General features: G+C 39.0%; 1 protein-coding gene across 1 annotated transcript; it reads right to left on the reverse strand.

Moving 5' to 3' along the window:
* Positions 1–17,173: 17,173 nt before the first annotated feature.
* triqk (triple QxxK/R motif containing) lies at positions 17,174–39,360 on the reverse strand. Its single transcript, XM_034892384.1, has 4 exons — positions 39,158–39,360; positions 35,545–35,619; positions 25,671–25,756; positions 17,174–18,510 (listed from the first exon to the last, which is right to left on the reverse strand). Exons 2-4 carry the CDS (start codon positions 35,603–35,605, stop codon positions 18,403–18,405), a joined length of 255 nt encoding a protein of 84 aa, XP_034748275.1. The 5' UTR covers positions 35,606–35,619; positions 39,158–39,360; the 3' UTR covers positions 17,174–18,402.
* Positions 39,361–72,089: the final 32,729 nt, after the last annotated feature.

Raw genomic sequence — 72,089 nt, forward strand, 5'->3', positions numbered from 1 at the left:
AAAGGGAGAGTGTGTCAGAGGAGAAGAGAGAGAGAAAAGAAGACAGAGAGGGAAAATAGAGTGAGTCAGATCCGAGGAATTAAATAAAGACAGCGAGAGTGATGATGTAGGCAGAGAGAAAGAGAGGGAGGAGGAGGCAAAGTCAGACTCAGAGAGAAGATAGATGGTGAGCAGTACGCAGCACATGCGAGAGATAATGAATAGAAAGAAAACGCCAGAATTAGAAAAAGAGGGAAAAGTAGAGAAAATGGAGAGAGGAGTGAGAGAAGGAGAGGGGTGCTGCAGAGAGGCAGCCACAGGCCTGCTGAGTGGTGCATGGCGGAGGCTCATCATTCAGCTAATTATGATCAGGCTTTTCCCTGCAGGCACAGCAGCGTTGGAAATGGAAAGTCTTTGTTCTCACACACCCCAATGGAAGTGATGGGGCATGGCGCCATGCAGATGAGATGTGTGTACACACATGTACACTCGTATACAGACACATACACCCAAACACAAGCAAGCGTGCAGTCTCATTAACACTACTCCCACACATGCATTCTTGTATACAGAACACAGAAACACACACAATCATCATTCACACCACACGTCTCTCTAAATGCATGTTGCCAGACATTTGAACATTCCCCCTCACACAAACACACACCTCTACTCTCGCCCTCACTCAAAATCATGCGCTGCGCTGCGCTGCCCCCCCCCCCCCCCACACACACACACACGCACACACACACACACATGCACACACAACCACAGTAAATACGGACTCAGACACGGACACATGCAGACAAACTCAAAAGCACACAATCAGATTCAGCTTTTCATCAAGAACGCACAGGAACATTATGATGATAGTATCAATTAGGTTAGCACCTACAAATCCAAGTGATCCATCTCTATTACAGAATGCAGACCTCGTGTAGAACGAGCAGTGGGGTTTTCAATTAGAAAAGCAATTTATATAGGCTACAACCAGGACTAATGAGATTCCAAAAGGCTAAATTCAAGTGCCAATGCCCAGGCCTGTTTGTGCCAAGTTTGAGCAATTGGGACAAATACACAAACACACAAGCATACTACTGGGGTCAAAATATAAAACCAAAAATCTCAATAATGGCCACAACCACCTGTCAGGGCCACGCTGTGAAGTTCACGACCACTGAGTAGCACTCATGAATTGGAATTTACGGGTATTTCATAGATTTAATTATTTGGAATATTATTAATAAATAAAGCGAAAGCGAAAGCCTGGCAATAAATTGGCGTTGGACTGAATTCATGAGCACTCTTCTGAACTCAAATGTACGATTGTTTGAGAGGACCTAATCAAACCTCAGGGAAATCTATTCAAAAAAAGAAAAACAGGGTTACTGGTGACTAAAAGTCAGGAAATCTCGGCATCTGCTATTATTTTGTGACTCTCAGGGGGTTCACACACTTGGTAAGCAGCTCTGTGTCTCCCCTGTGCCCCGACCCAGGCTTTCGAAACTGCCAACTCCCAACAAAACTTTAGAGAACGTTCTGAATGTATTATTTCCAATGACAAGTAAACTGTTAGAGCTTGGAAAAACAATGTTACATGTCAACAAATTAAGTGAGCTAACTATCTCGTGCCTGTTGCTGGAAAAAATGGTCAGAAAAAAAATCTGTAGTGCTGCCACTTTTCCTCCATATTGCTGATGAAGCAATGTGCATCACACATCATGCAAATGAAAAAGGTTGAAATAACATAGGCCAAGACAGAACGAAATAGCTTGAGGAGAGATGTGACTAACTATATTTTGGACTTTGGAGAGCAATAACTAGGTCTACTATATTCAACATTTTTGATAAACATCACATCACTAAAATTAGATTACAAAGAGAAGGAGGACACTGTCTATTTCCACAGGACAATTTTATTGTACTTTAGCTTACAAGAGCATTATGTATGTAAACAGCATTAAGTAGAACCATATCTGCACATTGATGCTGTGGAATAATTTATGATTGGCAGAATTTGTTTTGTGGGGAGTAATTGAAAGCTTTGTAAGGACACGGTTGCAGTCAAATGCCTCGGAAAGCTGATAAAAGCTGATGAAGTCTTCCGACAATATTACTGATTGAACAGTTTGTGACCAACACGTTCAGTGCTTGAACTTACCTTGAATAAATTATATTAAAGGAAAGTGTGTTTGCTCCTTTCAAATCATTGAAAGATAATGAACATGTTATTATGTGTGTGCAGGCTTTACATATAGAGGAATATAATTGATTTGCTTCATTCTTCAATGTCTTTAGCTGTATAAAGGCGTGTGCAACTGGCAAATACAGGCAAATAATTCTACTTTTATTATTATGCTTTCGTGCAAAGGATTGCTCCAGTCTGTATTTTTTAATGAAGTCTAGCATTGCAGCCCCCTGGCAGACAGAGAAGATCTCTTTGGCATAGCTCTGCACCATTCTCCCATCTCCCCTCTCTTGTTTACAGTACAAACACATCTGCCTTTCACGCATAAGTGGCTCCTCAGAGTTGTGTAATGGTAAACGATATCCCCCTGCTCCCAGAAAGAGGGGTGTGTATCACAGAATAATGTCCCCAAAGATGAGAGTTCTTGGCAAAAACATACAGGTTGTTTAAATCAGCTGGTTTTCATTGGGTGGGGGCCTATTGTGTGTGTATGCAGTGTCACACACATGCAACCAAGACTTTTAGCATATGTAGCTTCCATTACTGTTTTTTATTTTTTTTTAAGCAGGTTTGTACAATCACCGTATTTTTATAAATAGCTGATTTTGGTGTGAGCTGTTGTTAGTCTCAACAATAAACTTATAAGCTCAATAAACAATTCAATAATAAATAAAACAACAGTATAAGCTCTGGGGCAGTAAATTATGCAAACACTTAATTTATTGCATTGATGTAAAACAGAGAAAATGTATCAGTTGGTGATAGAAATTGACTTGCCAACAGTTACAGTGACATGAAATTGTAGAAAAAATGTAAACAAAGTGTTTGTTATAGATAACCAGACTGAGAGTTTTATAGATATATATAGTTATAGAGTGATATATATATATATATATATATATATATATATATATATATATATATATATATATATATATATATATATATATATATATATATACATATATATATATATATATATATATATACACACACACACACACATGCATACATATATGTACACGTATACATATTTATATACACATATATACATACAGATATACACAATATACATATATACATATGCATACTGCATACATATATACATACATATATATATACACACACACACACACACATGTATGTATCTATGTGTCTATATATATACATATGGAAAGATATACATATAAACAAACGTCCATTCCATAGCAACGTTTCCTTTCTGAATCATTACTGATGCATAGTACACACAGAACACTGCCTGTAACCTTTGTGAAACTTCTTGCTGCCCAGACTCTCATTAGAGCTGAATCAATATGCCACCGAATGGGACACCTCTGAGAGGAATCTTGATGGGGGAAATGATGTGCCATTACCAGGCAAATGCCTTTTGCTAAATTATTACAGGCCCGACGTGGTTACAAACCATTATATAAATGTCCCATTCATACTGTGCATGCATATTGATGCAGCTATGCAGGCTTATCATCGATTCACTGCATCTCAGGTTTTTGATGAGCAGGTGTCGATGCTTCACGCTGTCCTGCAGGCAAGTGATGATGTACACAGGCAGTAAATATGTTGCATTTATATGCATGTATATAGACAAATGTTGATTTATTCAGTTTTCTCTCATTTTAAGTCACTCTTGATAGCGCATACTAGACAGCTAGAAGAAAATTACTGTATGTGTTTAAATGATGTAAAATGTCAGTGTCATTAGCCAAATATTTAACCACTTCACTAAGGCAGATTGGCCAATTGTACACAATCAAACCATTGTTAACAACCAAAACTCCTTTAGCCCACTGTGGTTTCAACAATGTCATGAAATGAACACTTCTATTCATCAAGAAACAAAACGGGTACAATGACATTTCCATATGCTAACAATCACTGGTGTCGACATGGCCATGTCATCGTGCAGCAGGAGCTATACTAATTCTCTGACTCAGTCTGTACAGAACAACAACAACAGCTCAATCAAACAGCATCACTCCCAAATTACACATCTATTTAATTTGCCTGAACACTGGCATGCTGGGAAAGTGGGTTTGGGGTTGCTGATTTTTAAAGATAATTTTTTGGCCATTTTACACCTTTATTTTTTATAGGACAAATGGAGACATGAAAGGGATGAGAGAGAGAGAGAGAGAGAGAGAGAGAGAGAGAGAGAGAGAGAGAGAGAGAGAGAGAGAGAGAGAGAGAGAGAGAGAGAGGGGAATGACATGCAGCAAAGGGCCGCATGTCGGAGTCAAACCCACGGCGCTGGGTTGAGTAGTAAACCTCTATATATGGGCACACGCTCTACCTGGTGATTACCCAGGCACCGGGGGTTTGAGGTTTTGATGGTCAGATTAGATACAAACACAGTCTCTCCTCGTTTTTCTTAAACGCCCTCTCGCTTCCTCTTTCACTACTAAGTGCCCCAATGCGTGGCAGAGCTGAGGCATGTAGACAACAGCAGACAGCCAAACTGCAGGGCAACTCCCCAACAACCCAACTAACCTGATAGTCAGCCTAGTAGCCGACCCAGCCAATATAGCAGAGTGCCTCCTTTATGCTGCCAGCTCTCCTCCCAGTAGCTACAATGTGGGATTGTTTACAACTCTTTTTATAGTCCAGTGAATAAGCCCTTATTTTCTCCCAATCAACCCCTGCTGGGAGAGCCAGCCCAGACAGTGGGAAGAGGCCCTGGGAAGTTGTAATTATATTTGGCAATGTGTGCAGAGCCACACACACAGACACACACAGACACACACAGACACAGACACAGACACAGACACACACACACACACACACACACACACACACACACACACACACACACACACACACACACACACACACACACACACACACACACACACACACACACGCACTCTTGTTTAAACTGTATCACTTGCACTTCTGAGAAAGAAGGTATACTTACAGGGTACCCACCCACACAGTGCTGAGTGTTTGTCTGCATTTAATACACATCGTACAATCGCATGCAATTTTGCTCTTTTTAAAACCGCACACACAAAAAGGGCTCTGCACTGTCACAGTTTTGCTTGAACTTGCCTTCTGTCTATGGCTGGAAAATATATATTTAACAAGCACTCTTGCCCATTTGGATTGTTCCCTCCAAGGCGTGAGGGGAGAGTGGAAGATCATGGGATGCATGCCGGCTGTATACGTAGTGGCTTGTTACATCAACCGAACTCTCTCCGCATGTTCCAGTCAGATACACCCAGTACATGTTGTTCACTTCCCTACTTTCACGCAGAGGTAAATGGTAAATGGATGGTAAATGGACTGGATTTATATAACTCCTTTTTAGCTTACCAGACAAAGTGCTTCACAATTTGCCTCTCAATGAACATTCATACACCAATAATGGCAGAGCTGTCATTCAAGGCGCTGCCTATCGTAAACAACAAGGGGATCAGTGTCTTGCTTCAAACACACTTTGAAAGGAAGAGCCGGGGATCGAACCCGAATCTAACCTTGTGATTAAGCGCTACCTCCTGAGCCACAACTCCCACCAGCTACTACACTACATATGCAAGACAATAAATATAATTGTAGGAAAGTGTATTTGCCTCATTTCTTAGATCATTTACAGTGACTGAAAAGTTGATCTAACATCTCCTCGGGGAGCAACAACTTGCAAGTGAATGCAATTAATAGTTAGGTGGTGATGGCGGCATCTGCACATATGCTCCCACAGAATTTATGTTACAGTGACTGCAGATTATACTGATTTGTAAGAAGTAATCTGAATGTCAGGCTCTCAAGCGAGGGTCATAGCGAAATAATGGGAACAGTGGGTGTAATCGTTTTGCCTTTTCCTGCAGCAGCAGTTCCAGGGGTCCTCTTAAGTGCTTTTTGTGTCTGTGCAACATGTGTGAATACGTCGTAATCCATTCCTTTTCACAAATACAATTCAGCCTTTCAGCGTAACAACATTAAATAAGATGAATAGGCCATCAATTGCGTCACAGAACAATTGCAGTGGATGGGAGCACATGGCTCCAATGGAAAATTGTAGTGAACTGCAACTGGCTAAAATGGTTTATATTCTCCTTCCAGATCTCACCTTCCCTCACTTGCACTTGAATTCTTTTCACAAAGAGGCTATGGTTAATGTTGAGCAATAGTAAATAAAAGGCTGAAAGCTACAAATTCAGAAGATCTTTTCATATTCAGCTGATGCTTTGACAACACAATAGCTATGGGCAGAAGATGAATTGCATCGTAGCTCTGCAGAGAAACCATTGGAGCACTACAGGAATCCCATTTATCTGTGTGGTACTCAGATTTTGTTATCATAGCAAAGCTTTTCTCTACAAAATCTGAGTAAACATTAACAACCAGGCATGATTTATCAGGTCGCATGCAGAAGAAAACCAAATTCGGGTCAGGCCAATCACATCGTGTATAGAGTCAGTGGGGGGCTTAACATAAGGATGGCAGAGCCACGAAGGTTTCGTATGAATTCCCTGCTACTTGAAAACCAAGAAGATGGCTGCTGCTGCTAACGAACAGAGATCTTTCAAATCGGTTTTGGCCGCGACTCTGGAAGACTTGGAGTTAAGCACTGAAGTCATTCTTAAAGAAGGAAGATTTGTCCGGATTTTTGCCAACTAGATACGGCAAAAGTTTAACCTATCAACTATCGTTGCTTTGGTTGGTTGTAGTGCTTTCCTATTGCGTTCAGAGGGAGTTTGAAATACAACCGTTTATCCCGCCCTTCGGATTGAGCCCCGCCAATGGGGAGTTCCCTGACCCAACATCTTGATGTGGGTCTGGCTTGTCATACTACATTTGTGCAACTGTGTATACTGAAAGCTGCTGAATGTTTTCCTCTTTGTAACATATATATCCTTAGAAATAATTATTGTAAATAACAGTGAAACTCTTGAGGATGAAAACACCCTGCCACTTGTTTTCTCCATCACTACCATTGCCAAGATTGCCAGTTTACATCAGTTAGAGCAACACAGGGTCAAGCTAATTGGTATCCTATCTGTGTCAATTCATTAATGCCTGATTTCAGTGTGATGTGGATAGATTGTATATTACATGATGCTTGGCAGCTCATGTATCGCTATCCAGCTGGTAAATATCTGAAGTAAAGCTACAAAGACATTATGTATTATAATATTCAGTTTCAATTTGAGTTTCAAATGTTATTTTCCCCAAAACAAATGTAAGGCAGATAGAGATGGTAACACTTGTTTATTTTGCAGTATTTATCTTTCTACAAACACAGAAAATTGGTTTGCACTGAGATGAATGGAAGATATTTGTATTTGTTTAAAGATACATTTATTTTAAAGCTACAGGACTATGTGAGTTGGTGGTTATTTTTCAAAACAGCTTTGAGAGTTCCCTTTAGTGATGCTATACTACCGTTTAATTTGATTCCGGGGTGCAAAGCAGGGGTCCTTTCAGGAGGCAACAGCTTTATGCACAGATCACACATGCAAGACAATAGAGCTAAATTGTCTAGTCTGAAAACATGAAATTGTGACTTTAAGCATTACAATTTTTGATGAGTTTCATGAACGAAGTTTACTGATTATTTTCTTAATTTATATGGACAAAAGCATAGTATTTTGTCTTTTAAAATGTTTTAATTTTTTAAACAATTAAAAAAATTGTGATTCAGGCAAATTAATAACACATGCAAAGTGTGTTTGTTGCACATAGGCTAGGTGAAACTACAAAAATGGCACAAGTGTTAAACCTGCAAATTAGCAGAGTGTGTTAATTAAAACATTCCTCCACATTCTGCGATATTAAGATTTGTTCGCAGTGTTGCTTCTCATTATAATTGACAAAAAGACATTGATAGAAAAAAAGTGTGAAAAAGTCCAAAGCATCAATGAAAAATAAAGTTGTATCAAAGCAAATTAAACTGTAACACAAAGAGGTTATAAGGTGTTGTGCTAACAGGGAAACCAAGCATAAATGGCTGAAAGCAAAGATGGTGAAAAGAAAAAGCAGAACAAAAAAGAAAGACGCTCGAAGGTGAGACAGACGAAAGAGCGAGAAGGGACAGGGTGCGTGGGAGAGAGGGAAGGGGGAGCTGGATGAGTTCACCCCAGGCTTGTGGGTGAGTCAGGGGGCAAGTATGCAGGGGATGCTCCCTGATTCACCCTGGCACTGGCTTGTGTCGAGGGGATCTGTCTGGCTCGTCCTGATTTTACACTATCTGTGGTTGAGGAAGGAGAGGTTGGGTCAGGGTTGGATGTGTGGTGTGTAATGTGTGTGTGCGTATGTGTGTGTGTACATTGAGGGCAGATAGTGTTATGACGGAGAAGTGTGGGGGTAGGGTAAGCTTGGGAAGAAGAGGAAATATGATGGGACATAGTGTGTACGTGCAACAGGGTGAGGGTGGGGCAAAGGCAGGAGAGATGAGTTAGGAAACTGACTGAAGCAGCAACACACCGATAAACCGGGAAAAAAAAAAATTAATCACAGGCACCTGCTTTAATAAGTCACAGGTGGCAGAAATGCATACACAAACACACACAAGCCAAGTGTATTTAGACACCTAGTCAGCACTTGTACATGCTACAGGGACTTCTTCCTTGATTATTTCTCTCTGGTCAAGGTGATGGGATGATATGGACAAGGTGTGAGGAAGGCCATTTTTTTACTACAGATTATGTAATGTATATTGAGTTGGTGGGACTTTTCTGAGGGAGACATTAAATATTAAATCTGCAAACACTGGTTGGTGTTTGCACGAACAATGTGATTTAGAAAACTCCAAGGAGCTTTTGTTTATTTTTTGGGAAGAAGAATGGAGGGGAGACAAGGAAAACAAGCTGTAAAGTGGTTGGAGAGAAATTATTGAATGTTCTACTTCAATCTGATAAGCTGCACTGAGTACTTTTGAAGCAATATCATAGTGAGGAAAATTGATATATGCTTATTCTCCCAAATAAAGTGTTGTTGTAAAGCCTGCTGTAAGAGCTTGCAATAAACTTGTGATTAAAACTCCAGATTTTTTTGACAATATATTCTAAACTGTAATGTGCATCTTTATATGAAATAAAATATAAAATATTAACAGAATATGTTAATGACTAACATATTAACTTTGTCAATCTGCACATTTCTTGGTTTGCCTGGAATTTTCCACACACAGAATATTTCTATATACACAGGGTTGCAGCAACAGACATTTCTAGAAATTACAAGGAACAAAACAAGCTAAAGCTAAAAAGATTTTCTTTTTGAACGTGAAATTATTTTGATTTGTTTTCAGCTGAAACTGGAGAAATGCATGTTTTGTTCTGTTCGTTTTTATCTTTGACACTATTCTTTGGATATTGATGCGTTAAAGTCATTGTGCAATAAAGAAAATAACAATTCTCAAACAAAAACTCTAATTCAAGGAGCTGTAAAAACAACATTTCCCTTTTAATGGCATTTGTGTCTACTCATTGTTCATCATCTGAAATGTTTTTTGTTATTTTTGTGGTTTGTCAATAATGAAAAGTGTGAATATACTTTATGTATATATATATATATATATATATATTCACTACTTTGCTCAAGGATGTTTAATTTCTCATGCCAGATGATTGTACCATATTAAAATAATGAAAACCATTGGCTTGTGCAAAAAATATGTTGTTTTTTTGTCTTCAGAGGCGTTCAGATTCAAACAATTATCAGATATAGGAAGAACCAATATTTATTTAAAGCACTGTATTTGTCTTATTGGGAACATTCTTTGCCTGTTGAGGGTTTGTTATGGAAGCCAGCTGTGTTGTTCTTGGTAACAAGATAATTAAGATGAGGGGAGGGTTTGTAAGCTAACCAAACTGGGAGGGAGGGATGTTATAGTTAACATATTGTAGTTTAACAACCAAGGATGAAACATTCAAATTTACCATATGTACGTTCATGTGAATGTGATCAACAATTCTGTGCTGGCAGACAAGCTGAAGTCCGGTGGAAGCAGAAGATGGACAGAGTGTGTGTGTGTGTGTGTGTGTGTGTGTGTGTGTGTGTGTGTGTGTGTGTGTGTGTGTGTGTCAATAAGGAAAAGGCCACAGGTGTGTATTCTCTAATCCCATCATTAAAAGCAGGCCCGGTAAAAGGTGTCACATACACACCCATGCGTGCACGCACACACACACACACACACACACACACACACACACACACACACACACACACACACACACACACACACACACACACACACACACACACACACACACACACACAGTGCCCTGATGTGTATTAAATTTAATGACACATACCCACTGTGGTGTCAGAGTCGTCCTTCAGAAAGGTATTGGTATTAGGCCTGTCTGTGTAAATTTCACTTTAGCCCCAAGGCCTGTCAGCTCGTTGTCTCTCTCACTCACTCATAGAGGTGTCTGTGTGTTTAAAGTGAGGATATTTGGAAGTCAAATGCAAATATCACAGGAAGTTTTTTTTGCCTCTGAATAGTGGACACCTGTGTAAACCGCCATGTAATAACTTCAAGCTTTTTGTACACAATGATTTCAAGGCACAGTTTGGTGACATAAGCAGCCTTGTAAGTTCAACCTTCCCGCCATTATATTCACTGAAGGATGACGATAAACTCTTAATTCGATAATTATAATAATTTTGCTTTAGCTGAAGCCAATATGTGTCTCTTCACTGAGGCATTTTAAAGCATCAGAAATGTGGCTGGAAAATCAACATACTGAATGCCTTACAGTGTGCTCAACACAAAACAATTTTTCTCTGCAGTGTAAAGAAGAAATAAACTGAGTGTTTCTTTATGACAGAATGTCAGAAAAATGTATAAAAGTATTTAAAAATCAGTTTTATACTTTTATTATTCTTTTATAAGTCTCAGACTAAATATGTAATCAGACAGAAACCAAAGCAACGTTTTCTATTGTGTGATTCATGCAAATTTGACCCCTTAACTTGCATTCTCAACTGCCAACGTCAGCATGCCAACATGCTTATGCTTATTTCATGGCAATCTATCCAATAATTATGGAGATATTGCAGTCAAAAACACAAATGTCAATCTCATGGGGGTGAAGGGGTAAAGTCAATGGATCACCAAAGTCCTTACAAGTTATTCTGTAGGGTACGTGTACATCTGCACAAAATTTCAGGGCAATCCTCTCAATAGTTTCAGAGATAATTTAGTGTGGGACAAAGTCGCTAGGATGACTCAAAACTGTATGCAACGTTTTCCTTCTTCCAACATCTACACATTAAATGTAACGCTCTTAAAACAAAAAATCTATTTCAAAACCATACTGAACAAAAAAAAACTGAATAAAATGTACTGTATATCCAAGTGTCATGACAGGACAGAGTCTTAAGTCAAACCCCTATCCAGGCACAACATATCCAGCATCTGGCTGCCATGAAAACATCTTTGAACACTGACCATTGCCCGCTGTCTCACTACACTTTGACAGAGGATTTTCTGGCACCAAATATCTAGAGGTGCAGCGACAAAAGAAAAAAATGAAACAAGAGAAAAGAATAGTACTCTTTCTTCCTCTAAGGCCCCTCGGACTGAATGATATCTGCGCTGACCCCTAATGACCTCTGGCTTAAGGGGACAAGAAAGAGAGAGAGTGGACAGTGGTGTGCAAATAGAGAGGCCAGTGTTGCATTTGTGGGACACAGAAAGAGAAGAAGGAAAGAGAGAAAGAAAGAGCATGTGTGTGGGTGCCTGCTCTCCTTTTGCCCCCGGGGTATGAGTCTTGTAGTTCTCAATCAAAGACAACCATGATTTGTGAAAGACCCTCTCAATCCCTAAAGGAAACCTTTGAGCGTAGGTAAAGAAAGAAGGTAAAATGATGAGCAGGTAGTCCTTGATGCAATCCAATGACACAGATACAGACCCATGACCGTTATGCAGCTTTCGCACACATGGTCCCCGAAACACTGAGACTGCGTTCTGGCTCGTTACCCTAGTGTCATGTGATATCAGTTCAGGTTTGTTTCACCCACAAAGAGGGAACAAGCGAACAAGATGGAGAGGTGAACAGAAAGATTGATAGCCACCACCTTCTTGGAGCATGTATCATCTGCCATTGCTGCTGTTGCCAAAACACTGACTGCTGCTACAGCACGTTAAAATGCAATTGCTAATGATGTGGGTTACGCAGCTAATGTAACTAATGTGTTCCTATTGGGTTTGGTATCCTGCCCAGGTCAACTCTGTGCCTGTAAAATGTCAGGAATGGCTAATTGTTCATCAGCTGCTGTTATTTATAGGTTTAGAGAAGAAAAATCAACCACGCACTTTAAATCTGTTTCAGTGTAACTGCCTGTTTGGCAATGCAGTTATGTAATTTATTTAAGCACGAACTAATCAATATGTTACCTTAATAATCAGTCAAAAGCCTGTTTGTAAGTAAGAAGAGAAGAGAAAGATGTGTAAAATAAAAGGAATCACTTGTTGCGATTGTCACCAGTCTCTGCAGTTTTGTTCAGCTCTATATAGCCGTAAAGCGTCCTCATTGTTATAGACCACAACTTCATTGGTTTGGTTCAGTCTCACCACTCTAAATATATTTGTTTCCAGCTGCATCAGGAAGCTGTTTTCAGTGAACATAGTTAAGCATTGAACAGCTCAAGAGCTAGATATTAGGATATACTGTATATCAGGAGTTGGAGACCAAAACAGAGCTAAAAGAGAGTGAATAATGCACTGAATAACACTATAGCCAACAACTCTATTAAGTGAAAATATGTCAAAGCTTGTTTTGCTGCTCCTAAGAAGGTAAAAAAAAAGAATAAAAACTGTTAAATAGAAAAATAATACAGACAAATACATGTTCTAGAAACATTGAAAGGAAAGAGTTTTAAATTACAAAACAAGTGTAGAAACCACGATTTTACTTAAATGATTAAATTGATTTTTTGGAGAGCCTGATGGTTAAGAAACAATGAAGTGAGCCACTAAGCTACCTGAATGCACTCATCAGTGCTTGCCTACTCTCTGGAACAGTGACTCACAGAGAGAGAAGGGGGGAGCTGAGATCTCCTTATTCCAGTAAAAAAACACAACAAACCAAAACAACTGGAGACAACCTGTTTGTGATATTCCCTCAGGTAATCCCACGCTCACTAGTGCATGGCTACCATTGTGAGAAATGCGGAAACTCTGCCTCTTTCTTCTGACTTGTCTCTGTCTCCTGCATATTAAAGGGTAGTTACTGATTATTACAGAAAACGACCAAAGTCGATCAAGCCTGGTGTCAAATATAGTAACTATTTTTCATGTATTTCTTTCATTGTCTGAGACTATTTAAAGCCACTTTTAAAGCCTAAAACAAGACATTGTAGCCTAAGGGTTGCTCTTGTTTTTTTACTTATTTAAAATATAGTTGTCTCTGTTGCCTGCAAAGGTACGCTCATCTAAACAGACAAGCCAATGCTAAGTTTGGCATCTGTCACCAAAGCTTATTCACTGCAATTTAGCTCAGAAATCTCTGACGCATACTGCAGCTTTTGTTGGCATAATAAACCACACTTGAAAAGGCAAAACAAATGGATGCCCAATACAGTTAGGCTTAGAGAATCCAACAGAAGTTCCAAATACTTATTAGCTGCAGGTGCTAACAGGGTCCTCAGTGCTCTCCTGTTCTATTTAAGTGATGTGTACAAGAAGCCTGATCCTCCAGTGAGCCAGTATCAAGTGGGTCTGGCTGGGATGGTTTACTCAGTGTGTTGAGTCTCCTGGGAACTGAATGATAGGATGTCAGCTGCTGCTTCCTTCTGTAGCCACTAACAGGAAATGGCTGTGTTCCAGTGTGTGTGTGTGTATGTTTATGTGTGTGTGTATATGTGTGCGTGCGGTGTCAGAGGACTGGGCAACAAGCCCAGGTACACCAGAGCCCAGGTGTTCCTCTATGAAGAACACAATGAGCGTGTGCAAACACGGAGGGACAGACAGGCAAATGGAGAGGGACTGATATCAGAGAGCACACCTGTTGAGCACCTGTCCTAAAAGCTGATGACACACACACACACACACACACACATATTGTAAAACTGTTGAGAATGGCCAGAGACGTCTTCAGTGTCATTCAGAGTAAGTCATTCTTTTCTATCAGACCTCAAACTAATTTTGAGTCTTCGCAACTTTTATGTCCCTTTGTCCCTGCCTTTCTCCGGTCTCCCACTGAGTTCTTCAATCTCTGTGTCATTAGGCAGCGCATCAGGGATTAAGAAGGCGATGGGAGGATGTGATTCGCAGCAGAATCCTCTAAGTCTAGCATTACCACACACCTCACAAAGCACAGGGGAGTTTCTAATCCACCGCACAGCGCAATCCTGTTAATGCATTCATATCAGACACACAGGCAACAGAGGTCGGCAGGGAATTAAACACCAAAGTATTACTGGGAAGTTCAGCATTGACGTGGTCCTGTTTGTTTTGGAAATTAAAGTCAGAAGATTCCTGCAGAGTGAAAAGGAAATGTTAAGTCTCATGTCATTATGACCCATTGACTCTGGATGTATGCACCAACGTCTCTTATAGGATTTAAATCTGCATATAATTAAAAAATGAAGCAGAACTGCAGAAGCAGTGAAAGAAATTCAGCAGTTCAATGGGAAGGGGAAGACAAAATGGGGAAGATGGGGAGAGAAAGAAGGAGAAGACATTATGTGTGAGTCTAGCAATAGTACTTTGTGACATGCATCATCAGTCCTGTCTTCTCACTATATCTCCCTAATGGAGCACAGCAGTTTAGCTGTGTGTTTGTGTGCATTGGTGTGTGCGTGCATGTGAGAGGGAAGAAGTGATGAGTCTCCCTGACAGAGTGACTAGAAGAGACTGTGTGTGTGTGTGTGTGATAGAGATATGGACCAAATGAGCTCCAGGCGGAACTGACCCTCCTCACCGGTCCGTCAGAGACTGAGTGCTCCATTGGAGCATGTCCAAAGGCACTGTGCTGAATACTGAATCACACACACACACACACACACACACACACACACACACACACACACACACACACACACACACACACACACACACACACACACACACACACACACACACACACACACACACACACACACACACACACACACACACACACACACACACACACACACACACACACACACACACACACACACACACCAACCTGTTTTTATGTTCACATGACGTCATGGTGCGGACAGATAGTGTGACAAAATGCACGTGTTTGTTTATGTCTAAAGCAAATACCATGAGAGCCAAACCTAGCACGCTAAAAATGTGCAGTGTTGAGTTCACCAGCAGTCATAATTATGATTCATGTCTCAGTAAACAGCCGTACACGTATCAGAATGTTTCTTACTGGCTTAAGTGTGGGAAAGTGCAGCCACACTGCGTACTCTGTGTGTGTGTTTGTTGAATGTGTAAGATTGGGGCGAAGTATAATTACTCTTAGTGACATTGCTCACATGACTAATGAGTAGGATTTGGGCGCGTGGCGTCTAGATCATTTGTCACAGGATGGTAGGTAAAGCTTCAGTGCGTTCAACTCCTGTGGAACGCTGTTAAGGTCATGCTAAACGCTCCTACAATGCTACTGCCTGATTAATTTCATGCGTCTGACTTGCGTTGGGCAAAAGTCAATGAAACACCGTCAATTAGCAGAGATATGTCACATGAATGCTGACGTCACACCCATGTCCTTTTTTCATTGGGGTGGATTATCCCTGCTGTATGCATTTCCAACATCTCCAATCTACTGTAGCGTCACGCGGAGGGAATCCTGTGTGAAACATCCCGACCTCTACAGTTGTTGACACACAAACAGCCTTGCTCTTATTAAGGCCATGACATGTAATGTGGAGCAATGAAGACATTACTATAGTGAATACAATTTAATAACCCATTACTGATAGAACACCGTTGTTTATAGCTTGGAATTGAAGCGAGCTAAGAGAAATAACTAGCAAGCTTATACCCCATAAAAGTAAATTGACAGTGGAATTTTTTTTCAATCATTAACTTTTAAGACTAAAAGTAAGGACTACACCTGCATTTAATGGCTAAATATAAACCTTTGCTGATAAAGAAGTATAACTCATTACTGGTTGTTAAGATAATGTCAAGGTGGTATGCAAAGCTTACACTGCCTGATCAGCTGCTTTTGTGTTTAAATGCAACATATTACATATTATATTTTTCAATATTTGCAATATGTGTTCATATTTGCAATAATTTGCAATATTTGTTACGCATTTGAAAAAAAAAATCTGATAGTGCTTTCCTTTAATGCTTATGAGACCTTCTATGTGCATTAGCTAAAAGGGTTCATTCCTTCTCTCTGTCACGTAGCCAAGCGCTGACACATATCTTAAGATCTAATAAAATTGATACAAATATAGTTACTGAAAAGGTCCTTTAATCTTCTTTTGCATTATTTATATTTCCTTACAAAAAGATACATGAAGCAAATCAACAAAAACACGCAGAAAGATACTTCATAATATATCCCATTATCCTGTAACTAAATCATAAAGAAAAAGCAAACATAAAAATGTTTTTATACCACACAAACTACTTCAAAAATAGCCTGCATCTTAAATTGCCCAAAAAATAAATAGGCTGTTCTGCCAGATCCTTTCCATTGTGCGGATGCCGGAGCTCTTGTAGTTGGTAATGGTGACCTTTCAGATAACAAGTGTCACATATGAAGGTCTGTGAGGTCTAGGACTATCTATGGTTACACATGTGTGTGAGTCACAGTGGAGGAGGAGGGGGAGGGATGTACCAAGGCCAGATAAATGGCCAGAGTAGGGATGCATGCTTAACATAATGGCTTCTTGGACGTGTAGTCTTTACCAGAGGTCGGGAGGTCATGGGAGAAAAGAAGGGGGAACATAGGCAGAAACTAAAAGCTAAAAATCTGTCTCAGATTTCCTCTTAGCCACAGAACATAGTCAGGCACAAAGACAAGACTTGTTTTTAAAAGACACTCAGTGGAAGAAAAATAAAAATGTCACAAGGCCTCTTGTGTATTTGGTATTGGCCTTTTATGCATTTCACTAATATAAGAGTCATATCCTAAACAATGCATCAATTGCCTTTAAGAGAACAGTATTGGTATTGCTAGTTGAGGTACTAAGATAAACATGGAATAGAAATATTAATAATGAACAAAAAAGGAACTAAATGAACAAATCTGCAAGATAATGGATGAAATAAAAGCCAGAGTCTGCACTCCTTCACCAACAAATAATCTCTTTAACAATGGAAGCCCTTTGACTGTAATGGTTGATGGAAGGTCAGTCCTCGCACTTTGCAGCACTAATGCAAAAAGAGTAAAGAGACTGAGGGTTTGACAATACTATTCATATAGACACATCACATCCTTAAGGGGACAACAATACATACATTTGACAAGACACTAACTGTCAAGGTTTTCCTTATGAGAAACATACAGGCTTATCTCCATTCAGTCCTCACTCATGTCTGTAATTTTCATTTAAATGAAAGAACAGGATCATCTTTGTAATGCTAATCCCTGTGGATGTCTGTCTCTGGGCGGTGTGTATGTGTGGCAGGTAGAATGTGTTGTTCTGTATTCTGCACACACATCCAATCAGGGCGAGGGCTTTTGGATTCTAATCTCACACTTTGTGATCTGCAGACATACGGGAGGAGAGGTTTGTGCACTGGAATGTGAGGCGAAGTGTTTGTCTGGATGTGACGAGAGGTTCAGTGGGAGATTTACATTTTTCTATTAGTGGAGAAAACAGTGGGACGTGACTCTGCAAAATATGATTACTGTAACAAGAGGCTTGGTCTCGATCGTAGTTTCGAGAAAGAGGCTCATTTTCTTTGCCGTTTGTAGATTTTGTAGCAGAAAGTCAAAGTGCCACAATGCGAGAGGTCACTGAATATTTTAGGGAAAAAGAATCGAAGCTTCCAGATGCAGGCTCGGGGAAAGAATAGAAGAAACTAACATTTATGAATGTAGAACCATGGTAAAATACGTGTCAGTACAGTGATTACAGTTTATGTGCTCCCCTGCAGAAATTAAAGGGAAAGAAGAAATTCAATGGCAGATACAAGATGATGCAAGTTTTAAAAAAAAGCCCGACACATATTCGATGTATTTTCTCATTTCACCTAAAGAGGCAGTTTGTTGTCACCGTGTCACCAAAAGTGTGTAAAAAAGCTAACAGACTGTGTCCCGTCCTCGTGTTTGATGTGTGTACGTCTTCACGACACGGTCCACCTTTAATTAATCCACATCCACGTCCAGGTTGATCTCGGTGCTCAGGTTGAGGTAGAAGAAGGCGTAGACACACAGGACAAAGAGAAGGATTGCTGCAATCACCAGGAATGCATCCTGAGAAGTAAAGAGAGATGCTTTTAAGATGCTTGCTCTTCTGTATAACACTATATATATATATATATATATATATATATATATATATATATATATATATCTGCCTGATCCCATGCCTGTCTTTATACACAGGTGCAGCTCTACTTTGTATGTTTGCATGGTTACGTAATTATTGTTCTCATCTCTTAGTGTTATGTCTACTGTATATTTGTCAAGTCTCCGTTGTGTTTCTCTCATCTACAAATTTGCTCATCTCAATTTTACGTCAGACTTTGTGTGTAAAACTATATAGTTTAATAGCTGGTTTTAAAAAGTTCAAAAACTAAATATTAAATATTTAAAGTGTAATTTGTGAGTGTGCTTTTAAAGAGAAATGTAATTTTTGTTCTGTCAGTCACCAGGAATCATCAGATTTTCATTTCAGCCAATGAAGTAAAAATCTGTTCTTATGTAAAGATGGAAAACTGTTCAAATGAAATAAAGCCTGGTCCATACTATTGCAGTTAAATATGAACACACTGTATTAAACATGTTCACACAGGGATTGTCACTGACTTACAGTATCTTTCGGTTTTAGTGTTTAGAGAGTTGCACAGTAACACAAGTTACCATTCTGTAATTGCAATTCTTTAACTGCTCTACTGCGACCTCAATCAATCCTACTTTAATCCAATCCTAATATTTAATACTTTCACTTTACAGAGAATGACATTTGCCTATTTGTACATTATACTTCAATTCTATTTATAGTGTCAATTCATAACAACAGTTATCCCACGACTCTTTACAGATAGAGTAGGTCTAGACCACACTCTGTAATCAACAAGGACCCAACAATTCTAGTAATTCTCGTTGCGCAGAAAACTGAAAGCCATGTTTGTTTAGTTTGAAAAGGTTAACAAGCTTATAATCATATGTCAGTGTTTCCCGTTCAGACAACAGCCCAGCACTGGTGTTTTATTGCTTCCCACACAAAAAAAAGCTTCTTTTTGAAGGCTTTGTTCACAGCGGAGGAAAACCTCAGCTCACTGCTGATGGAAGGTCAAAACAGACAAACAGATGTGTTCTCACAGATGTTGTGAGTGCTACAAGCTGACTCACTAGCTTAGGACTTCAAAGTATTTTTGTACTCAACACAAAACGGCAGTGAATAAAAGTCTTGAATCCAAAGTTCTTCGTTTGATTGTTTACTTACAAAATTTCAAAACATAAAACACAAAAACTTAGGATCTTTACCTTTCTTATAAATTAACTGTAATTCCGTGTAGGTCAAAAGACTGTGTTGCTCCAAGGTCCAGTGGCTTCTGGCTGTTTCGCAGAGTACAATTTCTTTTATACTACATCTAGCAGCCAATCAAATTATATTATTTCAGGTCACTGGTAAACTCCAATTTCTACGTTCTATTTTAAACACAGGTTTTGTCAGCTACTACAAAAATAAACTCAAAAGATAATTTCCATAGAAATGGCTTCAACAGATGTGGAAATGGTTTACGCGTTTTAACTCGAGAGATTAAATGCGGAAAGAGCCTTACCTGATGAAATGAAAGGGACAATGACGCTATATATAGTAGAGGACTTTTACCTAATAACAATAATAATAATAATAATAATAATAATAATAATAATATATTGTATATATATTTGAATCAAGTTAAATGAAAATCACAACATCAGTGTAAGTGATGGGGAAATTAGAAAGCAACAGAAGCTCCAGTACACACAGTGTAGCCAGGGTCAAGGCTAGGGTTAGCTGCCAGCTTTGGGATTATTCTTCCAAAAAACTAAAACAATTGGAGACTATTTGAGATTTTTGAAGTTTAATTGAAGAAAGTCTGACAGCACATCACAGGCCTCTGAAGAATAAATCATTGATTTGCTTTAGGTTTTCTCTTGATGTAAACTGAGAAAAGAAATGTGCAGTATCCCATTTCGGAAACCAAGAAGCATAGTAAGATTGCAGTATTATAATTATTCGATCTGCAATCAGTCTTTAGTGTTACCCTGCAAGTCTTCCTCAGAAGTTACACTTTCTTTTGTTTTTTAGATTTTCTATTAGTTAATTGTCAAACAAATTGAGGCTTTCCAGAGGAGTGGCATTCAACTTGAAAATGAGAATTTGGAGCGCTTGTTCATTATGTGGCGCTCACACGATTACAATCTTCATCAGCTGGAGTTTCATAAGGGCCACTCAGAGTATTGAACAATGCCAGTTATTCTTTATCAAGAGAACTCATTAGTAGCAAACTTTCTAATCAACACTGGAGAGCTTGGAGAGCTTTAAAAGGGTGTAGAGTACAGTCTGATTATGGGTTTTTCAAAAAGAAATATTTGATTTCGACATGGAAATTAGGTTTTTACGTGCAAACTGGTCCACAACAACAAAGGTGACATGGCAAGTGTATGTACATGAATCGTGATCCTATCCAATTTTTACAGATATTAGATTATAAAGATTATTCAGGACACTACCCATCAAAAACCTGACCCATGATGAACTAAATCAGCCGGTAAAGGCCAATTATGCTATATCTTCAAGATTACAGTGAAGGGAAATGACAAACAGAAAACAAGACAGCTGGAAAAGAAAAACAGAAGCAAAAATATATATGAAAGACAATTTGAGAAAACAGCAGTTCAGTAATTACCATACATAGCACGCACACAGAGAGAGGACTGCAAATTCAACCCACTGGCCAAACTGCAGACAGGAATGAAAAACAAGAGTAAGAAGGAGAGAGAAAACAAGTGAGAGATAAGACTGGGCACAAAAAGGAGAGGTGGCGGGGGGGGGGGGGGGGGGGGGGGGGGGGGGGGTAATAATAATTCCTCTCTCTGGTGAAGGGGGTGGGGGTGGTGACAATTAAAAGGCGTCATGGCATCCACAGCTATCTGTGTACATGTTGTAGTGCCTCATCAGCAGCAGCATTGGTCTTCGTTAGCCTTAGCCACCATTTATCTACATCCCAGCAGCCTCCAAACAGCTTTAAGTCCTTGCTTAATTGGAAAACTTTTAAATTTCATGCACTTTAGTTTCATATATTAACCGCCAGGCTTCCCGTGCTTGATTTACTTTTCTGTTTTGCCTAGGCCTCGGAGAAATGAGAATTTATCAAATCACGGAGGCTGATTGTTTTTTTGCTACTTTTTCCTTGTGTTCTCTCGCAGCTTTGAAAAACATGACAAAGAGAAACGTTTGTAATTCTGCCGACAACATCCCAGAACTAAATTGTGTGTTACTGATGCAGGTAAGCATTTCTCTGAACTGGCGCTAACACAAAAGGACGCATAAAAATCGCAATCCAGGTTGTGTTTTTCTTCCTTTCTCTGCTTCAGGTTTCAGATAAAAAGACAACAGCTGGTAACTTGTCTAAGAAAACAAGCTGGAGGGGTTTTGGTCAAAACACTTGAGTTGTAGGAAGCACCTGCACTTGATCGAGATCATTGTTTTCGAGGAGAGTGGACCACTGTGTTGACTCTTGCCTTGTCTCACAAACACATTTATGTGGGTCCAATCACACATCCACACATACTCAGACACGAGCACACAGCCTATGTGCCCACATTCTGATAGAGACCCCTGGATGGGGCCCAAGGATCATCTTCATCATGTGGCTCTCTCAGCACCGGCACGCTGGGAGCTGAGTCCCTGTCACCCTGGCGACAAGCCACAGCTCAGCAGGCATCCCCTGATCTGGTCTTCCTTTTGTACTCCATCTAGGCTGATTGCTGTATGCGTGCGCTCGTGTGTTTGTGTGTATGTGTGTGTGTGTGTGTGTGTGTGTGTGTGTGTGCGTCAGTCTGTCCCTACGAGCTAAGCATATTCAGTGGCTGTATGTAGGTTGCAGACAGATGCGTGCATTTGGGCTGTGGTTGGTATATGTTATATCTGTACAAGTTACAGCAACAAATAACCAACCCTTAGATTATATTTCATGAGTGGTTAAATAAAAGTAACTGATGTTTTGGTGCCTTGACAGCTGTTAAAGGAGACTTACCACCTTGATATCATAATACTTTTGTCCAGGAATCATAATTGCATTTTGTATCGTTCATATTTTCAAACTCATCCATTTAACATCCTTCCAGGGCTGCAAGTAAGGATTGCTTTCAATACAAATTCGTTAATCTATTGAATTTTTTTTTCAGATAAATCGTTTTCAGAAAATATATTTTTTTAAATGCTTATCACCATTTCCCTGGAGCCAGAGGTAAAAAAATATCCTTGTTTTATCTGACCAATGGTTTAAAAAAAAAATGACTTAAAATAATTACTTGATATCAATTTCTTTCATTCTACTTATCAAATAATTGACTAATCATTTCAGCACTAATCTTTTGCAAAATAAAAGTTATCACAATCCTACAATTGGACTACCACGTGAGAAAATGTGTTTTAAATATCCACATGCCGTAACCTACCTGCTGGTTATCTTAAGCGAACCGAATGTGCCTTTTTCAACAGCCAAAGCCTTTTTCTCTTAAAACCTTTACGAATGCTTTAGCGACACTTCCCCAGAGACAGAAAAAGTCTTAGTGCCACTATCCTAACTCATTGAGTCTCTTCATAAAGCCTCCTGTAAATTAAAGGGCATAAAAGGCCATAAAACCGACAAATTCACACGTGCTATCTGTCTGTGCTCATAACCTGCTCAAAAGTGGGAATGAGAAGATGATCCAGTCTGCTTCAGTGGGAGACTGAAGCAGGTGCTAGAGTTTGGTAGCACAGCATCACTCCCAGTTCGTACTGTTTACACAAGTGTTGATTAGCAATGACTTTGCTCAATAATTACTGTGCCTGTTTGTCAGAATTGCTCCTTCATGACAAAACTAACAACTTCATGACTCAAGTTACATATTTGTACAAACATGCATGTAGTGCTACTAAAAACCGATTTTAAAAAATTGGGTGTAATCACCCAAAGGAATGCAACAAAAAAAAAAGCCCATTCTATAAAGTCTTACATATATTCATAGATGACAGCTGGAAGATACCCAGAGTAATGATCTGTATCCTCCATTCTCCGCCAATTCCATAAGCAATTTTCACCCAACTTTCTAGGCTTAGCGGCTAAATAAGACAGGAAAATAGTGCACGACTGAACAGAAGGCTAGTGTGCCAATTAGACAAGGCAGCAGGCTGGTTTCCGGTGCTGCATGCTAGTGTGCTGGAGTTACTTCGAAGGCACTTCTTCTCTGGGCAAACTGAGGAGAGACAGCCAAACAAACTTCCTGCCAATTTCTTCATCTCTGCTGTTGTGAGCCCATGCCATCCAGAGTTTGAAAGAGCAGGGCAGGAATATGTCCACACTCGCATTCAGACAGTAATAAGCTACCTATGTAAACAAACCGTGACACAGCATGTGAATAGAAACACACAAGCGGTTTCAGCTACTTCTGAGGTCAACGTTTTGTGCAGCTCAACAACTGATGGCTATTGAGGGAACAGACGTTCTCTCTCTCTTCTACTTTCTCTCTCTCTCAGTCTCTCCATCCTTTTTGCTGCCAACTTACCCAGACTGCCCTGCTACTAGGAAAGCCCCAAGACAGCCTGCCCTGGCAGCTGCCAGATTCTGTGCCCACATGTCTGCTGGTCCTTCTGAAATGCCAGCTGCATCAGAGACCAGGATCCCAAGCAGGGACATAGTAAAATAGGGAGAAGAAGAGAGGACAGAGCAACATGCCTAAAAAAACTGCAGCCAAATCATTGCTGTCAACCAAAGGACAGAAAGACAAAAACAGAGAAGGGGGCTTTCTACTCTCATCTCAGAGCTGTGTAAAATTCACAACTTTGTATAAAGCTAAAAGGACTCGATGGAAAAGCAAGCGTGACCAAATATCCATTACATTTGGGCTGAATTTCAATCAAACTCGGGGCCAAAGGGTCTAAGTAAGTTTAATATCCTCGTCCCAGAGGTATTTTTAATCCGACCTCTGAAAATTCCCCTCGTCTTGGGCGTGAAAAACCTGAATTATTCATAAGCAATATCAATATTTCAAGATATGGACTAATCTAATTGGATTAAAGACATGCTTAATGAGGCCTTGCGTGTCTAAGAGATGCATATTTTAAAACCTGACCATTTCACCCAGTGTTTAATCCTTACTTTGATTTGTTCATCTCTGTGTACTATGTGCCAACTGAGGCTTAATGAGGAAGTGAAGCCTTTTGGCTTTTGATGTACTGTTAACAGAACACATTCTCAATGCCACAAAGAAAAATAAACATGCTTTAAAAAAGAAAACTGTCTGAATATTGTTTTTTTTTTAAAATGTATTTTCAATTTTTGGCAGCTAAAAAATTAAAATGACTGATGACCTGATTTCATGTGATGGTGTTTGCAATTTCAAAGAGGATTTAAAAACCTATGCTGACAGATTCACATTTCATTGGCATGGGCTTACTCTATATAGAGAGACCTTGAATTAGGAAAATTGTTTATTGGTAAGCCAACTGAATAAGGAAAAGCATAAGCAGCTGTGCCAAGTTTGACAGAGTGATAAACATGGAGTCATCCATCTTTGCTCCTAATCACTGCAGTGTTACAACGCAACAGAGAGAGACACACTTTTCCATCCAAGCAACACCCTCACTTGCCTTTACTTTTACATTACCCAACTCTATTTATCTTATCAACTTCTTATTAGGTTTCTTTTTTTCTTCTCTATTCATCATATTTCCCCACTTCTCCCTCACGGTCTCTCCTCCTCCATGTTGTTTTTATTCACCAGTAAAAGAATACGGAAACTCCTGAATTTCACTCCCAGGAATTCTTTATTCGTTGTCTTTTTTCTTGCAGACTTTATAGAGTATTGTAAACTTTATTCTATGGAGGACTGTCCCATTCCTCTCTTTTCCAAACGGTAGTTAAGGCAGGGAGCCACATCACTTCATGTGGATATACTGTATATTGTTACATTCCCAAAAGATCAACCGTAGGTTGTAAGAGAGCTAAGAGTCTGGGATGTGAAAAGTTATTTTAGTGAGACATGTTCTGAAAAAGGCAGACTGACACACAAAAGGAAACTAGATGGTTGACAGACAGAAAGACAAACAGAAACAAAAATGGGCCAAGACAGACACATTAGCAGAAATGATGGAAGACATGTAGATAGAGACGTCAGCAGTCAAAGAAAACGTAAGACCCGGCCAGTCTCACCTTGAATCCAGAGGAGTACTTCTTAGCTTCAGCTTTCAGCCGCGTGGCCTTCAAAGCTGGCTTTGTCTTTTTGTAGTCCTGCTTACCTGTAAGAGAAAAATCAAATGGGGAACACAAATCAAAAGACTGAAAAATTTTCTCATTGTATTATTCATCGTTTTTTCATTTTCACTTTTGGTGAGCTTTATTGGAGCTGGTTTATTAAGCTAATCATCTTCTGGATGTAGCTGCATATTTAACAGATATACAGTAAGAGCCGTATTATCTCATCTGAAAATTGCAGCCGAATATACAGGAATGGTCTGACAAATGCTTATTTGCTTTTTTTTAAACCCAAATCACAATAGCTGTAAACCTAAAATTAAGCAAATGAGAGAAATAAGGCTAAATGGTAGCATTATGCAGAAATTCAACAAATAAATTTACCCACAAATATCAGCACATGCAATCAAAATACAAGGAATCTTTTCCTGGCCTAAGCTGCAGTGTTCACCTGTGGTAGCTTGACTTCCTGTGGACTCAACTCACAAGGGTGAGTGTTGTGGGCAAACCAGCCACCTGGCAAAGTATGTCTTTTTATGCGAGTGTGTGTGAGCATGCTTCACATGAGGCAGAGTCGACTGTCTTGGTCTAATTAGAAACAACACACTGCAGGAAAAGGAACTTTGCTAACAATAGGGTGGAAAGGCTGGAAATGTCTGTGAGTGTGAGTGTGAGTGTGAGTGTGTATTTCTGAGAGAGAGACAGAGACCAAGCTCCTGGGTTAGCTTCAAGGTTTCTAAGTCCGTGAAGTGACATGCGGAGGCCACTCGGAGTTTGTACTCTCAGCCAATTTAGCCTAATTTGCATTGAAAGAGGGAAAAAGAGAAGGAGGAAGGCGCTGAAAGAAACCATCCATATTCATCCAGGAAGGTTGTGGGAGAGAAAGGAGTGAAAATGAGCTTGTGAAACAGGAGGGGTAACGAGGAGTGTGTGCATGTGTGTGTTTGTGTTACGATTCCAAAAAAAACAGGCCGAGCTGCATACCGCTGTGTATCATGTCTCTTGGAAAGTGAAGGGTCTCCTATTGTGGAGACTGCCATGGAGGGGAGAGGAGATGACCGATAACCAATAGCATGGGGTTAAGCAGCTTCTCTCTCTCTCTCTCTCTCTCTCTCTCTCTCTCTCTCTCTCTCTCTCTCTCTCTCTCTCTCTCTCTCTCTCTCTCTCTCTCTCTCTCTCTCTCTCTCTCTCTCTCTCTCTCTCTCTCTCTCTCTCTCTCTCTCTCTCTCTCTCTCTCTCTCTCTCTCTCTCTCTCTCTCTCACACACACTCTCTCACACACTCTTGTTCAAACACCCTACTTATTTTTCAAAAATCTTGCACAATTCCTATTTCTTTCTCCATTTCTTTTTGGTCTCGGACTCATCCAACACCTCCTTCTGACTCAGTGGAGGGTTAATAAAAATGGGAAGCATGTTGCCAGAAGCCGACAGGGAGCTAGTGGGAATTCATTGGGCAGGCAACTGGATGTCGGGTGGGAAATTTTATTGGAGGGCACCTCAGGTTGCTTACTATTCACTGTGCAGGGATTTTCAGAATGCAAATCTGGTTGGGATAATGTAAGACTAGAAGAAACAACCAGCATCAAATGTTACGAATACTATATGAAAAAAAAAAAAAGTAAAATATGTTTTGCCAGGTCACGCGCACACACACACGCACACACAGTATAGGTCGGTGTGGGGTGAACAAAACTGTTCAGAATATATGGAATGTTTGGTGCATGTGTCTCCTTAAGAAATGTGTGTGTCTGGAAGCTTGGGGACATAGGGAGTAATTGCAGGGCTAGTTGGTACACTGCTGAAGCTTGTGGGCTAACCACTAACATGTTATCCAGACAGAAACATGCTAGCACGAGTCAGTCTCAATAGCTCTCTGAGCTTCTTCTATTTTCTCTGTACTGTTTGGTTTATTACCATTTTTTTCTCAGGATTATACATAATGCCATTAATAAATTGGTTAAATGGTGAAAATAGCTCTCCAAGCTGACAAGTTTGCTAACTGACAGTAAGCTGGCTCTGGTCATTGGTGCACATATGCGAATTTAACCAATGATTTTTTTAACTTGAAGAAAAGGAATTGATTCACCTGTGAGCGAATCCACTGGACGCACAGGTTTTTATGCCTGTGTGACCCGGCCTTTATGCTTTTCAAAAAACAACATGAACATTTACTTGATAATACTGTGATATCTTCTCATATCCAGGTTATCTGGAAAATGGTATTCTTCACTATCAATAATCCAATGTGTCAACCAAGCTGTTTGGGGTAAATGTCCTATATCCTTCTGCGGTTGTATTTTAAATTGAAGCACACAACTTGAACAATAAGTAATTTTTGTTTTGATACTAGTTTGCTTTGTCAGACAATTTGGCGGAAAAGTGCCCAAAGATACTCAAAGACAAAACAATATCAGAACTTAAGCAAGCTGGGCGCTCAATTTAAAAGGCTGATTTTTTTTTATTTTCAGCATTTACAGAATAATATCTCCCGCAAATGGCTTCAAAACAGGCACCTGTCCTGATTTTGTTTACTCATTCATAAGGCTAAAATTGTTCTACATGGAGAAATTATGTTTATATGCAAAAAAAAATAAATCATCACAACCCAAAACACCCATAACAATTTGGTAAGAATCAATACTTAAGTGGCGCAAAATCTGAATAATTACCCCAAGTAGGAGTATGAATCGTGAAATGAAATGGAGAAGAATTACATTAGGCTGCACATGTGCACACACACACACACAGACACGCACATGCAGTCCTGATGATATTGCATTGGACTTCATGAGCACTCCAATTTGTCATTGCTGTTCCCCTTGCTGCAGCGGCACTTGGTCACCAATTATCTAACTGAGCTGGGCTACAGTCCATCCCTCCCAACGTCTGCCCGGCACACTGAAAAGGCATCACGGTCCTCCTGTACAACAACGACAATGCCATGTCTCAGAGGAACATTAGCCCTTGGGAGGTGGCCTAGAGAGTGGGCTGAGAGGCTTCCCTGAGTGTGCCTTTCATTGAAGTCATCACTGTTTTCATGTCAAGAGGACAAGAGAAAAATGAAAGTGGCCCTTCACACCACAGCACTCATTGTACATTCCCTTAGATGTGTTTCATGTTTTTGTCTCGTTTGTCGTTGCATTTCCCTGTAAATGGTGTCTGATTAAGACTGAGGAGAAATTATTTTTATCTGGAGCAATTGTTCGGCGTAGCGTTACAAGACAGGTAGGGGGTATTAGCTAAAATTAGCCGCACGTGATTGAGCACTCAGGGAAGAAAGAATGTGATTTGTGTGTCACACAAATTGGCCATTTATGTGAAGCTAGAAGAGGGGTGGAAATCTAAGAGTGTCAGTTTGGGTGAATGAAAAGAAACATCAGTGGTAAAAAGGCAAACAAAACAAAAACGACTCCAAAGTGGTGCAGAGCGAAAAGACAATGTAGATTGTTGTCATTTTTCTTTGAAGTCTTAGTTATATGAAATTGTGTTACCACTAACAGAAAAATATTTTTTATATATAGGTCGAAGATTTTGTCTAAATAAAATCTGTATATTTGATTTGGGACGGCATCATTGTTCAGAAACTTGGTACTTTACATTATAACAAAAATGTCAGTAGTTACTAAGAAACAAGTGAGAAACAACCTCCTAATTAATGACTTGTTATTAGTAGTTCCTAAAGTATCAAAAATAAAATAATTTTCCAAGTCAACTTACCCATTTCACTTTCAAGTCACCTCAAATGTTGGTTGCGCACACATAAACCATGTACAATTGTTTTTGTAAAATGTGTGCCCTAACCCTAACCCACTGATACATTTATAAATGCTGACACACGTAAAAATATTTCTAGGTTCTGTACCGCCGTCGCCTAATCTTGATCCAGGAAAAACCCTGCATTAATGGGTTGTACAGAAACTCAAGTATCTGTTTATGCAATGTTGATATTCTGATGGATTTGACAGGCAGGAAACTATCTTTGACAGTGTCATAGTAGAACCATCGCTTGCTTGGGCCAACTTATGATTATCCATTTGTGGTGAAAAGTAGGTCATGTCTTGCACAATTTCAAGTAACCTCATAACACTGACTTTTTACAGCCGTCTACCCCATTTACATTTAATCCATGCATCATGTAGTAAAAGACTGCTGATCATTTGAAATAAAAATTATATTTGTTACTTTAACCCATGAACAAAAAGAGCTGACCCACCACAATTATATGTCTGAGACACCCATTATGAAACGACATGTCTCCCAAGTTGCTGCTTTATTGTTTATATCTCTGTCCACGTTTCTATTTGTCAATTAACCGTGCTAATCCAAAATCAGCTCCTGCTAAAATAAATTGCTACTCAAAGCTGCCTTACCAACCCAGTACACCACGTACTGCACGAACACCTCTAGCTGTGTGTGTCTAATACATGCTGCAAATTGTAAATTCTTCACAACATGCACCGACATTTCATTCCTAATTGAAAAAACGGTGAAACATACAACCTTGACTTCTGAATGTCAAGCCTTGAATGTTGGCTTAAAAAATAAAAGTTACAGGTTTTAAGCTAACAATTTAGAAACTAACTCTATAGATAAAGACTGCTGTGTCTCTGTTAGATGCAGATATGTGACCTCAGACCATGACATTTCTAAAGGAACAATCCATAAAATATTTGAAGTGTAACATATTTGAATTACAGTATTTAAAAACACAAGCTAGCAATAATACTTTTTGTTCAATAAGTTTGTTGGACTTCTTGAAATCCAGCCAGTACTGTAATATTTAAAAAGTTACTGTGTACAATTGTCATGAGGGCAAAAATAAAACAAACAAGCACAAGAATTTGTCAAGGGAAACACAAACATACCTGGAGAATTTAGTGCATGTTTGTTTGTTTCTGTCGGGAATAGCTGTCCTGCATATGCGCTACATTCAGAGTGATGGGGTGATTTGGACAGACAGACCAGTATCCAGCCCTCTTTAGAGCCCTGGGACGACACGGGCAACACACTGACAGCGTGGCTGACAGTTCCTCATGCTTCGCTTCTGTGTCTACGTGGCATGGCGGCCAAATAGTCAGTGACCACATGGTGCGGATCACTGGCATCTGCCAGGATGCATGGTCGTGGAACTGGAGGGCTGACGGCAGACACATGGGAGATATTTATGCCTTGTCCTTTGCATCATGTGTGGAGGCAAAACCTCCCCATCCATGTGAGATTTACAGCTACATGACGATAATCCCTTATATAATGACAAGAAGAAAACAACTGTACCTTGATGATGTACTGTAGCCTACCAACATTTAATTGCAAGAAGTACATGTTCATAGCCGTGACCTTCTTTACATGTGAAAGGCCATCATTTCCAATTAGCCATACTTGAAGTCGTGGGTGTCTTTATATGTCGACAATTTCCCCCAGTTTGTTCAGCAGGCAGCAGCAGTCATTACTTGAACAGAGTGACCATTAGAGTGACATAGCTCTACCTCTCCTGAGGGCATCTTGGCAATTATAACAGGCTTAATAATGGTATTAAATAATAGTGTCAAGGGTGGCCCCTTGATGGCCATCTGACATGACAAAAGCAATCCAGCAGAGATGATGGCACAGCTCAACAACCAGCCTGGACTACTGCTGATGTTCCATGAATAAGCCATTATTTTCAAAAAAGAAGGGAAAACGGTAGAAATTGAGGGGCATTGGAAGGAGGTGGAGAAAGACAGAGGACCAAAGTGTCCCTGACACCTGTGTTACAATTTTTTGAATTGTAGGGGATGTGACAGTGGGAGAGGAGCTTGTTATGTCATGTATGATTCTAATTTGTTGAGCCTGCTGGGTTTAAGACAATAGCATACAATTAAGGGATATCTGTGGGCTAGCCTCGAATCGCCGGCCTTATCACCACATCACTGTGAAGTAAGTTCTGATTACATTACACATATACATTCTGAGATAGAAAAACTAGTGCATTTATTTTAACTAGTGCTGTCAGTTAAACACGTTAACGGCGTTAACGCAAACCCACGTTAATGGCGTCAACTTTTTCATCGCAAGATTGACGTACTTTTTGGCCTTGACAACTTTGTAGTTTTTTTCCACATGCTGTTGCAACAACTAGTAACGTTAGAAAACAACACCACACCGGATCTAGCTAGACTGGAAACAATACAACAGGCACGCCGCACATACTTGTTTTGGCTTGCGAGCCGGCCAAAGAGTAATAACGTTACGTTTTGAGTGGGTGGCGAGTGCGAAACGCCAAAATGGATGCCAATAAGAATCTGAAATGAAAGTTTACTTTTTAAAGTTGCCAAATGCTTCCATTGTGTTTTGTCGTTGTGAACTGAGCTATCATCTCATCACATCCAGTCTGAAGTACCACTTGATGGCCAAGCACACATCTGATGCCAATTCTCCGCCCCCTCGTCAAAGTATTTTTTTCACCCTTGTATTGATGTGTTACATTGTGTGATAGATTATTCCCTCCACGTGAGAATGTTTCGTCTGAAATTGAAAACGACAGTAGGCTAAATGCCAATGTTGTTTTCAGTAAAAAACATTTGCACAAAACAAGCCGATCCACTTTTCCATGTTCATAAGAGTCTCTGGGACTTGTTTGGTGCCAAATGTGCAGCCCACCGCAAATGAAAACGCCACATATATTATTAATTGAAGTTTACTGTTCACACATTACAGCAACACGAGGTCTTTGAGTTAGCTACATATTTGGTTAAAGGTAAATTGCTCTCACCAGTGTAACTCTGTGTGTATTTTGTCCGCAGTCCCACCAATTGGTCCCAAATTGTCCCAGTTACAGTAGATAGTAATTCCTTTAAACACATTCTTGTTAATCTTAACAATCATTTCCCGAACAAACCAAGAAACCTGCCTTGTTGCACGATCCCTATTTTCAGCATGTAGCTTGCTAGCTCAAAGTTTGTTGTTGCTTCCCAGAGGGAAGGGACGTGGGAGAAGGCCTACACACAGAGAGCAAAGGTGATGTCATGCAAATATCCAAACAATCTGTGGTATAAATAACTGATAACTGATTTCTTCTGTCCCACTATGAAAGCATTTAACTGTCATTCTGCTTCATGAGACCCAAGCCCTTATAAATTGGTAAACAAGACAGAGACATTTCTCAACATGCTATCACATCCCTGATGAAGACACATATTGCTATTGACTTCAGAATAACAATTACATTTTTCATTTGAGACTTAAATATGAAAAGGGAAGAACTCAAAAAGGTAACTGTTCCAAAAAGGTACAAGTAACATAATAGTTCGAAAAATAAAACATACAAAAGAAATAATTTAGTCCTGCTAACATAAAAGTTACATCAGAAATATATAAAACCTAGAATAATCAGAGGATGTGAATTACCACGGGCCAACAAATGATTATCCACTAGGAGAAAGGGGAATCGATTCTTTGATGCATCGCAATTCTCTCTAGAATGATTGGATTCTAATAAGTTGATGGTTATAAAAAAAAATTTAAAGTTCAATTTTTTTAAATAAAGTTACTGTCTCCAGACATGTACAAATCAGAAAACACAGTGACTGAAAGAGGATGGGACAATGGACAAGAACTTAAGAGTTTAGGAAAGAGTGCAGGAAAAAAACACAAGAATGGCCAAAAGGAAAAAAAAAAAATACATACATACAAGATCTAATAAGACATGCTTGAAATAATTAGGCAAAACATTTACAGGCTGGTCATCTACTTTATCACATTACGTCTGATTACCACATGTTTCATGTTAGAAGCCAATTCTCCACCTTTAAACATGACTGAGCCTCTGACATGCAAGATTACTGGGAGAGAAGGCGACTAACAAGCATGTTTAGGGCTTAAGCATGGAATGACTACACAATAGAAACCTAAATAGACAGCCGCAGCCTGGAGAGCTCCTGTCTCATGCCTCAAGCCCATAGACTGTAGATTAAATTGATATTATTAATATAATATAATAAATTAATAATATAAAGTCTCTACTCCCGCCTCATGCCCTCCCGGCTGGTGCCATCCCCAAGCTTCGACTTTTCAAAATAAAAGCTTGCGTCTGGTCCACTATGTTTTAGTACGTTGGTGTTGTGGATTTTGGTTAGTATGTGCGAGCAGGATTTATTCAGTTTGATAAATCCTACGGTCCTACTCCAGCTCAAATTGGCTGGTTTACAGTGAGGGACAAGAGATCCTGTCTGTGTTTTGTTTTATTTCAAGAGCGAATTGCTCCACAATATGAATACAGATTGGTCACTTATTTAGTTGCTAACCATTGTTTTATAATCACAATATTCCACTTGAGGCCTACACTTCAGCGATGCGCCTTTCAGACCTCAAAATTAATGGCTTAAACAAACGTCCACGTTAAACACTGATGCAGGTTTAAATGTTTTATTACCACGTGTACAGACACATGACGTCTCTGCTGATGGAGGATCACCTGTGATGATTGAGAATCACCTGTGAGCTGAGCCAAGATACACCCACCAAACAAGAGAAAACATATCTAAAAAATCTCTGTCTTAGGACAAATTGTTCTTGTTCCCTAGACTTTTAGTCAAATTGTAGTTGCAGTCAACAGGTGATCTTACCCCAAAAAAAAGAAGAAAAAAAGAAAGAAATATATATATATATATATATGTATATATATATATATATATATATATATACAGAGCTTCCTTTTGTTTTTGGGTCAGCCGAAGCTGTTCACAATTACCTTTTGGCTTTGCTCCACAAGAAGAAAACAAAAACAAAAAGACATGATATGAGCTATGATCTTCAAGCAACCACAGCTGGCATGCTAAAGGGGACCAAACTTTTGATTGATACCGACCATATTGCCTCAGTTAGGCCTTTGTAATGTCAGGGGAAAGATGGGGAAACAAAAAAGCTCAGGACTAGAAAAGCTTCTGGCATGATATCAAAGGGGTAGCTTTATAAGAGTAGAATCCTCTGTCCGTCAATAATGTGACTTTAGATGCTGCGTGTTCGTCGTAATTACTTCCACAGCTTGTGTACTGGTTCTACTCCAGTGAGTCAGGTTCAAGTTTCTTTTCAATCCAATACAAATTGTAAAAGTTTCAAGAGCTCTACAAAGATATTATGCTAACTTTTGCACAGCCCGTGTTGATAAACGCGGTGTTGATATGTTGTTGAAATGGAGTTACACAACAAGTCAAAGACCAATCTCGTACTGTCACAAAGTATCTCAGACTAATTTACAGACCTTATTGTTTTAATTGCCAGTTAATACATCTGTTATCTTTTTGATTAAACCATCAATCATTTAGGATACAAAATGTTATATTAATGAGCCCAGATCATCTATGTATTTTATGTTGTGTACGTTTATCTATTTATTTCACTCCTTTTTCTCATTACATTTGTGCATTACTGTTGGATAACTTTGTCACTTACTTTTACACACAAGCCTCATTTTTATATATGTATAGTGCTGTATCTTATTTATCTTTTACCATCTGATCTTACATCTTATTGTCGTTTTATCTTGTTTTGTCGTTATAATCTTATTGTTGTCACTTTATCTTATTCTTTAATATGAATAGTGCTCTTATTAGAGTGTCTAGTGCTTTTAATTGCTGAACTGACCCGTTCTCTGGTCAAATACATTTCCCTGTGTTAACCTACATCTGACGAATAAAACTTGGAAGAAAAAACCGACAACAGTTTGAGCATTTCTTTATATCTGTTTCTAACCAATTAATCATACCAAATATTGTTCCTTGGTTTGATTACAGTTGACTAAGTTACTGTGATCAACAAACTGATAAACCAGCACTAGGACGAATAAAGACTCACCAATTTGTTTTCGGTACTGATCAACTGGTAATCCGGTCGATATGGCATCCTTCTTCCCCATTCTCCTTCCTCAGCCTGACAAGAAATGAGAGGAAAAAACACCTGAGTGACAGAATTTTACAGCTGGGCCTCAATGCAACACCTAATCATTTGGCTTAATTAAATAAATTTAGCTCCATTCCTGCTACTGTAGCCAAGATAACTTTTGAAATCTGCAGGAAGGATTCAAGTTAATACAAAATCATATATAGAGAAGAGTAGTCAGTTTGGATCAGGCAGATGGTTTATCCTTCACATACAACTGTGAGACATAATTAAATTAATTCTCACCCCATTCCATGTGTGTTTCATTCACAAGGTGCACACTTCCTATCCGTCTCATTTAGTCTAACAATTTTCCTTCACACCATGAGCTCTCTTTGATTACTCTGACAGCTCACAGGGAAGTCATAAAAAAAAAGAAGAAAAAAAAGCTTGGAGTGATCAGTTTTTCTCACACATAGACTAATTTGTTCACGAAAGGTTAAAGCAAACCCATTTTAACGGTGTCAATTTTTTTTAATCGCAAGATTTACGTTGTTTTTGACCTAGCAAATTTTTTTACATGTTGTTGCAACAACACGTAACTACAACAACACACCAGAGCTAGCTAGACCGGATGCAAAACGCGAGATGCCGAAATGGATGCCAATAAGATTCTGAATGGAAAATGTACTTTTTTTTTTTCCCTTTCTTTTTTAAGTTGCCAAATAGTTCTATTGACAAGACCAAAGTGATTTGTGTGTTTTGTCATTATGAACTGAGCTATCATCACGGCACGTCCAGTCTGAAATACCACTTGATGGCCAAGCACACAGCTGATGCCAATTCTCCCCCCCCTCGTCAAAGTATTTTTTACACCCTTCATTTGATGAACAGTGTTACATTGTGTGAGAGATTACGTATTTTAAGTGTGAATGACTGCTCCAAGTGAGAATGTTAAGTGTGAAATTGAACACTACAGTAGGCAATATGCCAATGTGGTTTTCAATTAAAAAAATATATATTTGCACAAAACAAGCCAAGCCACTTTTCCATGTTGATAAGAGCATTAAAATGAGAAAAAACAAATGGGACAAAAAGAAATCAAGGGACATTTATAATAGATAAGAATGTGCGATTAATGCGAGTTAACTATGACATTAATGCAATTAATCACGATTAAATATTTCAAACTTTGATAGAACTTGTGAATAGTTATTTATTTCAACAGTATCTGTTAATGTTATGTAGCCTAGTCATTGTTTTCAATAAATAGTTCATAGTAGTTTCACACAAGTTATTACGGAGCCCAGCCATCACGCACTGCGCAGTCACATTATGCACCACCCACCAGTAAATTCTCAATAGGTGGTAAAGACTGAAGTGCTAACAAAAGTATCCTTAGGCTCCACGTGTAACTATGCAAGTGTGTGACAGAATAAATGTCACTCCACATGGCGGTGCATTAATGTCAAAGCATGTGCCTCTACAGATGTACAGTCACCAGAAATAACTACGCTTGTATAATACTTTTCTTTACAAAGTGCTACAACTCAGTGTCTGTGTCATGCATCTATCAAGCAAACTTGTTTCTCAGTGAGCGCTCTAAATTCCAGACAGACTCCCTCACAACACACTGCATCAATCAATACTGTAGTGTTTTTTTTTTAAATAGTGGGAAAAGGAAGTATGAGTCGATAGTCAAGGGGCAGGCCTTTGCTTTTTGATGCATACTCGCGTCCCTCGGACCTGTTCTCTGCTGAAAGATATGAAAAATTTGCCGGATATGTTTAAACAAATAAGCCACAATATCTATCAAGTCCTGCTTGTCTAATGCTAATTGATTATCGTTTTATAAAAAGTGTGTTTAAGTGTGATAGGCAGAAATGTGTAAGCAAGTGTAAACAGGGGAGAACAGAGAGGCAAAATATGAAGGCAAAAAAAGTATCTATGCGCATCCAAGAAGAACAGGAATGGGGAAGAGTCTAGAGGTGCAGCAGGGGAATAGAAAAAAGAGACTGAATTAGCATGTTCAAGGAGCGTGTCTGGCTGCCTGTGCTGACTTATGCCTTCTCATGGGAGACTGCTGCCTTGGGAGACTTGAATTTTACCTTACACTAAAAACACTGTTTTCAGCTACATTTCAATAGTGTTACTGCCAGCAGAGGAGGAGGATGTATGCTATTGTTCACCAACGAGTAGAAACCAGAGTCAGCAGATTAAAAGATATGAGAGGACAAAAGGAAGAGAGGAAATTGTCCAAATGTAATGTTTACAGTTGGGCACAGTAGGCTCTCAGATTTGCAAGCTATGTTGTACTGTGCAGCAGCATCAAAATATTATATCTAAATTGCCAAAAGCAATACATTTACAGCCTCTGTCATCACCTGTAGTGATTCCACTTTTACATTAATCTAATTTACATTTGCAATATTGGAGTATAAAAACATAGAAAGGAAAAAAGGAGAAAAAATATATCTCAGCATAGTGACAAAAGCATTGTTGGTGTTGATAAAATAACACTTTCCTGTTATTTTTTGCACCTTGCATGCATAGATGACAAGGCAAATATTACACTTTAGTTATTAACAGTGTTCATCATAACCTGAATTTAACCTAAACCAGGTTTTTCAAGTAAGTCTAGCATTTCTAATGTTGCTTTCTGTGTAGTTTCCTAGTTTGAAAGCCTAGGTTACCGGCTGGTAGCAACTTTCTGCGGGGGGGGAAATGGCCGGGAGACGTTGTAATTATGTTGCATTAATCGGGTGAATTAGTTTGTATTTGCAGCAAACATAAAATACCGACTACTGTAGCTTCACTGACTACCCATCAAAAACTATGCGCATCACTGTCAGCGGCAGCTGCTTCCTACAGTACTTTTCTTACACCCTTATGAGAATATGTATATATATATATATATATATATATATATATATATATATATATATATATATATATATATATATATATATATATATATATATACATACACACATATATACATATATATATACATATATATATATACATACACACACATATATATATACACATATATATATATATATACATACATACATACATATATATATATATATATATATATATATATATATATTTTTTTTTTACCTCTAACACATTTCTTATAATTTAACTTAACTTTTAATAAGGAAGCATTTATAAAAGGTCAGCTGTATTATCCTGCATTAGTTTAAGCTAGGTGGATCTAATTATAGGTTATCTATAATTTCCTATTTTTTTGGGATAAATATCTATCTAATAACATGAGTACTAACTAAGTGTAGGTACAGGCACATTGTATTACATAGCATAAGTGTACCTATCTTTCAACACTGTAGAAAATGACCTAGCCTACACTAGCATAAGGTTTGTGAAAGCCAACAATGCAGCATTTGCACTCTGTTTTCTCTCTCGGCAGTCCATCACATTTAAAAAAAAAATTCCAGAGCTCCTATGTTAGCTTATGAGCAAATGGATATATTGTTAATACTCTACAAAAAGTATAACATTCAAGTGGAGAGGTTATTAATAACAAGCAGCTTTCATTCATTGCATTCTCGAAGATACTTACACTGCTCTTGTTTATCGAGAGAATATGTCGCTTAGTAGAGGTGTTTCTGCATTAAGAAATGCCTGGTTGTTGTTTGTGGACACGCGGAACGATATCATTTACAGTTTTATTGTACTTCGATCCCCATTTCTCCAAAATGCCAACACACCACTTCCCCCAGTACGAGTTCCTGTTTTAAAGGCAACACTGATGACAGACAGCCGTTTTCTCTAATCAGACAAAGGTATTTGTCGAGTTGACCAATAGCACGAGCGTGGGGCGGGGCCTTCCCACAAAAATAATGGTGGAGCGCGTGACGGTGAGAAGGTTTTCTTTATTTATTTTTCATTGAGCAAGTAACAGTGTAGTGACGATGAGACACTCCCACTCATTTCAACTGATTTCCAAATACAAAAGCTTCCATATTGATACTGATATATTGCATTTATAATTATGGTTGACAAATGAATGGTTCGTCACGTTTCAAACCAAATCAGTTTTTATTAGAACTCCACTATGTTGTGAAAATTATTAAAGTTATTGGAAAAATAATAATAAAACTATTGTGCATTCTTCCTAAGTTAAGGCACAAAAAGGTCAGTGGTGAGGAATAAATTACCTCACATACTATACAATATTAAAAAACTAATTATAATTTTACAATACCAAACAATTATGAGGTACTTTCCCATTTGTTGCTTCTACTTCAACTCCATTAGGTTCAGAGGGAAGTACTGTTATTGTTACTGCAGTACATTTAATGTATCTGACGACAGATCAATAATTTAAATAGAAAACACATGATCTTTTAATAAAATATGATGCATTGTTATGCAAGGCAAATATATTTATATATTCTATGCCATACCCAAAGGTGACCTAATGTGCTTTACAGATTACACAGGGTACATCAAATACATCATCAGATACACACAGATTAAAAGCATAGAACGTTAAGTTAAAGCAATGGTAGAATGGTGGGATTTTATCTTAGTTTTTTTTAAAGTAATATGCATTTTCTCAACAATTCTATATAGATGAAGCTACCAGCATCCCATAGAAAAGATACAACAAACAAACTGTTTACATAACTTATACAGTAATAATAATAATAATAATAATATTAATATTAATATTAATATTAATATTAATATTAATATTAATATTAATATTAATATTAATATTAATAATAATAATAATAATAATAATAATAATAATAATAATAATAATAATAATAATGTTAACACACTGATGGTGACTACTCTGCATATGAGTACTTTTAAATATTTGAAGATTGTTTTGTTGCTAATGCCTGCACTTAAGTACATATTATAAGAATTGACATTTTTAATGCAGGACTTTTACTTGTAATTGAGTAATTCTGTGGTGATTTAGTGCTACTTTTACTTCATCATATGATTTAAATACTTTTTCCACCATTGCAAAGGATTGTCACAAAGACAGTGCATGCCTGAATGCTACAAGGAGGATGCCTGCTCCCTTGCATCTTTCTTAAATTGAAACACGTCATTATTTGGAGTGACAAAGACATATGTTTTATTAATTACATAACATGTTGGCCTTAAGTCAGTCTTGCCTTGTCAGATTGCAACAAATAGCATACTTATCTTTGTTAAAAACAGTAGCATTATGCTGTGACAATTAAAGGAAGCAACAGCCGACCTCATCAAAGGCGAGGCAATCTCACTCCACGATATTCATTTCTCTTTCATCAGTCTTTTTACATTTTTTCTTTGTTTACTGTGTAGAATTGTATTTCCCTCCTAATTGCATCCAGCCTCATTGCTGCCTAGGGCATTGTGCAAATTATGTATAGACGTGCCTCCACATGTAACTTGCTGAAGTTAAAAATGATTCTCTGCTCTCCCATGGGCATGCCTTTTGCATGTAGCACAGCAGTAACTAATAGATGTAATCTGCCTGCAATGTGCCTGCATTATGCTCTACTCTTTATTAAGATGCCATTGATAGTGATTGCTTTACCACAGCTCCTTGATTGAAGAAGTACGCAAATGACAATTGTCAATGATGACATTTGTATCCATAGAAGTATTGCTCAGGAAACATGAAGTTCATATTGACATACAAAAGCTGTCATAAGTGTGACACTGAAATGAAACAAAATCCCAAGTACTGTAAGAACTGTATTTTTACATACTATCATTTTATATCATACAAAAGCATTCGTTTTACTTCTGTGCAAGTCCAAAAGCTGCTACGACGGTTAAGTTAGAACTGTTAACAAATAGCCTCAACACAAAAATGTTATCTTAATAAGGCCATCAAAACCAGCGTGAGTGTAGTTAATGCAGAGCTCAAATGTTCTCTTGTTATACTACATGTGTGTGATTAATTTCTCCCGTTGAGTGAAACAAACCAACGTGCTGTGCCTTGTCACATTAATAGATATGGAGAGCATTAGCACTGAATGGACTAAGCAGGATGGATTTGCCTGATGAACAGTTGTAGTTTAAAGACTGTGCACATCACTGTAATGTATACATAGCACTTTAGAGGAGATGAGAGGGTTTCCCCCAGGGCCTGTTAGTGTGAAGTGAAAAATTTGACTGGCGATGGAACCCTAGTTAAATTAAATAGAATTTCAACTGTACAAATGGCTGCTGTTTTAAGTGACCACACCACAGAGACTGTGTTAAATAGAGGTAAGCCCTGGCAGTTTTGCCAACATGATTATCTATTCTTTTTAGATCTATTTGGGTATGTGTGCCTATCTTTACGTGTTTCTCTAATTTCTTTCTGTCTCTTCCTCCCCGTCTCCCTCTTTGAACATCAGTCTTTTACACACAGTCACACATCCTCTATTCCCTCTCTCTCTGTCTCTCCATCACTTCTTCTCTCAGGCAGTTAGACGGCCTTTAATTGCCAGACATTAAAAAGAATGCTAGAGATGAAGAATCCCCTGGGGCCATTGGCAGGCTAAATGGCAGCTCTGCTGCCATCGTCTCCTCCTACATGCAGCAATGAAGACGTGTCAACATAATCTTGGGCAATTTGCAGTCATCATCAGGGGGACTGATTCATTTTCTGAGTGAGTGTCATTTGCAAACAGCAAGATTGTCTCTCTACATTTCATGTCTTACTTTAAATGTTTCAAAGCAAAGTGTTGATCAACAATCAACACAATACATCCACATGAATACAGACCTTAATCCACCTGTTTGAGATGTTGTTCAATGCAGATAATATACCTGAGTATTAATGGAGATTTCACAGGTGTGTTGTATGTCACACTGTGTTAGGTAGATCCACAAATTCAAGTTGCAACCTCTGTGAGTTTATGGGATTAATTATGTGTTATGCATGTGAGATAAAAATGAATTTCTTCTGAATTGTTGTTTTATGATGTAATTTGGGGAAAGTATATGGATGCAGAAACACTTCAGCAACTCATGTCATCCATCTGCCCCACTCTCAGGTTCTAAAAATGCAACCAGTGTATTATGCAACATTTCATGCCGTATTCAGATTTGTTGGTTTGTAGACATGAATTGTAGCAGCTATCATATTGTGATAATTTGGTCATAAATTACTAACGGTGCCAACATTTTGGATGCTAGAGCTGTAAAACAGCCTATGGTGGACCTGCCTTCTGTAGGGATCTACTGTAGATGACTGATCACTAAAAGGTTCAACATACTGTATTTGTCTCACTAGACACTTTCATCTGGGACAACCCAACATCAAAAATTCACAGTAGGGGCCTTTAGACCAACATTTATTCAGAGAGAGTTCACTGAGATGAAGCCTTTCCTTTGCAGGAACGCCCTGCTCACATTTAAATAGTTACACATTTACACCTGGAAGCTCCAGTCTGATCTGCTGGCCACTGAGCAGCTCCACAGCAGTTATGGTTAGGGCATTAAGGGCCTTGCTCAAGGGCACTTCAGTGGTGATAATAAGGGAGGGGCAAGTGCTGCTCTTTCAATTTCCCTACCCAGATGGTGTGGGGATTGAACCGATAAGCTCAATTCTCTAACCTTAAAGCCAAAACTGCTCCTACATGTTTCATGAAGTCTGATGTAATAGATATACCAGAGGTTATAGCATTCCATAAAAAAAGTGTTTTACAATTCACTGTTAAGTTATTCACTACTACACACACACTCATACAAAGAAATACCCGTAAATACACCTTACCTGCTCATATTTGTCATATGAATTCTTCGAGACTGAAGTTGAGTGTTCCCTTTTCATTTCTATTCTCAGTCATATTATTGGTTTGGAGGAGAAGACACAATTCTTTCTCCTGTTTAATATTCTTATCTCGGTTTTCCCACTATGCCTACAGTGTGCGGTGAATTCTCTCCCCTCTCTATCTCCAAGTCCCAGAGTTCCCTCTCATTGACAGGGAAACTGTATCAACACAGATACAGAGTAAAATGAATTTGGGGTTTATGAAACGCAAGGCCTCATAAAAAAAGTCCCACAGACCTAGAGAGATAAGTTATCATACAATGGATTTAGTCCCGTTTCGCTTCAGTCATTATCCTGTATCGGAGCACAGCAACTCTGATGGGAGAGTTATCCTCCAGTGTGTGGGGTGGGTTTAAATGTGTCAGGACTATCACAGTAGACATCATTTTGTGCTCTGCAGCAGTTGGAAAAGACTCAAGAAGAATGGTTTGAAGTGTAGTCCCAGCTAGACTACAAAGTTGAGTATAAAACACCAAACCAATAAATAAAGAAAATTCATACTTTACCCATATGTTTTGACATATGTCTTTGTGAAGAAAACAATTCCTGATCACCACAGCCCCCAAAATTATTATTAGAAAATTTATAAACCACATATTAGAGGAAAGGAAATTACAGCAGGTTAGTCATCGAGCCTGTAGTTTATAACCGTGATGTTCCACTTCCGGTAAGGTAAATCCAGACAGCTAGCTAGACTATCTGTCCAATATGAGTTTTCTGTTGCACGACTAAAACAACTTTTAAACGGACACGTTCCAACAAAACAGGTCCCTTCCGAGCCTATTTTGCATTCGCCGCTCAAAAGTTCCAAGGGTGGTTTTTCCAGGCGCTAGGGGGGAGCGAGACAACGACCATTCAACTGGAAAAAGTCATATAACCATTCCAATGACTTTGAAGCTGTTCATTTAAGGTAAATTAATCTAAGAAACTGCATAGTTCCCCTTTAACGTTCAGCTTTATTTATTCATTCTTTATCTGGAGTTATCCACAAAGGGCTCCACATGTGCTGTGGTGGATGCTACCAACACAGGGATGACATGCTGTCAGAGTGTCTCTCTCATCTACACTTAGTTAAATGACAATGGATAGGAATAGTGTATCAGCTTTACACAACAAACTCCAATAAGAGAGCAGCAGCTTCCTTCTTTCAAACCCAAGGCTTGCCTATATGTCCCCAGATGTGTGTGGTGGCTGCCCACACTGACTCTGGGTGTTTATGCAGGTGCTGTAGCTGTAGCTGCTAAAGGTCTCCCAATGGACACGGCAGAGGATTCTTTTTCACTGTTTACTCTGGCAAGTGAAATCTGGGCCTCGCTGAGAGCTATTCTTAAGGTGCTTAATTTTTGTCACTTTGACTCATGTGGTGATCCACACCAGGACAGGCACATGCACTCATTCATTCTCTATTTATCTCAAACACACTGGCACACAGCAACACAATACCTGACCCATTCAGTAAAATACCTGTAACAACCCACAAGACACATACACACACACACACACACACACACACACACACACGCAACCATCTACATAATCATACGCTACCCTGCCATCCAAATTTGGAACACCCCACTACTACCTTGCCTGGTTGTCACAAGACAGCTGCAGAGTTCTGACATGTTAATTTCAGCCCTAAGTTGACCCCTAGCTAATTATCATTCAACTCTGTAAACACTAGTAGCACCAGTTAACACCAATTAATGGCCACTAATCATTGCCAGATGCTCCGCCTTGAGTAATTTGCCCCACTTCATACACTTGCACTTACAATTTCACACATTCAGTTGATTCTGGATTGCTATGGTTTGTTGAACCCTTGCACAGACTATCAATCAATGATGTTTGTGCATCACGGCACCACACCCCACTCAAAATGTTTCAAATACTATTATAGACACATCTATATGGCTCATTTTTCTTTCATTTGATAATCTTGGAGGTCTTCCTTAACCTGAGAGTAGCACAAACATGACCATACAATAGTCATATAATTAAAGTTAAAGCAAGAAAAAACATTAAAACCGTTATATAATATAGGTTTTGGAGGTGTTGTTGCTGTAAAGACAAACAAGGGAATCCAACTTCCTCACAATAACCCTCTACAGACAAGAGACACATCTGACAATCATTTACCATGCATGCATTGTTCATATTCCTTAAAACACACACAGAGAAAGAAGAGTTAAGCATTGTGAAAAAACATTTTACCAGATCCCAAAACAAAATCGTTTCTGGGCATCAAATTTTCAAAAGCTTTTATTTTCTCCCCCATTTTTTTCTGCTCTAACATTATTCTTGATTTGCTGCTTCATTGTTTGTATTGATTAGTCGAGTGCGTACTGCCTGCTGCTGTCTTGCCTGCCAACTCTACTGTTGCCAAGGGAAAGCGTGAACAAACCTCTGCCAGCAAAAGCCTCCTCCAGCAGCAGCTGTGCCACATATGCTGCCGATCAATATAAACAAACATGGCCTCCCTGCACCAGGGATAAGGATTGACAGGTATGATTCATCTTCTGTGCCACTGGTGGGAGGTGCGAGTAATAATAAGCAGAGACAGATCTTATCCTGTTGCGGTACAACCACTGCAGGGTTAGTAGGGGTAGGTCAGAGAGATCATTCGCCCCCCCAAGGTAACTGACAGGGTTCCCCACATAACCCCTCACAGTTTTGCTAAGGATGAGAGCAGCATGAATCCACCAGGGCTGTAATTTGTGGCATTCGTACTCAGAGCGAGCAACAAAGATGAATGGGGAATGGGCATGGATCATTGGTGCTCTGCCAGACTCACTGAAACTGAGCATATTCAACACAGGCAGTAGCGAAGATCACAGTATCAAAGTGATTCATGACACTCTGCCTTTTAATAAGCACTTTGTAAGCTGCACCATTTCAGCATATGAACATCTCATCAAGTGAATGGTGTTTGATGCATTTCATTCCCAAAATAATGATGACATTTCTATGCAAGCACCATTTAAGGATTTTGATCATTGCGCCATGGTCCTTTGTGGGTACATGACAGGAGTTCAGCAGCTTGTACATCACGTATGCCAATGTCTCAGGGGCACAGCTGAAGACACGGGCCATGGAAGACAATAGCTGCACAGAGTGGGTATGACGTCCCCCTGATGAAGAGTAATGGCTTGAAACAATATTTCCCCAAGGAGTAGAATTGAAATCTGAACACTATGCTACGGTTTCATCGCCATGTAATTTGGAGATGTCAGATCAGTTTTGCTGGGGCCACCACTGTATGAAGGAGTAGAGCACATCCACAGGAGGAATGGATAAAAAACAAATAACAATGCTGTTCTCATCAGCTGCTCCAGACCTGGGACATCTCATCATGAAGGTTGAATAAAAATACGCTTAGCTAACCTGGGCTCGTAACACAAAGGCACACAGCTACTAAAGGCTAACTTGGCTTTTAACATTAATCCCCCGCTCTCATTTTCTCTCATTTTGCGTTGCATCCAATATCGAGACTGAAAATGAACTTGTCCGGTCTATCCTACTTTTAGAGGGGTTGTGCTGTGTTAAACTGACTTACCCAGACACTGCATGGTTTTGCTTCTGAAGATGGCTGGGTGGTAAGGACCCAGGCGTAGGACGCGGGGCAGGGGACCCTGAGGAACAGCGTGGTCGCTGCAGCAGCAAACCGCTCTTCCTTGTTGTTTGTAGTTCAGGTTTTAAAAAGGTGTATTTACAAAAGTTGTGTTGTGGGAAATACAAGAATAGTCTTTAGGTGTCTTTGTCTTCTACGTGTAGAAACATGTGGTCGCAGTAGTTAACTCTTTATCTGTCCATACTGAAATGCACAATTTATTGTCTTTATTATTGTTTTCTAAAAGCTCAAACAACCCCTGTTTGAGTTTAAAGATTTAAAGGGTATTCTGAGTTAAATTCTTCCATTTTTATTCCTATGACTCTATATTTATACTATTACTATCACACATATCACATTTATACTATAACTATCACAACTATCATGTGCATATATGATGTTCTTGTCAAGCTCATTTTGGTGGATTTTACAAAAATGCTCTAAAGTGTGTTCCTCTAACTTTTTGACCCTCTTTTACCTAAAACTACATTGCATCCTATCAACCCAGACACACAAATTGACGGACTATTGCTCACAAAAACTCAAACAGTCCTATCTTTTTATGTATTTTGCCCAAGGTAATATTCCTTATTTTAGCCCTACTGCCAAATGCTAATTAACCAAACTTTAATTAAATTCCATGCAATAATTTGAGACTCTTTAAACCAGATATTCTGAAGCGCAATGTCTCCCTGAGCTACGATTATTGGAATAATTAATAATAAAATGTCTTTAATCAGTGCTACTGATATGGAGCTACTTAATAATCAGGGTTGATATTTAGATAAGGGTTGATTGGTGCATTTAAATCAGGCCTATTGTGCAGTGCAGTCATTAACAAGACCATGACTCTGTTGGAAACCTCCATCATGTAGGCTGTCAAAAGTCACTACACTGACAATTCCTTCACTTCCTCCACTTGTTAAGGCTGCGAGAAGTTGAGCTACAAGACAAGTTATATTAGTTAATTGATGGCTTCAGACACTCAACTTAATCTGTAGAAAAAAAGAAAAAGAAAAGTCAGATAGGGTAGCAAATATTGCAATGTTAACATGAAATAGAAGAAAAGAAGAGACGGTATACTACTAAAAACAAGCATCAAAATCGAATACATATCCTCTACAGTGCTCAATGGTCTCTGGTTACATTTAAATAATCAAGTCACAGAACACTTAGCACATTACACATTAGCTGGACCAGTTGTTCACACTGAACTTGGAAAAAGTGTAAACAAATGGACTGAGCTCCAAAAGAAAGATGGTGTTACATTCTCTTATTTCTAATGAACATTTTAAAAGGTTGTACTTGTATTGTATGTACTTAAACGTCTAACATGTATTATATTTACTGTAATAAAAAAAAAAGACCACAATATTTCATCAAATGTTAAGGAAACATGTTTAGTTAAATCACTATCTCTGAAAATATTGCTAAAGCCAGTATTTTCTCTTTGGAAATTTCCATTCCAGTGCGGAATGTCGGTTTTGGACTGTGTGTTGTTGCCGACTACCCATTTTGACACCGGGTTGCCAGACATGAAACACTAACACGCAAAAACAACATGCTACAGCCATGGCTGTTAGTCGTTTACAGAGGATCGTAAGGTTGCAGTCTTTTTAGAGGTTGTTGTTATTTAACGTTTAGCCAATAAAAGGTGACTATAAGCTGGGTACGGAGCTTCGCAAGAGCAAGAACCTTTATAAACGTCAACTTAGCAACAATTAGCTACTCCGCTCCCCTGTGGAGTAATGTCTGGCATAAGAGACTAGCATCTAGCTAACCTTGACATTGTGAGATATTGGGTTCAGCGTTCACAACCAGGCAACCCCCGTAAACTCCAAGTCTGGGGTGGAGGGGCCAAGGGAGACAACTCTCTCCAGTAATTTAAATTTGGACGGCAGTAACCATTTTAAACGCCAGCGTTCAGAATTACTTATTGTACCTTTAACAGTGAAAATGTTTAATGTGTGTCTGTGAATATCTGTCTGTGCTTGAATTCTATATATTGTTTTTTATGTTTTGTTTTTTTGTACACAGGTCTCTCTTGAAAAAAAGATCCTGATCTTAATGAATCTACCTGTTCAAATAGAGGATTTATTAAATAAATAAATCTGCTGTCAAACAATTATTTTACTTGCTTATTCTTTGACCATGGAGCTGCACAGCTGTGGGATAATTTATTTGTTTACTTTATTTACCAGTCAACTACATTTTAATGTGACTTGCCTAATGTCTGCATTCTGTCTTCAGATGTGGCCCATGTAATGACTGTGATAGGTCAAAAAAAAAACAGCTTAATTGCATGAGACCTTAATTGTCTGCACGCAAAGCCCTCTATTACAGCCGCTTGAATCTATACCATCATCGAGAGGGAATGAGGATAATTTGAAGTCTTTGTCTGATGCCGGATGCTATTATAGCTTTCTCAAAACGTGAGGTAAATGTTGCCTGTGAGGCCACAGACAATGACAAAAGATTTGTAGGTAGCTACCAAAGCTGGAAATTGGAAGGATAGACAGAATGTTTGAGCGAGCCCCTGCACCTCAAAACAAAACAGCCAAGATAAAGATGATGCAGATGTAATGTACGTTTTATGGCAACAACAGCTGCACTCCTTTCTTTCTCGCCCACACGGTATTCACTCTGTCTCTGCAAGAAGTTGTTAGGAGGAAATAGAATATTCTGGTCATTCCTGGCAGTTTGCTGGGTGTATTTTAGTCCCAGTGTGGTGCCATTCATTACTGCCCTGTCAGAGCTCTCACGACTCGGGGCTTAACAACTAATTGAGATGACATTTCCAGATACACACGCGCTGCTATGAGCAGTTACAGCCACACACATCCCCACACACACACACACACACACACACACACACACACACACACACACACACACACACACACACACACACACACACACAAACAATGATATAAAGGCTTCATTCAAGGTTATGTCAACAGAGTGGACTCCTGGTGCAGCAGTGCCTCCATTATTTTCCACCATTTTCCTCTGCACTCAAAGCAGGAACGCTGTTCTTATTTTTGAAACTTTTGGAATTTCAGTTTATCTATGATGCCCTTTTATAGACAAACATCCAATGTGTTCTGAAATGGGACTTTAGACATGAGAAAATAAAGAAGCCGGAGTGAAACATAGAAAGAAGATCAATTTATTTCCCCAAAGAATAGCACCATTAATACAGTTGCCATTGTTTTCTTGAGTTCAAGGCAGTACTGCCTTTATTACAACAAGTCACACCTCCAAAGCCTCACCCATCACATAGCAGCTTTATCGGAAAGATGATGGGAATTCTGTATATCTCTATCATATTCTGTAGATGTACAATATTAAACACAGAATTATTTAGCACTGAAAAGAAAGTCTCCCTCTTCATGAGTATTTGCTATATTTTCATTTACATTATTATCCCTTTGTCATTTATTATGTAATTCTTTACATTTACATTTATCAAATGTGTAAATAGATTGCAACAAAATGGGGTATATTTGGGTATTGTGCTGAAGTCTGCACGATAAAGCTTCATTTTACAGATTCGCAGATTCGCAAGAAATTACTTTAAAAAAGATTTACGTTTCCTGAAAATATCTATGTTATTTGTAAAATACGAACGTTAAATTGATACACTAGAAGTTTATTTATTCCTATTAATTGCAATTGTAACCTGTACAGAGTGCAGGAAATCCACAACTAAACAATTCAATATCAATGGAGAATAAAGTTTTCAGTAATAAATAAACTAACATTTGCTGGGTTCAAAGCCTGATCAATCCAGACCATATTTGTAATACCAAATTACATGGAAAAATAAATAATATGGATATATTTGGAAGGGTTCTGGGGGTTAAACAGTTGTATGCCCCTTACCCTCCTGCTCTCATGCACACTTTCCTGAGAAAGTTCGCCTTCCTCCATCCTACAGTAGATTTGGGTGAGCACAAAGGAGTCGTGATGTTTGGGCACTCAAATGTGCTTCACAGAGACACGGCTGGAGTTTTGGCTTTTTCTGCCATACAGAGAAAAGAGAGGACAAACAGGGTCGGTTTAAGCTTTTTTCAAAATTAGGTATAGAAAAGCAATAAAGTAACAATATATATCTTTTGAATGTTTCTGAAACTGTGTAATTTTTCATCTGATGATCATAAATGACCTGTAATAGCAAACGAGACTAACAGTCAAAAGAATGCTATTTTTATATAGTTTTTATTAATGCCTTTGTCCGGGTTCAATTTTTAACCGCAAAGTCACAAAATGATTTATTGGAAGCAGACCAGCTCTGCAGTCACTCATTCTGATGGTTCACAGATCTCTGCGTAACACCGGAAAAGCCTGTGTTAGTGTATCCAGCCAGGTAAAGGGTGGCAGGATATTTCTATATACATATGCCTAATTGTATTTTGATTCTTTTTAGAAGTTGTCTGTTGTAGTTATGCCTGATACTGGGGCCATCACAGAAAAATAGGAATTAAAACAAAAAACTAAAAGCAAAAAGGGAAAGTGATAATGGGAGAACACCTGAGTCAATCTTTCAGGCTTTTAACAGATGGAGACTATTACAGGATTGCAAAGGATTCAAAACCCACCCCGAATTGGCCCCTCGGGTATGTAATATGTCTATTTGATTCAAAAAATAACTTTACAATGCGCGATGTGGTTGTACGCCCCCCTTCCATTTAGCAAGGAGTTTTTATTACTTTTAGTTTGTGTTTGGGTTGGCATACTATTTTCTTTTAGTCCCCCTGTTCTTGTGTAAAGCATCCTTGGGTTTCATGAAAGTTGTTATATAAATCTAAGATATGGTACCTTAGTTTTAAGTTGAAAGTACTTTCACAACAGCGGGTGTGGTAAAAACACAACAATTTTGTCCAACACAAACTGAAAGTTACATGAAGCCACTTTAAATTGAATCACATTTTCTTGATTAGAATTTCCTATAAAGTTAAAATCGGTATTATTCCTATTAAAGCTTGTTTGAGGTTGACTTACATGGGATACACAAGTGAGTTTGAGCTTACTTATTTCAGTATGGCATGAAAACCCTGATGGTTGAGATGGTTTCTCTGGAACGGACAAACAAGGCTGAGGTTGACTGTAAGGAGGAGAGGCAGAGACCGGGGCTATGCTCTAAAATGTAAAAATGACAACCCTGAGCCTCTCTCTTCTATACAGAGCGCACACTAATGTAACGGACATAATAGCTAAGCTAGCCTGCTGCTGCTACATAGGCTGTTATTAGCTTTGGTTGATGTAACGTAGCATGATACAATGTTCCGTGAAGTGACGGGATTGGGTGAAGTGGATTTTTTCTTTATTCAGAGGGCATTTGTCTTTTTCTCTTGTAAAGGCGGAAGGGCTTTCACTCTCACTCATGGTGCCAACGATTCTCTATAACTTTTAAACTGTCTCTGGCATGTTGTTGTGGAACCCACGTCACTTCTAGGCAAGACCCACCCTTCAGTAATCATACACGCGCTAGGATTGGCCAGGCATCCATGCCCGTGCTAGGCAACATAACCTGATTTGTTCAGGTCCAACCCCCTGACCAATAAGTTTTTTGTAACCGTAACTATTCAAGGTCAATGCCTAACCTCAACCAATTATGCTGCTTTATAGGATATGTGATTGGTTTAAAGAAATGCCAATAAACCGGAGCACGTTTTTCTCCGTTCGCGGGGTGCTGTGTGGACTAGCCAGGCCCTCCTCCTCTGCAGTGTGTAAATGGTCGATAGAGCGACACTAGATCCATAATAACGCGTCTCTAGCAGTGCTCCTTGTCTGAGAATATAAACAACTGGGGCGGGGGGGCTGACTGGGGGCAGAGGGCATCGCTGAAGCTATGGTGGCAAAATAAATAATTAAAGATTGCAAGATATGGCTATTTGACATAACTTTACTAATGATGGGCTTATCGTGTTGATGCAGAAAAAAAAGAAAGGAAAGAAAAGGAAAGTTTATTCAGGCTTTCTCCAGAGGGGTATCTAGCCAATCAGGGCAAACGGGCTGTTGCTAGCCCTGCCTGTGCACGTCCCTGAGGAGAGGTCGTGTACTGGTGCTTATTGGTAACAAGGAGAGGCCAATGCGTGTTAAACAAATAGTCAATCAGTCATCTAACACATTTAACTTTCTTTGGTATTTTCATTATTGCACAGTTTAATGCTCTCTAGCATGCCCCTCACAGTGAAGCAGTGATTCTGTTTCCATTTAGCTTCAATCATTGCAGAGCAGGTAAAGTATTGAAAAGTGAAGCCCAGCTTGACTAAGGGAGACCAACACAGTCTGTGTTGTCAAACATATCCCACACGTTAGTTAGCGTTAGTTGGTGTTTCACGTCACCGGTTTCCATTGAAAGTGACTTGTAGCCTGTTGCGTTGTCACTTCGTAGTGTGAACACAGCATTGGTCTTGAGAAACGTTCTTGGTGGATAGCTACTGGATGGATAGAACCCACATTTTAACATCCACATGATTTTTAATTGTGTTTACAGTACTGGAAATAACATTACATTACATAATATTATTCTCAATATTTAGCTGCAATGTCAGCTGAAATTCACAATATCCCTGTTACTGAAAAACTCTTCTTGGTGAAAAAAAAGTGGGAAAATAGTACTTGCCTTTATCTATTTATCCAAAATTAACAAAATCACAATACACTAACAATAATTTTTGCCAAAAAGGATTTGTTTTGTTTCTTATGAAAGCTGTATGGCAGTTATTCTTGAGTACAAATAAAGGTTAAATGAATGAATAAATAATTTTCATTTCCAATCAATTATAGGAGCAACCTGGGGTCAGATCTTTTAGTTTGTTGTTGTATTCATTTTTTAGTCAGCTAGAAGCAGAGGGAAAACATTTTCATTTGTCATTAACAGGGGGAGCTGAATAATGATTTGACTAAAACACAGACATGTACACACACACACACACACACACACACACAGACACACACTCTAATGCACACACACTGTGTCCTCAAAACCTGGAAGACATCGCACATGAAAGGTGCTCGACATCAGAGGGAGTCAAATTGGCCATGGCTGGGAGGATTGGTCCAATCAACCTCCAACCGTATAATTAGTAATTAGATTGGGATTAGAGTCAACTCTGAGTGGAGGAGCGTGGCCAATTCAAATCAGCATATGAAATGTGATTAAATTAATAAGAGAAAAATTGAAATATTAATGTTCTTTTTTTCCACTGGGTCTCAGTTTGATTTGTCTGAACTTTAGTTAATTATAGACTCACACAGAGGAAAAGAGCAGTGGCTATTTCTAATAATGTTTCTTTTATTGTACATTGCAGCAAACCATTTGACCCAGAATACCCTAACATTGCCCCAAAAATCCAACATTTAACCTTTAAAAACTTTAAAAATGTCATAATTTCATCCGATTTTAAACTAGACACTAATTCAAATACTTGACACTTTTGATTGACTTGGGCAGTAAAGTTTCTCCTCTCTCTTTTCTGTGTATGCTGGTTTATGTTGTGTTAGCATACATATTTGTGCTACCACCAGTTTGGACAAGAAAGGAGATTTTAATCTCAAGAAACTCTCCTTTTTAAATAAAGGTCAAATAAAACGGAAACAAAAACAAATAATGAATTTACCAAACTCCCTTATCTGAGAAGAATATACACCAGGCTGAAATAATCCCTTGCCAGTAGATTATTTGCAAGAAGGCAACAGGGTAACGCTGCTGCTTCCAGCCCCTGAGGGTCTGTCCTTCACCGGAGATTGTCTAAACTTTTCTATAGAAACTCCTGTTCACCTTGAATGTTCACTTTTACTTTCTACAGTTTTAACAGAGTTGAGCAAGCCAGAGTGGACTTCTTGGACTGAATGGCCAACAGGAGCTGGTGCTAGACACACAATTAGACACAATGACTGAGCTCGGATTCAAGCCATAGGAGCCACAGATAATTCACAATCAGCCTCCCTTTCAGTTCTCCACTAACCATTTGTGTCAAAAGTTTCCTGCATGATTAGTGCTTAGGCATTAAAAGGATTAATTCTTAACAATATGCCTGTCATGATCTGGATTAAAAAAAAGAAAGATTTAATAAGCGTAGCGATCAAAGGGGTTCTTATGTGAAGCTGACAACCATTCATTTCGAAAGGGCAGGTATTTCTCCCCACCTATTAAGACCTAATTTAAAATGTGTCTAAATTCATTTAAGCTTACACTGTGCACGTTAGTCTTGTGTAAATGTACATCGGAGACCTCTCACGTATCACATGACTTAGAGTTCTAGCTTTATTTGCATTTTTATACTGTTAGACACTGCTAGGCTTTTGAGCAGGTATTAAAAATTCAGCTCCTACAAGCCATGTATGAAGGGAGGAAGTTAAATATTGAAGATGTAGGTATGTGTTGTGTTGTGTTTCAACGACAGGGAACAGTGGACTTTTACCGGCAGCTAGTTGTGTTTTACGGAAGACAAAACAAGCGTGAGTAATTCCTGTGATGTTAATCGACAAATAGGAAGACAAAGAGAGATGGGGTGTATGGACAGGAAAGAGAGGGATAAAAACCCAAGCATGTGCAATGAACAAATATTTATCTATATCTATATCTAGCCGGCTGTGCTGCAAGCCAACTGCCTCACCCTCAGGTAACTTATGGTCCATCCACTAACTTGATGTTGTATTTTTCGTGAAACACATGTCGAGTTTCAGATTCAGATCAAGTTCAGGGGGAAATACAAGCGATTAGGAATAATCTTTAAAATAAAATGTGAATAAGAGTAATTCTGCAATTGGATGTTGTGGAATGTAACCCTCATAATCAATATTTTATACCAACAGTGGTTGAAATATTTCTACATGTAATGTAAAACATGTTGCCCATTATAATATTCCCCTTCAGCGCTGCTACACAGCCAGCTAGTAGCTAACAGACAAAGTCAGCGGCTAGCTTGTAAACATGGTTGAGCGTTAAGCTGCTGAAGAGCAAGCTATTTCCTTCTGGCGTTGGTGGAGAGCAAAAACACAGAGCAAAAAACAACAATATTGGACTTACAGTATTAATGTGACAGACAAATTACAACTACACATCAATGCTAACGTTGCTCTGTGTTTGAAGATGACAATATGTCAGGTATGGTGTTTTTACAGTTTGTTACCACTGCCCTAGGAAAGAGTTACTAGTTACAATATATTATAATATATTAGTTATTAATATTCCAATATAACATGATATTGTAAAATATGATTACCTTTATATGAAGTAGTTTAAGCTCTTCCTCGACCAGCAACAACAGAAAATGCTACTTTTCAGATTATGCATAGTAAAACAAACTTGACTTACTTTATTTCTGTACAGTAATTTTATTTAAATTAAATAAATTCATTGCTATGAAGTAAGCAAAAATGAATTAATAAAAAGTGCATCCACCTGGTAATCTTTTTAATAATACATATTCAGTATAGATTTAATTGTTTTTGATGGTTTGACCACAACACCAGATGATGTATGTATAATTTTCTCTTGAATGGATTAGAGCTATTATGCCAGCCTATTATACACCATATTTAGTAAATGGGAGCAATTCTTGGCAGAGGCATCCATTATGTTTTATTAATGAAGATGCTTGTACTGCAGAGGGAGGGGTAGAAAAACTTGTGCACACCGCTTGCGGGACGTGATCACTGGGTGCATTAAAATGTATGATGCAAGGAAGGTGGTGAGATTGTTATCTACGTGGAAAAAAAGTGAATAAATATTGAAACGTCCTTATTAAATATTAACGCAAACACAAACAATAAAAGTAACTAAGGGATTTAGGAGTGGCCAAAAAGCCCTCAGGGGAAACATTTTCTAAGGCAACAAAGCTGTATGCAGTCTTTTAGACATTTTTTTACTGAGGGGGAATAGAAACTATTTTCTAAAACATCTCAGATAATGAACTGCCTCACAGCAGGAGAAAATAAATATTTTTTTTAGATCACGGGTTTCCCCTTAGAGAAGCCTGTGTTTTTAATGCGTCACAGGATGACCGGGGGGGGGGACTGGTATTGAGAACTGGTAATTGGTTCCTTTGGTTTGCTTGTTTGCTTTTTGTTCATTGTTTTGTATGATGAGTTTGAGTGTATTGCAACATTTTACAGGCTCGTGCCGCACGCTGGCCCATTTGCTGTCAGGTTTTCCTTGTCAAAAAACGTTTCGCTTTCCTGTCTTGCCATTGTCTGAAAGAGGTTTGTACTGTACGTAGATATTGACTTGCATACCAACTACCTATACTGTTGCATGGACAAAGCAGGCAAAACTACACAGAACACTGAGATCCTCCAGGGATTAGAAAGGGCAAGACATGTACAACCTCTTAGACACCATCTCACTGCAGGAGCAAGAGAAGGAGACAATGCCAGAATGCTGATTGATACACTTTTGATCTCTGTACAATGTTCTGGGAGCAGAGCTATCAACTGTGGTGAGATTGGGGAGAGAGACTTTTTCTTTTGGGAGACATTTGAAAGATACAACAAGCTATCCATTCCAAAACCAAACCTATGTGAAACACTGTGCATGTCTGTTCACAAGTGTGAAGTCAGAAAGGAAGGGAAGCGTGAGGCAAAAAGATTGCATACTGAATCAATACAAATATACAGATTGACAGCACCGTTTGAAAATGTTTTGGCTTAGGCCAAAAGTTTGGTGGTCCCATGGCTTAATACATTTACTTTACAGATGTACAGAGATGAAACAAATAGCAGGAGAGACTAATGGATAATAACAGAAATAGTAGCAGCAGTCGTTTGGAGTCTGAATGTTTGCTTTGTATTTATTATATTTCTATAATTCTTTTATACTGCAAGTTTGTTTTGTTTTCCGTCACGGTTAGATTTGCTGTACGCAGTGCTTTTATAGTACCTGTTGGGTGGTCGCTAGGCCTATTTAAGTCAGTGCTGTTGCCATTCTTACTCCAGCATACTGGGTTTGGTTTGTCTTTTTGCACCCTATCACGTTGCTTAAGACAAGCTGTCATTTCAAGCACTGTAGGCTGTAAAATATTTGACTAACATGCACCAATTGTTACATCTGACAGGAAAAACACACTGCAAACAGTCGTAATGCAAATGTCAAATTTCTCTTAAGCAGTTGTGGAATCATGCTTCAGTTTTTATATATAACACAAACTGTATTTTTATTCCATTCTTCCTACATTCAAACGTATTGTTACTTTGCTCTCTGAGCCTTTTCTGTCCTTCGGTCTTTATTATAATAACAATAATAAACATAATAATAATAATAATAATAATAATAATAATTGTTATATGTAGAGCCCATTTCATTGAAAAAGCAATCCCAAAGTGCTACAGGAGTTTAAAAGCAGGGTAAAAACAGAAGCAAACAAAAGAAATCAAGATAAACAAATCAAACAAAAATAAGGACTTACGCAAAAGCGTGCTTAAAAAGAAAGATTTTTTAGGCCCGTCTTGAATGAGTCAGGGGTTTGTGGAGCCCTCGGGTTGTCTGAGAGGGAATCCCAGAGGCGAGGAGCGGCTAAGCAGAAAGCCCTATCCCCTATGGTGCAGAGCTTGGTCCTGAGGAGTAGAAGAAGGACTCTGTTTCCGGAGTGGCGGTTAAGTGAGGAGGTTTGTGGTGTGAGTAGGAAGTGGCATCGCCGTGGATGCACTGGTGGGAGATTAGGGAGATATTGAACTCAATCCTGTATGAGACAGGAAGCCATTGGAGTGAGTGAAGGATGGGTGTGATATGGTCGTATTTTTGTATCTTCGTTTTTTTACTTACAAAATACTTTGTTCATTATGATCCTAGCTTCTTCTTTATTCCCATTTTATAATCCACACCATTTGGATAAAGCCTTATAGTAACCCACTGATCCCTTTTTTTCCCCACCTAACCACGTGATCACAAAAGAACAATGACATGATTCATGCTGTGTGGCAAAGCAGCTAAGCACAAGGTATCTCCATGTTCTCCATTTAGTGTTTTATCGAGCTTGACATGGAGCAAAGGTTGGAAATTCATAGTTGAAAGTGGAGGATCCAGTGGAGGATCAAAGCAATATCCAAGGCAAATCTCAGCAGAAGGTTTCACTTGTCACTACTGCAAACAATAAACAACAAATTGTTGGGAAGGCCTGATGTAATGAAAAATTACAGCAATGTGAATGGTTGGAACTTTTCTCCACTCCAGTACAGTTATTCTGAGTTTCTTTTTCAATTTATTTGAGTTCCGACAGCATCCATCATTTTAATTGGATCAACAGTAAGGTAAATAAGACCATGCTGTCTTATTAAGGAACAGAATGCTGGCTTGGTGGGCAGGATCTACCTTCCTCACGCTACAAATATACACTTAGAATAATAAGGCAGTTAGCCGTTACTGACACACTGCATTCAAAATATATAGAACATGCATTGCTTTATTACTCAAGACAAAATAATGCAAACAACAACACATCATCTCCTTCAACCCAGGCCACACAGCCTCCTCTTTTCCCCTTCCTTCCTGCAACCACCGTAGGACATCAGTCTCTATCAATCCGTCCTACCCACCTCCACCCCTCTGTCATTTAGGTACCAGGCCCTCATGCGGGAGCCTGAGGGAGAGGAAGAAACGTGTGTGTGTGTCTCATGCGTAGGAGTCCACAGCTGCATGGCGCGTCTGCTTCCCCTGCCTGTAGACATGCTGCCATTCATCGCCTCATTACCATGAAGGAGAGGAGCAGAGGATGGGTGAAGGTAGGCAGCACAGACTCCAATCAACTCCCTGTTGCTGTTTTTTTAATGCAATGCATATCACATTTGAGTTTCTGCATGCTGCGCAGCCTCCCGTACCAAGTCACCACAGGTAAAAATATTTAGTTAGTTTGACAACCAGTGTGAGTCATGAACCTGAATCGGCAGGTAAGTTGCTTACTTTTGATTTAACATTGATGCCTTGATACTCAATAGTAAAAGGCTGCTGTAATATTCTCTGTATAGTACTGTGTCATGGTATGCACGTGTGATTATCATCATTTAACATTATATGTCATTTATTTTGATTTATTATCTACCTTCCTCTACTGACCTGAAGTTAAAGGTCTGTTCTCTAAGTTTACTCCCAGCCTTATAGTTATTAGTAATTTTGTGGCGTCGCCCACAGACTAAAAACATGCTGACTGCAGAGCAACTCTTATGCAGTTGGGATGGTGTCTGACATGCATTGGTGAACAGGAAAGGGTGTATAAGAACAAATGAAATTCACGAATCAAAAAACCAAACTTATCTCAATTGAAATTTGTCAATTCGAGACGTACACAAGATGTGATATTATTCTGTTTATCGTTGTCTGGATATTGTTTAATTACTCCTTCTTAGATCGTGGATTTAAAAGCAAACACGCTAGGCAAATAATGTAAGAAGATGGATTTCCATATAGTGGCGTCTCCTGTGTTTCAGAGCTATTTAAAGTTTGCCCATAAATTAAGCGGTTATGCATTATTCATGACGCCACTTCTACACTCTCCCGGGGGGGGGGTTTATGCAAAGTGGGGATCTCTCTCTCTATCTCTATCTCTCTCTCCCTAGCAACTGTCTACATTATCTCGCTAATGGTCTGAGTCAATGAGTCACTCATACACTCACACATCTCAAAGCTGCGGGATTGTACAGGTTGTTCAATATACAGTGCAGAATGTTGCACAGGAATTTAAACAACTTGAATATTATTGTGGTCAAAACACTGATTTGATTTGATTGAAATGAAATGCATCTTTCAACATTTGTTTTTCTTCTGGATATCAACGTTTGTTACAGCTGCCTTCAGTAAAGCAGCACTTTTCATTTAGCAGCAGACAGTAACAAAGACATTTTTTTCATTTTAATGGGACGCTACTGTCTAATTCGCCCACAAACTAAAGCAAGCAGTTAAACCAATTTGCTCCCAGACTCCTGGTTTTGTGCGACAGAAAAAAGAGAAGAAACAAAGCAATGTATAGCAAAAAGGGCACAATATGAGAAAACAATCATTTTCACCATGCGCGTTGGTGAGCCGAAGGTTGTAAATGTGGCGTGGTGAATGTAGCACGGTGTTCCTCTCGGTGGGGGAGGGGTGGATAGTGGACAGAGCAAGACTGCTTACCACAGCCTAGCAACGCTGAAAGGATGGAAAAGTGTTGACAGCAATTTCACCGCAGGGTAGGAGCACACACAGAGCGCCCCAGGTGCCCCGGCCCATACACAGTGTCTGATTGCAGTAAATTGTGGTGCTGTTTTTGGTACACAAACAAACCTTACTGTGTGTCTGGCTGCACTGTTCACTGAGCAGGTTTGTTGAGGACAGGGAGAGGCAGAGGGGACTCTTGGTAAATTTTTGAGTTTTAATGCAAGGCATGCTTATATAATGTGTTTTGTATTTTGGTAAGGTAATAAGCAGCATCAGTAATGTGTGATATTGTTGCGCAATACTGAGTGTTATTTGGTATTGTGGGCTTATTGAAACTCTTTTTTGTGTATGTATATTAAGGTAAGAGGAAAAATTAGCAAAATCCATCACTCATACTATATGTAATTACTACAATATTTAAAATACATAGATAATGTAATTTTGCAGTGAAATAAAGTGCTGCATACCGCTCTGATTTGTTCACAAACAATCCATTATAAAACAAAGTGCATTCTTCTAACTTGCATTTTACGATCACATTTTCTGCCATTTGATCAGTCAGAGCTTTTTATTAAAAGCTCTGAACACTTAAAAGTGATTACAGCAATACGCTGTATGAAAAAATGATGAAGCATGGCCATTCTAATAGACTGCGACATCTCATCTGAGATTCCCATTTCGTCAAACAGTGCACTTATTTTCCAGAGAGAAATGTGTTTTCCTCCTTTCTCATTCATCTCGCTTATGCAAATGAGTGTCCTAATTTGGTTAGGGGCAAAGTCATGTGGGAGAAAGTACAATCTTGTTTACCTTAATGGGGAATGTTTTCAGCCCAGTTAACCAATACGGAGACTCATTTAGTCATGCTAGAAGCAGGAATAAGGAGTCTAATAGAACATGAATTTGACCACAGCATTAGAAAATCCCTGTGTTTAAAATGAAAACAGTCTGTCAGTCAGCACTGGCTGCATATTGAAATATTATTATGTCGTATTTTTTTTTATCTTCAACATACTGTATATTTTTTCATACATGCTCCTAAAGGTATGTATCTTGAAGCATAGAAGGTATTCAAACTGAACAAGTAAATTCAACGTATATCTGAGTTGCACAATCAATAAAAAGTTAAAATAACACAATGCACAGCGTAGTCCATAAAGTCCCTTCCGCTCATTAAATCTGTTTTTTATGTGTCACATGCAACATAATATGTAATGTAATGAAACCCTGCGGTGCAAGTAACAATGAAGATGCGAAGAGTTCCTCTACATAAAGTAACAATCGTAAATGGTACAGAGAACAAAAGGGCTGAGGTATAATAATTACAGTTGCTAATGACTCTTCTGTGATAACCACACACAGCAAGAGGGCATGGGAGAGTAAGTTAAGTCAGCTAAATCCAAAGCATTTCACTGTGAATGTCTACTCGCTGTGTGGTACCTAGTGCTCCTTTCTAAGATGAATTCAAAGTCTGAGGTCATAAGAGGTGTGCAATTGCACATGACTTTAACACGTTAGCATATGCATCCTTCTGCACTGATTAAATGCTTAATCATCCTGTGTCTTTGTGCATGTCTGTGTAAAGACATGTTACATGAATCCAGTTTTATTAAATTGAGATTTGTAAGGGATCAAATAATGATCAATCTAAGCTATAAATGTATACTGGAAGAACTAAGTCCTGTTCATTCTTGCACATGAACAGTCAGAGTTGACATGAATAAAGAGGATTTCCTGCTGTTAAAAATGCTGTTATCCCCCCCTAAAAACAAGCTTGTTATCATAAGATTGACACAATATCATTGTTTTATGATCATGAAAAAACCAAGATGTCAAAACTTGACCATGATCATAGGATAATTATGGTACTTTTTCTACTTAAGGCTTGAATTAAACTATTAAATAAAAAGTATGTCAGTTAGATATGTCTAACTAAACACAAATGGTAACTGGCAATTGTTATACTGCCAATGCTCATGCATGTGCAACTCCTAACCTTCACCACCACCACCACCCACTAACTCTCTCTGCAGCGGTGTTCTCTGTCAGTAGAACCCGAGAGAAGAGTCACACCAGCACGCTCCACTGTGCCCTGTGAAAGTTTGCGAGGTTAATGTTAAAGGCAGCACATGGACATGTAGGTGTGTGTGTGTGTGTGTTTGATACGCACACAGGTAAGTGGACATCTAGTTTATCGCCTTTTAGCGATGCTAGCTACAGTGCGTCATTACCTGTGCATTTTGATGGGTGTGATATTCACCTCACACTACACTGTGGTCATTCACCCACTCAAGAGACACACACAAATACTTGTTTAAATGTACTTTAGGGACACATGTAAAAATGTCCCCCTTTTGAAGACACAACTTTCTAAGTGTATAAGAAGAAAGATACCAACAGATTATATCCAAAATCTCTTCATATTTTAGATACAACGTTTCTGAAACAACATTTTTTGTACCATGGAAAATTATTCATTTGGTTTGGTAGGTAAAGTATTATTTAAGCCACTTTTGGCATCATGTGCTAGACTTCAGTCTTAGGCAACCTACTTCAGGTACCTTGAGAGAGCACGTTTAACCATACTTCTACTGATTATTTTCTTTCTAACCATCATGACCGTGCAATGTTCAATTACCATGAAACTTTAATCTAGTTTGATATCTGTTTCTCTCACAAATTAATACTTTCACAAACAACCACATTCAACACCAAATGCTCTATTTTTGCACTCCTGCTTGAATGTAATTGAAGTGATCAAGAAATTGTCTTTTGAAGTGCTCATGTTATGCTTTTTGGCTTTTCCCTTTACTTCATTGTGTTGTGTATCTTTTTTGTGCATGTTATAGGTTTACAAAATGAAAAAGTGCAAAGTCCACCCCAAAGAGACTTACCATCTTCCAGAGAAAACACTGTTCACAAACTGCTCCAAACAGCTATTGTAGTCCAGCCTTTACATCTCACAACACATGTTATAATGCTTGCCCAGCTGATAGCATAATATTGTCTATACTGTAACTATATATACTCTTTATTTATACTCTTTATTGATCCCCTATGGGGAAATGAATGGCACTCCCTCATGCTTTGCAACTGAAAACTAGCAGCACTTTCTGCACATGAGCGACTCCCAACAAAAATAGAACAGAAGTAAGACGTTAGCTAAAACAGAGAGCACAAAACACAGCGTCAAAAAATTGGAGCTGCAGCAATTTGCAGTACAACACATACTGTATTTTCCAGACTATAAGTTGCTCCTGAGTATAAATTGCATCAGTCAAATAATTCCAGATTCCAGATTACACGCATGTTCCCTCAAAAGTTAGTATGATAAATTTGTACTTTTGTTGAATTCAGGGTGCGCATTATAGGGCTCTATGGAGCTATGTCAACGCCCCGAGATCAATCACTACAGAACCTTGTGATTTTTCATAAGTCTGACATGTGTGCAAGTTTTTGTGAGTTTCTCCACATGCTAAGACCCTGAAAAATGAGAGAGACAGGAGAGGTGCAGAATAATAATAATCCTTACAAAAACAATAGGTTTCTTGCACTTTGTGCTAGGACACAGTTGGTGCCCTTGCACTTCAGTGCTCGGGCCCTAATAAACCAAAAATGATCCAGAGTTTAAAAGTGTAATCACTCAAGCTGCTGAATTTTAACAATTTAATTTAAATTTAAACAATAGATTGACATTTTGGGAAATAACAAAGAGTTAAATTAGAAGATTAATACCATTGCCATGCCTGTATGGAAAATGTCTAAATTAGGTGCTAATCTTGTTACATAGTTACATATTTACCAATTAGACCTGAGAATATAATCAAGCACTCATCTAACCATAACTGCATGACTGTGTCAGTAAGATAGTCCTAATGTAGTGGCGCACACACACACACACACACACACACACACACACACACCCATCCCGCTGAAACACTCAGCAAGTCACATTCTGACATCTTGCTGTGTGTCATTTAAGCGGCCTGAAGGCAAAGCTGAATACTTCTTTGATATGCAAAGAAAACACTATAGACATGCCTTGACAGCATGAGCTGCAGTTTGGGACAAAGGTGTCATATTCTTCCTATACCTTGTGATCTACTACACGCTGAATTCATGAGCGATTCCTGATGCAAGTTTTTGTCTGATAACTTTTAACCAGCTGTGTTTTGCTGTATTAAAATAAAGTTATAGAGGAAATCAACTGATGAAATAACAAACCACAGTTTGGTGGATGATTTGCTTTCATGTAAAAGTAAGCGTGACCGGGCCCTTTGACCCTTTTGAGTCACAGCAATATACTACTGACTGTTGAGATCCCGTCAACTAATTCTGCATGCATTTACACTAGTTGGTTTTAGAATTTCTGCACATCTTTGTGTTGCTTCAGCGCAAGCAATTCTTCATAGCCTCACTGTGTCTGTGTTTGAGCACTGGAGCCATATGTTGGGGTAAACGCGTTGTCAGAAACAGTAAAAGTGAGATGGCAGAGAAGAGATGCTCACCCTGAGGCACTTCCTCTGTCATCACTCCTAGAATCCCGCTGTGCAGACCACGAACATTAACTTCCGAAAGCACTCTGGGTAATCCCTTACTGTCTCACACTCACCAAAACAAAGATTGCAGGGGATTATCCGATACACACAGTTGGCATATGGAGCGGGAATTGACAGTGAATGAACACTTAATTCAAAAATGTTTTATGTAAACAGCGAGTGTAGAGATTTAATAACTTAATTTGTAGAGAGATCAACACGGCACATATTTTGTTGAGGTTCATGCTAATGAATGCTTGTAAAACCATACCAAACTCTAGGAAGTATTTATGTCCTCCAGGGTGTTCGGCATCCAAAGACAATCTGTGACACAATGCTAAGGTAAATGTTGAAACACTCTAATCAACTTTTTGCCTATGCTGTCTTTTAGGACATAGAGACCTGCAGCATTGAAACATCTGCCACAATACACAACAGACAGTCGGATATATGAGGAAGTGGACAGGCAGCTGTTGAGGCGATAAACATGTAGACAGACAGGTAAAAAGACAGACAAAGACACTGGCAAGCAAACAGTCAGGTGCACGCATGCAAACTGCACACAGACGTACATCCAGTCCGAGCAGCATCCCAGGACAATTTACTGTCTTCAAACTCCATCTGGGCATGAGACAAATAGAGTCATCTGCCGGCAAGCGAGGTGACTGTAATTTGTTTACCTACATGGCTGTTATATTCTGTTTCTCTCCAGGTTAAAACACAATTACTTCCTAGCAAACACGACCGGACTAAAACGGCCACAGCGCCCGGTCCTGCCATCTGTTGCTTGCTTGCAACAGGATGTGAGCATGGCTGGAAAAATAGCTCCTGATTAGATGTTGCACAGAGAAGATTATGTGCCCTCATTTGATACATGTATGTACTGTACATTCAGACATCAACAAACATCTATAAGCACACAATGCTCAAAAACATGCTTGCATGTGCGCAGTATATAAATACGGTACAAAAGCAAACACACATGCACACAGATGTGAAGTAGAGCTTCGACAGGGATTTTGTGTCTGAAGTCTGCAATCTGTCAGAAAAAAGGAGCAGCTTAGAGTTGCTTTCCATTATAATACTCAATACATATGGAATGTGTTTTCACCCAAACTCAGCTGGGTGCCCAATCACCTGAAAGTGTCTTCTCTTGATTCCACAGAACTGTCAACTTCAGCCAAAGACACAACTTTTAAGGAGCGATTTTCCAAAAAAGAAGTTCCATCTTCTGATGCAGTACCGCTTTTTTGAATTAATGCGCCTCCAAAGAGTCGCTTCGATATCTTTTCTCCAAAATAATATTGAGATGAAAACTTTGTTGAAATTAATCCATGGAACACTGAGAGGAAAACTGTAAACATGACAACTGTTCATTAGATTTACAGTATTGTCTTCATGCCAAGACGCAAGAGCGAAAACCAAAGGGATGTTGTTCGGTTCTGTTCTACATTTGGCGCAGAAAGAAAGAGTCCTCGTAGTAAAAGCAATCAGCTTCAGCACTCCCAGCCCTTTGTGTGTATCCACCATAGCGAGAAATGCCCCCTTTCTAAATATTAAATTACACCTTCTTTTGGTGCAGCCCATGAAGAAATTAAATAAATACAATAAGCAAAACCATGCCTAAGCTAATTAGCAGCAGGCTGCCTCACAGCAAATGAAGAATACAATTAATCTGTGCGTGCGTGTGTGCGTGTGTGTGTGTGTGTTTTTAGGGGGTTGCCGATGAAGAACGTATGCCCGCTTTTTGTTGAAGCTCCCTTTGTTTTGCCACTCCTAATCTTCAGCCTTGTGTTTTTATTCGACAACATTGTTCAATGGAATCAGTTATTTGCACGCTTACAGTTTTGCATATGCATAAACGCAGGCAATGTGGGTTTATTTTAAATGCTTGCAATAGATAATGCGTTAGGAAAAGTCTGTTATTTTTAAAATCACATTTTCATCCCCGGGTAGGTAACGTAGCACAATTGTATGAGATAAGGCTGTTTGCTTTGTGCTTTCAGCTCAGTTCAGTAGGAGTATGTCCACAGTTGGACCTTTTCCAGATGCAAATCACAATGTTATGATGTGGTTATATTAATAGATCGGATACAGTCTTGTCTGCTGCAATTTATTAAACATGATTAAAAATCTTGGCAGCAGTTCCAGCTCTGCTAACCAACCCCGGAATGAAACAACCTAACTTCTCATAGTTAGAATCAATTAAGCCATCAATTTGATTGTGTTTTTGTTTATCATAATTCTTTAATTAAAACTCTTGGTTAATTTATAGCAAGTCCCAGAAAAGCTTTTGCTCTCATCACTGTGTCATCATCAGCTCACAAGGCAGCTGCATCTTTTCTCATTAAATGGTGTCAGTGGAATTGCTTCAATATTACTCAAGAATATTTCTGATCAAAAAATCCTTAGCAGTCAAGTGAAATCACATATATATAGATATAGATATTTATTAACACCACACCACATTTTCTCTCCTCAATTTTGATCCCTTCATTAAGTGAAAAAAATTAATGACGATGCCAAAACTACTACTGTGTGACAGTGAATGTTTGAATGCATCAAAGTCTGAACAAAGAAACCCTTATGGCCAGGCAGGACTAACGTGTACCACAACTCACCCACCCCCCCCCCCCACCTGACCTCCGACAGCCATCAGCACATCAGAGTGGAGACAGACAGCGGAGGACAGGCTGGACCTCATCTCACCTCTCAAAGAGCTTCATGACCCTGTTGCTCTCAGCTGCATTCATGCCGCATGACACCAAGTTCAAAGTAATTCTTCTCAGTCTGCGTGTGTGTCTGTGTGTGGAGGGGGTGGAGAGTAAATTAGGGGGTTTGTTCAGTGTTTGTGTGTGCGTGTGTGTGTGTGTGTGTGTGTGTGTATGTGTGTGTGTGTTTGTGTGCATGTGGTTGTGTTCTTGCGTGCACATACAGTTTGTGTGTTTGAATAACTGTGTGTTATTACAGCCCCTGTTTAGCTGAGCTGAACATCTGTCACAACAGCCTGCTCTCAGGTCAATCTGTCTCCAGTGGAAAGAAAATAAAAACTTGTCCTTTTTTCGGCAGCTTTATTGCAGCGGAGTGATATTTTAACACATACAGTATACAGAAACTCATAATTTGCCACATCAAAAGGATTCTGTGTCTAATAAATATGATTCAAATATTTTTAAAGGTAAGAAAGGGGCAACTGGGCATTATTAAAGAAACTATGATTAGAGCAATTTACCCAGTGTAATTGCAAAATGAGTTCCCTGTTTTGGATTGTGTTAACGACAAAAAGCCTTCACACGCAATGCAGTAAATGCTTTTTTAGGAGAAGATAAGAGAGAAGTTAGAGAAAAAGAAAGATGACCAGATGTAGGTTGATTCAACTCAAAGGAGTCATCTTAACCCCATTCTCTCCCCTCCATTTATTTCAGCACAAAGGCATTCTCTTCTGTCTACAAGACCCATTTAACACATGAGTGGCAGCAAGCTCGCGAGGGGGGTGAAGGTTCATAAAATTGATGTACCTCAACATCAGCTGACTTCTGTCAGATAGTTCTGTCTGCTGAGGCTCTCCCTCTGTCACCTGGAGCAAGCTTCCTGCTCCAACCAGACTCAGCTATTATCCTTCTCTTTTTTAAGTTAAAAATACATTGCACCGAGAAGCCATTTTGTCTACTCAAGACCTGCGAATATCTAACCGTTTCTCAGAGGTAAGTGATCATATTTTTGAGGGCGGCAAGGCATCAATTTCACTGCAGCGAAATTTGTATTGAGGTGTTTTTAAAGTGGATTGATTTCACAATGTAGACGAAGGCAAAGAGGCAGAATCAAAGAAACACCACTATAAAAGCTCTGAGAAGTATTTCCAACAGAACGGTGGAGTTAAATAATACTTGTCAGTATTCAGCAAGAGAAACGGAAGATATATCAGAAAGTCAATCCTGACTAGGTTGAAACAGATGCAATGAGATACTATTTCAAGTAAACCGCTGATCTCCACAATGCTTAGTCAGAGCCAACAACCAAAGGCACATCTTTGATATCATCTACCAAATGACTCTCTCTTTTGAACCAAATTTGCATGTGAATTAGCAAAATTGAAGTGTTCTGTTTCATCTTGTTGTATCAGCATTGGATTAATTTTTCTTGCTGTGTACTAGTGCCATTGAACATAAAATATTCTATTTTTTCAAATATATGATGACTTCATTTACCTTTAAAGTTTTGTTTTTTTTTATCACAGACTACTGGTTGGAGTGTGACTGTAAACAAGATAAATTGCATTGTCAGACACCTTGAGTCGTATCATTTTATTTTTGACCATGATTTATTAAAGATGTGTTTTAACTTAAGAAAAAGCTAATGCAAAAGCCTCGCCTGGAGTTAGAACTCAATGAATCTTTTAATGCACTGGAATAAAACTGAACCAGTGAAGCAAGGATGAGCGATCGAGAGTTGACTTCCCTGGCATTCTTTCAAAGCTCACAACAAAGCTTGAGACCTTCCATGTCATTGCCATGAAACTAAAGCTTTAATTTGTCATTGTGTGCAGTTCCAGCCAAATATGCAAGATGAGGAAATAAATACGACACAAATGAATCCCTTTAAAAAAAAAAAAAAGAGAGAGAGAGAGAAATTGATAAAACGTTCCTTAATAGGCTTTTCATCGCGGCTGGCTGGAATGCCAGCTGATTTTGTGCTACCACGTCAATTAGTAAAACTTTTTCTCACCCTCTTTTAGCTAAGAAAAGACTGAAATTGAAAGAAAAGCCTTTTATTACGCTTGCCTTTCAAAAAGGCTGTCGACAAAACAAGTTTTCTGCCAGCAGTAGCAAGCGTTTTAGGACCTGGGTGGGAGGAAGGCGCAAGCTTAAATTGGGTGTGACAGCATTGGCATCGCTGCCTCTTTTTTCTTTATGGGGCTCTGGAGGTAACATACACACCTTCTTTTCTCTTCAAAAGATGATGAGGAGTTTGCTAAATCAATTACATGATTACAGCAATTTTCATTAATGGCCAAACTCATATCAGAATTTGAATTAACATATTTGTCCATTTGCTTGTTTATATTATACAATGCTCGGTATGTAACAAAAGACACTTTATTTTTCTTCTGCATGAACAATTACTAAGTTTAACTGCACAGCGGGGAATAAATCCGTTCAGCCTAGCCAAGGATAGATTTGACTGAAGTGAAATTTTGACTTTGAAGATCAAAGAATGCTGAAGAGAAATGAAGCAAGAGAAAATGATAGCACACATAGTACATATTTACCCACCTTTCTTTCTTTCTTTGACTTTTCTTGGCAGCTTCAGGATCACCTTGCACAGCTCTGATTAACACTAAAAGTTAGTGCCTGTGTGTGTGTGTGTGTGTGTGTGTGTGTGTGTGTGTGTGTGTGTGTGTGTGTGTGTGTGTGTGTGTGTGTCTACATGCCCACATGTGTCACACAGACCTTACACCCCTGTGTCTCCATACGGCCGGCAGATCAAGGCGGGGTGGAGATTGCTGATGGCATTAGGCTGCATAGGGGACAGAGAACCAGCTGGCCACCCGCACCCAGCAGCCCTACCAGCCCCAGGACAGGCATGAAAGGGCCCCTCAGACCTCTGGGGAGTGCTTAGTGTCTTGTCGGCCATTGTGGCCCTAATGGTCCCCCGCAGTCACACTCAGCATTCATAGCTGGCCATTATACTGGACCGAAACCAATCGCTTTGCCACGCCTGTTGGAGTCAAGAGGGGACGTGGCCTCCTGTTGAAGCTATGACAGCGCTATAGAGCTCGCTCAGACTCAAGCACAGGACTGGTTTAGTTCTCACTAGCTATGTCACTTCTCTAGCTTCTTTCTTTTTCTGAACTCTTTTGTCACTCCTCCACTTCTCGCGCCCTCCCACTCCCTCCCTCTCTCTCTCTCTCTCTCTCTCTCTCTCTCTCTCTCTTTGGTCAGCTGCTGGACTGTATGGGGTTGACAGGGCCCTCCAGGCCCACCAGTAGCTGCCACCTGTCCACCTTCCAGAGGATGAAGGGTCACACAAAGACACAGCGGACGTCCATAAGACTGGAGGGCAAAATAAGATCCTAAGTGGCTGCTCTGAGCTAAATTGATTTTTCACACTTTTTTTTTTACAAGCTAGGGGTCATTTTCTTTGATTTAGATTTTCAAATTACATTTTTGAACTACATATCTACAAGAAATAATTTATTAAAGGATTTTTTGTCCTTGAAAATTTATATTGAGGTTGATATAAGCCTCAGAACAGGGTGCCTGGTAATAGCATTTGTTACATTACTAGAGAGTACAAGAGGAAACGGTATGCAAGTAGGGCAGCATAAATAAACATAATTCCTCCCTGAAAACACACAATAAATGAATAAATAATTCTTCCATGAGAACACACAAAAACCGAGGAACAGCTAACTGCTAACGTGCAGCTCAGCTC

This window comes from Etheostoma cragini, chromosome 14 (assembly GCF_013103735.1).
Source record: "Etheostoma cragini isolate CJK2018 chromosome 14, CSU_Ecrag_1.0, whole genome shotgun sequence".
NCBI classification, from domain to species: domain Eukaryota; kingdom Metazoa; phylum Chordata; class Actinopteri; order Perciformes; family Percidae; genus Etheostoma; species Etheostoma cragini.

What these genes read in the sequence shown, in the direction of transcription:
- triqk (XM_034892384.1), bottom strand. Translation starts at nt 35,605, where the DNA reads ATGGGGAAGAAGGATGCCATATCGACCGGATTACCAGTTGATCAGTAC. An exon ending in TCAGTACCGAAAACAAATTG is followed by an intron (nt 25,757 to 35,544) that starts GTGAGTCTTTAT and finishes TTTCTCTTACAG; the next exon opens with GTAAGCAGGACTACAAAAAG. An exon ending in AGTACTCCTCTGGATTCAAG is followed by an intron (nt 18,511 to 25,670) that starts GTGAGACTGGCC and finishes TTTACTTCTCAG; the next exon opens with GATGCATTCCTGGTGATTGC.